Raw genomic sequence first — 71,386 nt, 5'->3', positions numbered from 1 at the left:
AATCCAGGTTCTGCTGTGCGACAGGACACTCACTACCAGCTTCGGGATTTACAAACAACAGCTTATTTTGGCTCATGACTCTGGAGGCGTGAAAGTCCCAGGGCTCTGCCATCTAATGAGGGTCTCTACGTGGTATTGGAACACTGCAGAAGGGAACAGGGAAAGAGCAGGCGCAACTTTATTTTTTTTTAATTTATTTTTTAATCGTGGCCTTACTTCCACAGTAATGAATAATTTATCACCTCTTAGGGTCCCACCTGTCAGTATTGCTACAAGGGCAATTTAATTTCAACTTGAATTTAGAACAGAACGCTCAAACCATAACATTGTCTTCGTTTAAAACCGAGCAGTCAAGTATGAGGCTACCTGGCTGAGATGCCAACACACAAAAGACTGAGACAGGAGAAGGTATGTTTGAAACTAGCCTGGACTACAGAATGGATCTGCCAAAATCAAAACCAAAACCAAGCCAGAAACCATGACCTAGGCAGCTTATAAAAGGAGCATTTCACTGGGGGGCTTGCAGTTTCAGAGGGTTACTCCATGGCCATCGTGGTAGAGAGTGTGGCGGCAGGCAGGCACGGCGCTGGAACAAGAGCTAAGAGTTTACATCTTAATCTGCAGGCAGCAAGCAGAAAGAGCAAAACTGGGCCCTGTGTTGGCTTTTGAAAGCTCAAAACCTACTCCTAGTGACACAGCAGCGTCAGCACGGCCACACCTCCTGATTCTTCCCAAACAGTTCACCAACTGGGAACCAAATGTTCAGATACATGAGCCTATGGGGGCTGCTCTCATTCAAACTATTGCACCACCTCAAGTCAAAGCAGTAATCTGTATCATCCGAGTAGGACAAGACTTGGTGATGCTCTGCCTTGTATGTACTTGAACTTGATAGAGTCCCTTTCTGTGTTCCTTCCCAGAGCGCAAGGCGGGATGGCATCCCGAGACAATGGCAACTGGCTTTTTGTCCTCCTGCACATAAATCCTTGACTATGGACTACCCAGGTACCCCAGTGGCCCAGCTAGTGCTGGGTATGATATGAGCTATTAACAGTAGAGCACACAGGTCCTCGGAAAGAATGCTGATGGTCCTGAAGAAGAAGAAGAGGATGTAGATGTTTGGTATTCCCTTGGACAAGGCCCCACAGGCAGCGATTCAGACACAGCCCCCCAGCAAATAACTGTAGCCAGATGCCAGAAAAAGCACCCACCTGCTAATGTTGGAGTTTGTGATTATCTAGCGACCACAAAAAGGCTGTCATTGTCATCAGGAAAAAAATAAGAGGGCTTGAGCCCATACTTTCCACATCGAAGCTCCGTGGTAGCCAATGGGTGCCCACTGGGCCTGGTTCCTGGAGAACAGAGCTGAGGAAGGTGGCTGAGGCCCAGCCTGGGCATTAAGCCAGGCTAAGCGGATCTCTAAACACTGGCATGCCCCTGCAGATGCAACACAGAGAAGGCCCCACCCCCACCATCTCCTTCCCACCCTTTTCCAACAACATTTTCATTCCTGTATTTTCTCTCCTGGCACTTCTCTTTCCCTCCTCTCAACTCAAGAATGCCAACAGCCCATAAGCCCTTGGGGCATTGCTCAGCTCCAAGGATCTCAGGCACAAAGAAGAGTCTCATTGTGGCCTGAAGGCAAGACTAGAGCCAAGGACAGAGATTTATATCCAGGGTGGCAAACTTTCCTTATAAAGGATCTGGCAGTGAAGATCCAGCCCCTTCAGGCCAACGGGAAGAGTCTCCACTAACAACCACTATCCGCCTCTGCCACTGCAGTTCAAAATTAGCATTAAATCAGCATGGCAATGTGATCTGACTGTTCTGATAAAACTTTATTAGACATGAACAGGCAGAGAGCCAGATTTGACTTGTGGACATGGCCTGTAAACTCATGGTTTATATGTTCCCAGAAGAAATTTAGGGTCAAAGGATGGTATATAGATTTCAATTCTCTAGTCTACTCCGATTGCTCCCCAAGTGACGTCCTGGATAGCTGTGTTAAGAAGGGTTCCAGGGAGGGTGTCATCCCTGAAGAACACCCTGAATAGCTGACATGGACAGGACCGGGGCAGGGGCAGGACCTCCAGGCAATCACTTGATTAACCCTCACATTCTGAGCAAACAGTGGGATCCCAGAGAGGCCGACGTGCCCACAGTCACACAGGTGTTCAGGGATACCTCTGCAGCAGGTGGAGAGCTGCCTCTGACTTTTTACCACATCAGTACACATCTAAACTCAACCCCTTGTCCTGACCATGCTGTACCAAGGTTTCTGCTCTGCCCCCTTGAGAGCAAAGAAGCCAGAGTCCTTGCCAGTTCTTGTTTTGCAAGAGCTGATGTTTAGAAGCATTCATGCCTGTGGGGGGGGGGGGAAATCCATCTTTGACATCTGAAAAAAGAAGCTTGTAAGGAAAGCTGTTTGCTATTTGCTGGGGGCTGGGAAGCGGCCCCTGGCATAGCCAGACTCCCCTTTATAGCAGGAAATGCTTCTCTAGCCTGGGTTCCTCAGGTAAAGGCTGACCTCAAGCACACAGAACATTCCAGCACATCAGGCTCCGGTTTACCTCCCCCGCCTCTATTTCTGAAGAGGCTAAAAGTTTTAACTGTCCCAGATAACTGCCAAGCTTTTTTATCAGGGCCAGTAAATAAGCAACCTAGCAAGCAATTCCCAGCAGGATTCAGGTGGGAGTTTCAAATGAAACATTGAGAAGCCACGGTTCTGGGAACAAAACAATCAGCCCAGGCCATGTGGTGAGAGCCTGTATGCCCAGAGAGCCCTGAAGCCTTTGGGGCTGCAGTGTGCCTCACTGGTAAGTGTTGGGCCAAATGCAGAGGTCGCGATTAACAGGAGGCTGCATGGGTCCCAAGCTGGCTCTGGGGTCCTTTATAATTTCAGAGGCTAGACCCAGATTCACCCACAGCTGCCCCCCTGAACTGCATCTCTCTATCTGAGAGTTGTCGCTGTCCTCCCCTCCACACATGGCACAAGGCAGATAGACTATAAATGGCTCCTGGCATAGCCCCCAAGCAGCCCAGGTTGGCCTTGAACTCCTAATGCTTCTCCCTTGGCCCCTGAGTACTGATATTACAGGTGTGCACTCCCACATCTGGTTTAGAGCGATAAAACTTGGTATCAATTCTCAGGCGGTCTGGAGGAAGGGCATTTGAGTCTATTTTTTGGTTTCATTAACACACCCCGTTTATCATTGTTCCTTCCCTCCCTGCTTGACTTATTCACCCCTATGCCCTGGGTGTGTCTCTCAAAGAGCCTGTGCCAAGTCCTTGTCTCAGAGATAGCCCAGATCACTTACATGAAGGAAGGGAGTGAGCATGTTTGTCCCAGCCCTCAATGCTACAGAGGCAGCAGAGGGTTAAACCTGCCGGTTGCTTTGATGGAGGGACTTCTGACTGTGTGATGTGGGGTTGAACCTGCCGGTTGCTTTGGTGCAGGGACTTCTGACTGTGCGATGTGGATCTGTGAGTATGAGCAAGAAGTGGTGGCGGTGGCCACACCACAAGTCAGTCCAGCAAGCATTTCTATCTTCCTTCTGCTGGCTGCTCTGAATGCTCCCCCATTCATGACTGCTCATTCCTCTGAGGCAGGTATTGACCCAGGGTAACCAATCAGAATCTTCTATCCTCTTGGGCATTGTGATTGACTTGGGAAAGCCCAATCAGGGTCCTCCTGTAGGTTGATATAGTATATAGTATCTGGGAAAGGCTACAAAGAGAACTTGGAAACAACAACCAGAAGCCTGGCTGCCATTTTGCATGGCACAGGAATAAAGCAGACTAAAGGGAAATAGAAATAAGATGAGATGAGGTGTGTGTGTGTGTGTGTGTGTGTGTGTGGTGCATGCACATGAAGAAGAGAAAATCGAGAATGAGAAAGGGAAGTGGAAAGAAACGGCAAATGGGAAGAGCACAGAGCATGACTATGCGCCTCATCAGGGCTGCTAGAGCCGGCTCGATGTGAATTTAATCACTCTGCAGTCTGGTCACTGAAGCCACCACACTCCCTGTGTGCTTGAGTTGGATTTCTAACACTTGCAACAAAGAGATCTTGACAAGGAGACAACCTGCTGCTGTGCCCAGCCCCAAAGCTGCTTATCCTGATGATGCCAAGGTGTTCTGCAGAACCTTTCCACTCACACCAGCTCCTACCATGGATACCGAAGGAAAATAGTGTTCCTACACTTCCAATACTACACAGAACTGTGCCGCAGCAAGCAGAGGTAAAAATAGCTGTGACTATTAATAAATTGGCCAAGACTTTATTAGTGACCTTTGAGCCATTGCCGAACGGCAGAGGATCTGAGAAGCCAACAATTAGTGTCAGATGACGTCTTAATGTGGGATCAGATGACAAAAGAAGACCTGCAGTGTGCAGCCATTAGCCAAAGGGATACGCACTGAGTCACTCAAAAGAGAGACTGGCGCTCCCCCATCCATGGTATCTATCCTGCTACCCATTCACCTGTCTATGAGCAGGCATTTACTAACACTCTCATCTAGACTTCCCTGGAAGCAAATACTGAGACTGGGTGCCAGTGTCTGGTAAGCAGCTTGGGCTGACTTTCTGTTCAATCCATAGCTCTGTTTCAAGTGGTATTTACTCAACCACAAGTAACAGGGCACAGAAGTAATACTGGCTTGGAGAATTCCAAACACAGCTATCCTATGAACGAGGAACATTAGCTTAGTTTTAGTGTAGCAGCCAGCAATACCAAGAACCATGGATTCCCCCGCACCTCCCATCAGTCCTGCAGGCCGGTGTTGGTTTGTCATCTTCTTGCTTATCACAGTCACAAAACAGATATTTCATCTCCAGATATCACGGCACATGCTTTATCAGTGGTGGTGGCTGCTGCAACAGAGGCTATTAGAGCTCATTCCTCTCCATCCATTCTGTTGTTTCCCTGAGGTCCTGCCAAGTTCCAGCTGCCTTTCCCTAGGGTTTTCTCCTAAAACCATAGATAACTGTCTGTGATCTTCAGATTAGAGATGCTAACACATTTGTTTCTCCCAAGAGGAATCCCCAGCTGATGATGGCAGAGGTGTTGATGTAATGCATAGTCTTGACTGTCCACCTGATTGGATATGGGAGCAACTAAGAGAAATGCCTTTGGGTGGGTTTGTGAGGGCACTTCTAGGAGTGACTAACTGAGAGGGAAGACTCTTCCCAGAGTGGCAGAACCTTCTCACAGCATCCCAGATTAAAAAGTTCCCAAGAAAAAAGCAAACAGTGTTGCTTGCCAGCCTGTGCCTCTTGCTAGTGAATACATCTATCCTATTGCTGCGGCTGCTTGCTTGTTTATTATAAAATAATCCTATTGTACACGATAAAGATTTGACACTTGAATTGGTTTAATAAAGGCCGGTAGCTAGACAATATTGTAACTGTAATTCTTACTTAATAACTGTTTTGTTGTTATAATTTTACTATGTTAAAGTTAATACCTTCCTTTTTAATTAGACAAAAAGGGGGAAATGCTGTGGAATGATCCTTTTGTAAATCCACTGTAAAACTTTGTCACTTGAATTTGTTTAGTAAAAAGCTGACTGTCCAGTGGCTAAGCAGGAAGTATAGGTGGGACAACAAACTAAGGATGCTGGGATGAAGGGTGGAGTCAAAGGAGTTGCCAGCAGATGCAGGGAGAAGCAAGATGGTCATGCTGTGCTGAGAGAAGGTACCAAGCCACGTGGCAAAGTATAGATAAGAAATATTGGTTAATTTAAAGGTAAGAGTTAGCTAGTAATAAGCATGAGCTATTGGCCAGTCATTTACAAATAATATTAAGTTTTTGGGTGGTTATTTGGTAGCAGCTGCCAGCCTTAGCAAGCATCAGACTCCAGCTTCTTCAGGCTTCCAACATGAACTGAAGGCCAATGACTCTCCAGAAGCCTAAGTATTGAGCATCAGATTGGGACAGATGAGGTATCTGGTCTACTGGGTTCTCAGCCTCTCCAGTGTGGTCAGCCATGGTAACTATCTACCTGATGTCACAGAAGCCAATTGAACGGATCCCCTTGTAATGTATACTCATTGGGCCAGTTCTGTTCCTCTAGTGAACCCTAATACTGAGACCATGACTTTCTCAGGGGTGACTCTAAGGTAGGTGACAGGCACCTTTTCCAGGGATGCCTGTCCTGAGGCTCCTGTCACCCACATCAGCAAGCTAAGCTTCTATCCACCAATGCTCTCCCTCCCCCACTTCTCCTCTCCTATTGGTATCTCCTGGGGTTGTATCTCCCTGTGTCAGGCAATACTAGGGAGTGAGAGAAGTATGACAGCGCTTTCTTCCATTAGAGGGAAGCTCTACAGAAAGTGCCCAGCTCACTTTCTCTGTGGCAGACCTGGAGCCCTCAGCCCCTTTCTGTTTCTAGCTGTCTAGGGGAGTTGAGACAATGAACATCCAGTAGGGCAGTGAGGATTCTGGAAGTTGGGGTCCCTACATGAACAGGATGTGTAAGGGTTACCGAGTGGGGGAACTTGCAGAACATTAGGTTCTGATCAAGAACTGGTATTGGTGACAGATGATGAGGTGGAGCGCATGTCTGCAAGAGTTGCCAGAGACCAGAAACCAGGTAGAAGCAAGCGAGGGTGTGGCAGAGTGAGGAGCCTTGAGAAGCTCTCTGTGAGATGAGCTGAGAAGACCACAGGTATGGATTTCTGCAGGTCTGTGCAACAACCTATAGCAAGGGCCAGAGACAAAAATAAAAAAAGGAATGACCCTATCGCAGAGAGAGAGAGAGAGAGAGAGAGAGAGAGAGAGAGAGAGAGAGAGAGAGAGAAGAACAAACAAGCACGTGAACAAATATGAATACTGGTTAGATCCATGTTCCAGCAGGCTGGCTTCCTGCCTCTGCCTCTAAGTCTCTAATCTGGAACTAAAGGCACAGTTACCATACCCAGCAAACTGCAACCTGATCTTAGAGAGGCATTTTCTCAGTTGAGGTTCCCTCTTCTCAGATGACTCCAGCTTGTGTCAAGCTGGCATAGAACTAGCCCACACACCAGCTTTACGAAGACTTGGGGTTCCGACTCGGGTTCTTACAGCTGATCTAACAAGCCCTTGAGCTAGTGACCCATCTCCCAGTCCTTCTCTGATCCTTAATGGAGCAGCTCAGTTCCTAATGAGGCCTCTCTTCCTGTTTTGCACGGTGCCCATGTGGCAGTTCGAGGCCACCCTCAGGGGTCTGTCCTCACCCTCTGTCTTGTTTAGACAGGGTCCCTTTGGTGACCCACTGCTGTCTGAGCCAGGCTAGCTGGTCCCTGAGTTTCCAGGAATTCTCCAGGTCAACTCTCACATTCCCACAGGAGTGCTGGGGTTAGAGATTCATGCTGCCCAGTCCAGCTGTCATATTTAGGGTTCTCATGGTTGGGATGAAAACCTTGACCTTAGAAGTTTAGCTTCCAGAACTGTGAAAAACAGACACCTACTGCTCCAGCCAACTGAGTCAACTAAGACAGTGTGTTAGAGCCCTGACAGCTGGGATGGGATGGCAGAAAGGCAAAGCCCTATCTTTCTTGCTCTGGATTGGCCATAGCTGGGAACATGTCTCCAGCTGTAGAAACCACCAGGAACAGGCTGTGGCTGGAGGGGCAGTAGCCAGGCTTAAGGCCGACCTGGAAATCATAGAACAGGGGACAAGGTTTTAGCTGAAGGCTGAGGGCATGTGTCATGCTGAAGAGAAAACTAGGAAAGAATAGCACAGCCACGTCCAGATGTCATTTATCTCCTAAAAGAGACAAAATCTTTACACAACTCTGGTAACCCCCTAAAAACTGTCTCGGTTCGGTTAGAGAAATAGGGGCTTCCGCAGTTATTTCAAACGTGAGCGATTTCATAGAGGGAACTGGCCACCAACATACAATAGTCCCTCCCTTATCTGTGGTTTTACTTTCGGCACTTTCAGCTGCCCGTGGTCAACGGCAGTCTGGAAATACTAAATGGAAAGTGCCAGAATGAATAATGTATAATGTTTACATCCTAAACAACTTTTATAACCATGTATACTTTATAGCTGTTCTACTCCACTATTACTGACTCAATCTCTTACTATGCTTAATTCACCAATTAACCTTTATCTCGGGTGTGTGTGTATGGACGGGTGGGGAGCATGCTTATATAGGATCTGATGATGTCAGCTGACTCAGGGAAGCACAGAATGCCTTTGAACTTAGGAGTATCTGTCACTAAGCAGGGATAGCAGCATTGGAAGGACTGACAGGGCTCATAGGGAAAGGGAAAAAGGTTAAAGAATGAATACCTGCGGGAAAGGGATTAGAGATGGCTCCATGGTTAAGGTCTAGCATAGCTCTTCCAGAGAACTCTTGTTCAGCTCCCAGCATCCCCGTCAGACAGCTCACAGCTGCCTGCTACTCTACTTCCAGGAGATCTAACACCTCCTTCCCGTCTCCTAAGGTAACTGCTTGCACGTGGTGCATATAAACTCATGCAAGTGCACACGCCTACACATAAATAAAAATAAAATAAATAAATACTTAAAAATTTTAAAAAAAGTGATAACTTCAGAGAGTCGTAAGCGCTTTTGGAGGAGCCATAGGGAAAGGGGAAAAGTTGCCCTGCACTTCCCTCCTCACTCCTCACAGAAACTGACCAGGCCTTTGCAGGGCCTGCTGGCTTCTAGATCTTCTCCAGTGCCAGATCCTCTGTGAAGAGCCACCTGCAGGACTCCAGCCACCCTGGCAGCCAGGAGAACACGGAGGGCAGGAGGGGAGCGGAGGACCACTGAGTTCACAGGGCAGCTGGCAGGAGAGGAGGAGCTATGTGGATGGGGAACCAGACGAAGATGAGAGGGAGACAGAGCTAGAGGTGAGAGCTTTCTCTTCTGGGCTCCGTCAGCAGAGTGAACCAGGCTCTAATGTCTCGTAATTCACTGGACATAGCTCTTAGGTGCCTCAGGTTCCAGCTGTGTGCTGTCCACACCCACTTCCACGGATTCCAGTGAGCTCTTTGCATTTCACAGGGCGCCACCTCTGTGGTTCCCATCATTCCCAAGCTCTCCCTAATAACCGTCTCCCCCTTGAGCCTCCCTGCCACCAACCTCAGGTACAGCTCTCATGGTGGTGTCCCCAGGTGGACAGGCTCCTCTGTGCTCTCATGGTGGCATCCCCAGGTGGACAGGCTCCTCTGTGTTGGGCTTCTCACAGCTACACTTTTCTCTTGAAATGTGCCCATCATCTTAATGGAAAAATTCCTTCTAGAAAACAGACTCGCACCAAAAATAAATTATCCAGAAAAACAAGACCGCTTTCTCTACCATGAAAGAAACTGAAGAGCTCATTAGCCTAAGGAATAAATCATGTTTTCTAGTGTTGTGAGGCCAGAAGACAGAACCATGAATATTCATGAGCACACTTCTGAAGGGAGGGGTGGAGAGCCTTCTTTTTTAGGCACCGCCCATTCGAGAAACCGGTATCCTAACTGGTTAGGCTGACTGAGCCCAAATCCTCAAACAAGGAGACTGATAACCTTTTGGTGAGAACTTATACCATGTTAATTGGTTAATTATGCCAAGTTAACTTCCGGTAAAGACAACAGGAAAAATTGGTCAAATGAGGATCAAAGCCTGGGGCCAAGGATGTCTATGGGTGGCTTTATAAACTGAACAGACCCAGCCACACCTAACAGCAACTGTTTCAGGGGGACCAAGTCAACATAGAGAGGCAGATGCTACTGTTTATACCTTGAACACTGCCCAGAGGCCCGTGTGTCAAAGACTTTGTTCATGTCTGGCAGTGCTGGGAGGTGGTACAGCCATTAGTGGGTGGGCCTAGGAAAAAGTCCTTATGTCATTTGGAGTTGACATATGGGAGGAAGCAGCGGGATGGAGTCCCTTGGTTGCTTCCTCTCCTTTCTCTTAGGCTTCCTGGCCATAAGAAAACCAATGTCTTTACCACACACTTTCCGCCACTGTCTTCTGGCACACCCTTCAGAGGCTTAAAGCCGTGGGAGCCCCCCAAGTCCATGAGCTTATATAACCCCTCCCTTTACAAATCCATCACTTCAGGTGATTCATTCCAGCGATGGGGGGCTAACAGAGGTGCGAACCAGTCCCCTCACCAGTCTCACAGACCTATCCTTGCCTTTTTGTCTTCCCTCGATGTTAGGTTTAGTTTGGTTTTTATTCACAGTTGGGTTAAGCCAAGGCTTTCAGCCTTGACTGGACCTTCAAACAATCTCAGGAGGTTTCTGGTCTAAAGATGCCCAGACCAGACCAGATCATGGACCACAGAGGTCTCTGGGGTCACCCTGGGCGTCAGCGGTTTCAGCGCACAGTCAGGGCAGCTGTGGCAGCTGGTGTCTGAGGTGCTGCTGCGGTCCTTCCTCTCTTTGAAGACACACCTCCCCATAGAGAGGGAAGTCTGCTCCCCTGAGGCCTTGATGCCACAGAAGTGTGACGCTTATATCTAACAAAGACCTCATTATCTTCCTCTTGAAGTGTTGGCTTTGGGGCCATTCCTGCTCAGAGCCCAGCTTCTTTGCTACATAGAGAAAGCATGCCAAGAGGTTGGTCAGTGACCCAGATGATCTCCCAGCATCCCTGCCAGCCAGGTAAGAGAAGCTTCCAGAAGAGCCAGTCCGTGAGAACATTCAGATGACCCCAAACCCAGTCGACACCCAGGAGCAGGCACAGGTATCAGTAGCCTGCTGTGTTCAGGCCACACCCGGAGCCATGAGGACAGCAATGGATGGAGACCTTAGCCAGTCAGCTGTACAGCAATTGTCTGTCGAGCAGAGAATGACTGAGACAGGCAAGAACCACTGGATCAAAGGGGCGTCCACAGGGAAGCATTCCAGCAAGGCACACACAGTCTCCCACAGAGAAGAACACTCAGCTACTATGTAGATCTCAAATGTCTCCCACAAAGGCCCATGTACTATAAAGGCTTGGCACCCAGCCTGGGAACTAAAGGTGGCTCTCTTAAGTGGAAGGGCCTAGAAGGAAGAAGTTAGGCCTCTGGAGTGTGCCCTTTCAAGGGACGGTGGGATTTCCCTCTCTTTCACTTCCATGACCAAGGGCCTCCTTGGTCATGTTCCCACTGTGGTATGTTTGTGGCTCTGCACATACAGAACAATAGGATCAAGAGACCATGAACTGAAGCCCCCGAAAGTCATCCAAAGCGAACCTTTTTTCTTTGTAACTTGATGCTCTGACGTTTATGTCACAGAAACAGAAAGGTACTAACATGCCTTCCACCTCAGCAGGGCCAGCTGCATCACCACTCTGAGGCCTGCCTGCTCCCATGCTCCCGCCACACTTTGTAGAAAGTACCGTAGGATTTGGGGACAGGACAGCTGTCAAGATAAAAGTCATCCATCCGTGCAGGGGTTCCCTCCAGGCTAGAAAGGTTTCTGCTGTGTTTTCAATTTTGCTAATTTTTCTATTTTTAACACTAAGTTAACGTGTTATAATTCAGAGAGTTAGTGGTCCCCTGTGGTCGCCGTTTCCATGGGAAGGCAACTATGGCCAACAGTCTGTTTTTCAGACCAGGCATCTGAAGACTCAGAAAGACTATTTGATTCTACTTAAATGGGGTAGCGAGTAGCAGAGGAGATGGGAGCTAAGCTCAGGGGATGCTGGGCTGCTGCGTATACTACTACCCTGCTTCTCTGTTTAGGGAGGGAAGGAGGAGCCCCTGTTTCCCCTCGGTATGCTCCCTTTGTGGCTTAGGAACTCTATTCATTGACTTTCTGAGGCTGGGTACTTCTTAGGGAAAGCAGGATTCTTAACTCTGTCCTGCAGGCTTATGAACAGGGCGCTAGAATCTCTGTGGCTCTGGAGAGAACCTCCTGGCACCACAATAAATGTGCACAAGACATCACGGGTCAGGACAGGAAGCAACTGAACATGCTCCCAATGGCTCAATCTCTGAGAGCCAATCCATTCCATGAGGCCAATACTAATCCATCCTCAACATCTACCTCTACCCCAATAACCTTCCACTAGGCTCCAACTCTTGTGGGCCCCACCACCCTGCCAGTGACACACTGGAGACTGAACTTCCAGATGCCCTCAAGCCATGTCGAGACCAAGGAACTAGCAGAAGCCCGATTTGCTTGGGGAGGTACCACTTCTAGCTAGAGTCATGCTCCCCAGTCATTCTCAGAGCTAGGTGTGAGCATGCGTCTAGGAAGAAGAGCACCTCAGGGTGTCTGCAAAGCCTGATTCAGAAGGACCTGCAGGACAAGCTTGCAGCTCGTGTGAAGGCTGGAGCTCCCGCGGCTACAGCAGAAGATGAAGACACCTTAAGCTGGAGGCTACTTATTACCGACAAGGGAATGAAAAGCAGCAACCAGCTTGGGTCCTGTCACGGATTGCCTGCCTCTAAACTTCTTAATAAACTGGTTAATAAAGGCCTGGGTGGTGAAGGCTCTGTCTTAAGTCTGTGAGAGCCTACTTTAGTTGCAAAGTAATTAAGTTTACACATTGGTTAGTCTTGAAATTCTCGTGGGAGCCCCATCTGATTTGTCCTTAGGACCCTGAAATCCTATTTTCTATGTCAGAAGGCAAGTTAGGTTCCAAGACTAACATCATTCTTCTCTCAGAGGAAGACATAGTCTCTCTGGCAGAGAGCAGACGTGAAACTGGCATTTGTTAAATACACCCTTAAAAAACATGTGTTGGAGACATAATCCCAGAGTAGCAGGGCTGGGAGACTGACATACGTGAGGTGTTTAGCCCATGAGGCTCCGCCCTTGGGAATGCACTGACGTCCAGCCTGAAAGCTCTATTGTCCGTGACTCTTTCTCTCTTCTCCCATGATGTCCTTCTTCTTCCGTGGTGTTACACAACCCTCACCAGATCCTACCCCTCCATCTCGATCATTCACATCTCCAGAACTGCAAGGGTTAAGGCTCTGTTCATTGTAAACTCCCCAGGCAGCACAAACAGATGGGCAGGTGGGCAGAAATATTTGTAACTACCACCCTTCCTGTTTCTCTGGTGTCCTCACTTATGGTGCAGGTGCCCTTTAGAAAATGAACTTTGTCCGCTCAGGGAGTGTGGTGGGGTATTTGTTTACACTGCGTGAAGATGCCTCTGTGTTTTGCCTCCTCTGCCTAAGGTACCTGATTGGTTTAAAAAAGAGCTGAATGACCAATAGGCTAGGCAGGAGAGAATAAGTGGAACCTCCAGGCAAAGAGAGGAACTCAGGAATGAACCAGGTGTAAGAGAGATGCCAGCGAGACACAGAGGGAGTTGGACATACAGAACGAAGGAGAGGTAAAAAGCCACGTGGCAAAATGAAGAGTAATAGAAGCAGGTTAATTTAAGTTGGAAGAGCTAATTGAGAGCAAGCCTAAGCTAATGGCCAAGCTTTTATAGTTAATGATAAATCTCCATGTTGTTATTTGGGGGCTGGCAGTACCAAGAAAGTCCAGCTACAAGGAGAACAGGAAGGCTCACTCAGTAGCCAGGGAAGATTGACCCAGTCCTGGTTCTTCGGTACCTTGTCTCCTGCTTCTTTGGATGCCCTTGCGCTTGCGTTGCACTCGGTGTGACACAAGCTAGGATGTTTAAGACGATGGCGTATGTGGCATGCACCCTGATGTTTGCCCTGCCAAGAGCCCGTGCCAAGTGGTACCTGCTCTTCGCTGTGGTCCCAGAATAAAACGATATGAGATGAATTCGCTGCAGCCACCTTGAGACCAGGCCTAGACAAAACAGCCAATCTTCTCACACACACACACACACACACACAGAGACACACCAGTGTCGTCCTCCACTCCTGCCTTTCCTTCATGCCTCCCTCCCAGTCCCTAAGTCCTAAATCTCTCTCAGATCTCAGCCCTCCCGGATTAGAGTGGCCTTCCTGCTGTAGATGAGGCACATCAGGTCACCCTCGTGGAGCCACAGTGAACTTCCAGAACTGCAAATCAGACCACAGCCTTCCACACCTAGACCCTCCTATGGGTTTTAGCTTGGGCAACATCCATGGGTCTAAGAGGGGCATGTCCATGGGTTCCTGCATGTACCTACCCTTCCATTTTGGGGGGGAACACACTCTCAATCTTGAACCTGACTTCACTCAGCCCCCCCATGCTGAGCCTGACTTCATGCAGCCAGGCTGGGGTCTTCGTGGGTGCTGTCCAACTGAAATGACAAAGAATGTCTTTAGCTCAAGGTCAACTTTTTAGGGTACTGTTCAAAGGCCTCTGGGTCTGCGGATAGGGATGGAAATGGGGCAGTATGGAGGCTCTCCAAAAGTAAAAAGTCGAGCCGCCATATGATACAGGGTCTCACTTCAGGGTAGACTTCCAATTGAACTGAAACTAGCACCCTCTGTTTACCTCAGTACTGTTCCCAACAGGAAGCTTATGGTGCCGACCTAGGTTCCCTGTGGAAATGGAGGCAAGGTGCTACCTATATAACAGAATACTATTCAGCCTTTAAAAAGGAGACCCTGGGGCTGGAGAGATGGCTCAGAGGTTAAGAACACTGGTTGTTCTTGCAGAGGACCCAGGCTCAGTTCCCCGGACCTACATGGACGGATCTACATGGACGCTTACCACTGCCTATAACTCCAGCTTCAGCAGAGCCAATACCCTCTTTTACCCTCTTAAGGCCTCCAAGAGCAACTACCCACACACGGAGCGTATACAGACAAACAGGCACACACATGCAAACACACGCGAAAATAGATAACAAAATTTTAAAGACAAGTCAATACTAAAAAGGAGATCCTGCCATTTGCAACTCTATAGCCGACGCCTGAGACAAATTAGCTTCAAACTGTCAAAGCCATCTGATTTCACTTTCGATGCAGATCTGGGAAAGCTGAGCCAGAAGTAATACGGTAAAATGGTACTCACCAAGGGGCATGGTGCAGGGAGTGGAGTGTGAGGGGGGGGGCAAACTATACAAAGGTCTGGGAACACACAAGCAATAAATCCAAGATCTATTGCACTCATGACCATCACAGTTGATAGTAGCCTATCACGTATTTTTAAATTACTGAAAGAATAGATTTGAAATGTTCTCACTATTTTAAAAAAAAAAACATGAATGTGAGACAATGGCTTATGTGAATTTACTTGATATAAACATCCCACAAAGTCTACCTCTGTCAAAACATCACACTGGATCCCACAAATATACTTGATTATTCTTTGCTCACTGAGAGTTAAAGCAGAAGTGACCTCACTCACACCAAAGCACTTTGTCTGACTCTCCTCAGGATGGAGCTCCCTGAGGGCAGGCCCAAGTTCACATCCCCATAATGACCTTGTTTGTAAAGGAGGCTGCCAGCACGCACAGATCTGCCTAAGCATTAGGGCCTGGCTTTCTAGAAAATTCAGATTTGGGGGTGCCAGGGAAAGAGGAAAGGTGCGTGAGGACTTGGAGGTTGCAGGAGAAAAATAGAGAAGGGACGGGAGCGTGAGAGGGGAGTTAAGGACAGAGAGGGTCACAGAGCTGAAAATGCCTGCCGGCACCAACACTTTCCACTCAAGTCTTCCCAGGTCGGCTCCGAGCCGGCTCAGGCCATGTGTGCAGCTGGCGCAGGACGTACTGTGCAGGAGCCAGAAAACCAAGAGTGGGAGAGACACGGGGCCCAGACAGGGCGTTCCTGGTGGGTCCAGCCCAGGGGCCTCAGGGCTTCCTGCTCCCCTCCAGCTGCCAGGGATTCTAGGAAGCTATGGCTAAGGAGGGGTGGCAGAGGCCCGAGCTGGGGGCAGAGGGAAGCCCTTGGCAATCTGCAGGGGGACCTTTCTAGGCTAGACTTAAGGACCCATTCGCCAGGAACACAAACGCTGTGCTCACATCTGGAGCAGCCCGGGACACCAGGCTTTGTCCAAAGGAAGCTGACCCCAAGCCTCAGGCACGGTTGCTTCCTTCCCTAAGCCCCTGACTGACCTCCAGAATCACCCTGGGCCAGGATAGAGGAAGTCCTGGGTAGTTGTGTGGTTTTCCAAGTTCCCTCAGGGATTCTGAGAGACAGCAGCGAAGTTGGGACCCACTGGCTTGCGTCAGAGCTCTCCAAACCGTCCCTGTAGCGCCAGAGGGTAAACACTTCAGGCTTTGTGTCTAAGCCAGCATCTGCTCTGATACCCAGAGCAGTAAAACATGGGCCATAGATCAGAGGAGCCATGCTTCCTGAAACATTTTTAATTGAATCTCATAAATTCAAAAATTGTAAATTTCATAAAAGATTTATTTAGATACTGATGAATATTTCTTTTCTCCTTCTGTTTTTTCCCCCTCCTAAAAGTAACTCCTTAGCACAAATTAAACTGGTGGGCGGAACTATATAGTTCACAAGCCCTGACTCAGATCTGTGTTACTGTGTTACTAGTTCAAGTCAACTGTTAAAACAGTGTGACTTTACGGTGGTCTCCAAGACAATATTTGGTGGACCCAACACTATCCATTCGAAATGATATTAAGTCCCCATAGCACACAATGCTGCAGGATAATTCTTCTACACACTGGGAATATGAATTACTCTCACTGGTTAATAAAAAGCTGATAGGCCGAAAGTCAGACAGGAAGTATAGGCAGAACATTCAGACACAGAGGACTCAGAGAGAAGGAAGGACAAAGTCAGGACAGATGTCAACCAGTCGTCAAGCAAGCAAGATGTATAGAAAGTAAAGTAAAAATCCATGAGCCACATGACAAAGCATAAATAAAAATACAGGTTAATTTAAATGTAAGAGTTAGCTAGTAATAAGCCTGAGCTATTGGCCGAGCTTATATAATTAATATAAGTCTCTGAGCGATTATTTGGAAAGTGGCTCCCAGGACAGAAAAAATTCCATCTACAGCACAACACTGAATATGCTACAGCCTGGTCACATGGGTCAGAGGTAAATGAAAGATTTGAAAAAATTTGGTCTATAGCCTTAGAAGATTTGATAAGTGGTTTCATTTAAATCATTGTTTTGATATCCAGGGAGACTTTGAATCTGCCCACTATGATCTATAATCCCCCTTAAATCTATAGTGGTAACTACAGAAAACAAAATATTCTTGAGTGCAGGGGGAAAAGGAGATTAAAAAAAAGAATGCAGTGAAGGTTCTTTGAGTAGAATTACACTGCATTTTCTCTTACTGTGTTTGTCTGTTGTCCTTTAGGAACAATCTTGAATTTTATCACTAAGAACTGTATAATTAAGAGACTTTTAGAATAACCAACACTAAAGATCTATGAAAGAGCAATATAGAAATCTACTCATAAACTTATTTAAAATATAATTTTTAAAAAGAGTTTGAATGGCTGGGTGGTGGTGGCACACACCTTTAATCCCAGCACTTAGAAGACAGAGACAGGTGTATCTCTGTGAGTTCAAGGCCAACCTGGTCTATAAGAGCTAGTTCCAGAACAGGCTCCAAAGCGACAGATGAAACCTTGTCTAAAAAAAATAAAAAATTAAAAAAAATAAAGAATAAAATAAAAATAAAAGAGTTTGAATGGAGGTATGCCAGGAATGTTTTCCAGAAATCATAGGTTATTTAACAAAAATCTTGGTGCCAGGGGTGGGATGATGAGAGCCTATGGCTGGAGACACCACACGCTGTGCTCTTCTGACGTGAGGAAATCAAGTTGAGGTTGTCCTGGAAGCTCGCTCCTGCTGGCTAACTTTCAGAGCACTAAAGGTACTCTGCGGGCTACTGGGAAAGTCATCGACAGTCTCACACAAGCTGTGACTTCTGTACATCACAGCAATGACCACGCTGGCAAGATGTGCCTATTGGTGCAATAGCGGTGTGGAAGTTATGGGACAATCCACCCGAGGCCCACTCTAGGAGGGAACTTGAGTTAGGTACCAGTGTGGCCAAGCACCTGTCCCCTAAGAGGCCATAGGCCCCAAGGACAAGCCTACTACTATTATTTTACTAAATAAATATGGTATCAAATTGTCTTCTAAAACAGGTCTTTTAGATTTTTTTTATTTTGTTTTAAGTGTACACATGTTTTGCCTGCATATGTGTGTATGTGTCCGTTCCTCTCAGAGGTCAGTAGGAGGCATCATACGATTGTGAGCTACCAGGTGAGTGCTGGGAACCAAGCCCAGTTCCTCAGCAAGAGCACCAAGTGCTCTTAACCACTGAGACATCTCTGAAGTCTACAAACCATGTTCTAGGTACTGTGTTCTAGGTTCTATGGGTACCTTAATACCCATAGAGTAGTGCCGCTTTCAACCTTGACCAGAGACCCTTCTTTTTACAGTAGACAGTGTGAGTCTCTGTAACTCACAATGGCCAAAGACAGAAACTAAATGACTATGGAATGATCAACCCTAATTTGAACATCTTGCACACATGTGTACACACACACACACACACACACACACACACACACACACAAAGACTCAAGGAATATTACATGCAGTAAAGGGGACAGAAAGATCCTAAGAGCCAGAGATTGGTAAGGAGTCCTGTGAAATGCTGTCTTCTGGATTTTATGCGGCGAACACTCTCGTGAACTCACTACAGTGTGGCTACCCACAGAAGACTTGGCCAAGTCAACAGCTTATCTTGGAAGAAGGAAGAGCTCATGAGAGACTATTGACTGCTCATAGTGGCTGGGAGAACGGGGTCACTTCATGGTGTTGCCCATGCCCCGGCAAATAATCTCCCACCCATGGTCATGTACATAACCTTATTCAGACTCTGTGGATAGCACACGCGCATGTGCACACACACACAAACACACACACACACACACACACACACTGAAAATAGGAACAAGACTGTTTGGGAAGAAGTCTTCCAGCGGGAGAAAGAGGAGGGGATAAAAGACAATAAAAGAGAGGGAAATACCTAAAATTTATTACATATGTGTATTATACTGTCAAAGACTTTTTAAAAATTCAACGAGACCTGTAAAAGAATTCTCTGGACAGTAAGTTCACCAGTGACTGACCGTCCCAGTATCTTCCAAGTCTTTGGTCAGGAAGTACTTTTTTATATTTAATCCCTGTCTAGAGAATTAAGGAAGAAAAAAGACAAAATGAGAAACATATGTTGCCCTTTTGACCGCAGAACCCCAGTTCTTGTCATTCTTGGTTATTTTTAACACTAGAGCCATGCTGGTGGGATACAGCTGAACTAAAGATGCTGAGAATGGTCACAAGCCCATCAGCACAGGACCAAGTCAAACAGACCACTTCTGCTGCTGACCTCTCAATTCCAGGACATCCCAGCAACCATCTGGTAAATGTCAGAGTCATCCAGAAGCAAAAAGGCAACACTCCAGGCTTCTAGGGAAAAGTCACAGGACTCAGTGGCCCCAGGTTTGAATCCCTACTTGGCTACCTTCACGCTATGGAGCTTAGAAAGAATAATAGTGTTTGCTGAGTCTCTGTTTTCTCCTCCAACCTTGAGCCAGGTGTCCCAGAAGACAAGGGCGGTCACTCATTTAAAGCTCCTGACACAGGCAGATACTGCATTGCCAGCTCTTCCTTCTGATGCTGGTGACCTGGCCAAGGTTATTGCATTAATTACTTTTGGTTGCTGTGATAAAACTCCATACCAAAAGCAACTTATGGGAGACAGAGTTTTGGCTTACGGTGCCAGTGGAAGAGTTCACCATTGCAGGAGAGGCATGGCAGTGGGCATGGCAGCGGGCAGCTGGAGCAGGAAGCCGAGAGATGACATCTTTAATAGAAGACACAAAACAGAGGGAGTGGGGAAGATGAAGAACTGAAAATGGGCTGAGATTATGGACTCTTAAAGTCTGCCCATGGTGAAGTGCTTCCTCCAATAAGAAGGTTCCATAAACTTCCCCCCAAACTACACCATCAACAGGGAACCAGAGGTTCAAATATGAGAGCTAGTAAGGGACATTTCTCATTCAAGCCATCATAGTCCTGATCCCGTGCAAAGGGCTGAAAATGAACCTGCTCCACTTTACTTGACCCTAGAAAACACTTAAGGTGGAGAATAAATTATTGAGCTCTTTGTTTCTGGCTCCCTCCCTGCATGGGGCATACACCAAGGCACGTGCATGGTAGAGGGCATGCATCAGGGCATGCGCATAGCAGCTTGTATCTCAACCCCAAGCCCAGCCACAGCCCAAGTCCAGAACCTCCTTTGTTAGACATCTGGGCAGCCCATTCAGCAGCTACGTGTGAGGGCATGGAGCTAGTCACATATAAATTAATTCAATTTAAATGAAATTAAAGATTCAATCCCTCATTCATCCTAGCCACATACTGAGTGCTCAGGAGCCACATGTGGCTGCTTTGATGTACAGCGAGATGAGCCAGGACGTCACCGCCACTACCAGAGGTCATTAGCATTGTTATGATGGCTGCTGGAGCCACTCCTAGACAGAGAAATCTGTGACCACTTGCAAAAATGTTACTGCAGTGACATGTTCTCTGAGTAGAGAAACCAAAATCCCATAAGTGGCATTTAGTGCCTGGCTATCGAGATGGGGTTTGGGGGTATGTGCTCACGGGGAATGCAGCCCCCTCGGGTGCTGAGGTTCTACCTGGAGCCTCTGCTTTACCATGGGCTGACAGAGAGGAGTTGACCCCGTTAGAGCAATTTGACAACACAATGGTATCCAAGCAAGAATCCAGTGGACTGATGTGGCCCAGGTGGCACAGCACACCCACAGGGCACCTAGCATGTGGCATGTGACATCCCGGCCACATATGTTCAGTGAGGCATGGGAGATGTTGAAAACAGCAAAGCTTGCTCCTGCAGGCACCACTATTTTAAGAAATTCTGGTTTCAGAATAATGGACACAGGGTGGGAAAAGAAAGGGCAGCTACGCGAAGTCTCCCAGGACCCAACACCAGGACAGCTCTATGAAGTACAAGCTAGACACAGGAATCCCCAGGTCCCTTTGAGATCGGTGGTGTATAGGGATCCAGGTGGCTCACCTGGAGTGGAGGTGACCTTCACGGGTATTCTCACCTGGAGCGGATAACAGGGACTGGGTAAAATAAGCCATCTCTCACCCTTCCCCTTCAGCCTTCCCCTTCATGCTCCAGAAGAGACCCTGGCTCCTGCCCACTACTGGAGATCAAAAATCTATGCCAGCCTCAGGATGTGTAGGTGTGATGCTGGCGGGACCCACCACTATCCTCAGCTTTCCACTTCATATCTTGTGTTGGCCCCCGGGAGCTAGGTAACCTTCAGCAGGTTTGTTCCTTCCTGTGACTGCTCTGTCCTTGGAACCCTGTGATGAAAACAGCAATGGCCACACTAGGCAATTCCAAATACTAAGTAGGATTCAGTACATTCAACTTGGTCCTGAGTGCAGAACCTCGTAGTATGTAATAATAACACTCAGTAAATACTGTTATTGATATCAGTGTGGCATGTGACTGATTACTGTTTATTATTACAATTATTACAGTAACATTACTCATTAGCTGCCGCCTCTGTCTCTGAAGGCATAGCTCCCAGGCTGCACCAGAAAATGGTCACTTTTTGAAAGAATGAACCCTACATCCCTGCACTCCCCACTACGCCGGCTACTCACAAATAGACCTCAGTACCCCAACATGTCCAGAAGCATGGTGTCTCTTCACAGCAATAAAAACCTAACTAAGACAGACATATATTTTTTTGAAAGAATACCATTAAAATGCTATGTGTCCTTATGATATCAAAGGGTTCGTGATGCTAATATGTCTTATTGCTGGTGATGCTAATGGAGAGAGAGGAGAGGGAGAAAGAGGAGAGGAAAGGGGAACAGAGGAAAGAGAGATTTTAAGGAATTGGTCCCCACAGTTATGGAAGCTGGCAAGCCCACAGTCGACATGGTGGGTCCGCAGTCTGGAGGCCAGTGACGAGGTGACGTCTAAAAACACTGCAGGCAAACTCCCTTCCCCTCAAAGGAGTCAATCCTTTTCCTCTTGAGATCATCAGCACCTGCTTGGATGAGGCTTTAATCGGCTTCCTTCAAGGTCCGCCGGTGAAGTGTTAACTTCAAAAACATCTTTGCAGAAGACTGGAGTGTAGCTCGGGCGGTAGAGGGCTTGCCTAGCATGTACAAAGCCCAAGGCACCATGGCTCTGGTTTTGTTTTTGTTCTTAAAGCAGGTGGCAACCCGTGCATACTCATGCTCACGAGGCAGTGGGAAGATTAAGCTCGAGGGTCAGCCTCATCTATGCAGGGAGTTAAGGGCTAGCCTTGTCTGTAAATAAACCTTATCTTTAGAAAGATATCCACGTGTGGCATGGTGACAGATGCCTTTAATTCTGGTACTTTGGAGGAACAGGCAGGAGGAGCTCTGTGAGTTTAATGTCAGCCTGGTTTACATTTCAAGATCTAGGACGGCCAGAGATACAGGGTGAGAGCCTGTCACAATAAACAAGCAAGCAAAAAAAATCCACAGCAGCATCCAGACTACAGTTGGTATGGATGGCCTCACCAAGGTAATATACGAAGTTAGCCGTTTCTCCAGGCTGTAGTGTATGGGCTCCGCTCACACCTAGGAACTGAAATCCAAAATTCTTATAACTGTGGGCAAGGTGATGCAAACAGGGGGGTCAGAGCTACCTGGTGAGTCCTGTCTCGAGGCATTAGGGTGGCTCATTCCCCTGGGAATATGGTACCTCAGGACTGCCAGACACATCGATTCCTTTTCAAGAAATATCAAAATCTGAGTTATGAGATGACGTGGAAAAATGTCCTCAGACAGACCATTTGCAACCGGGACCCACATGATCTCACTGACTCTGCCGGTGTCCTTGGTTCATTATCTGTAAACCTTCTTATTCTACAGACTGACTGGCTATGAAGGAAACTGCACTTCTGTCTACCTAAAGCAATGCTGTTCTCGTTGGAGTCCAGTCAGAACCACCAGAGACCGGGAAAATGCAGACGTCAAGCCCCACTTGGCACTGGTGTCTTCATCCGTGCGACTCGGTCCCTTACATAGGATGCTGTAACACTTGGGGAGCACCTGCACACCCTCCTGCATACTTTCCAACCCCTCTAGGTCGCTTCTAACACCCCATACAGGTAAACGAGTGCCCTATAAATAGCTGGTCGGCTGAGTTGTCACAGATGCTGCCAGCCAACAGCCCAATGCAAAACCCATGAGCTCAACTGAGCAGCTATGAGCGGGTTTTTATGATCTTTTTTTTTTTTCACTCAGCTGTGCTTGAGTGAGCAGTTCTTGAGAGTGAATGTTGCAGATGGCAGCCTTACCTTATAATGTCAGAAGGTGGGACACACCTAGAAGAACAGAGACAGTTTTAATCTCCAGTCACACTTTGCACATAGAATAGGTACAATTTTTTCTATTATCTGTCTGAGGTTGGTTAAATCCACAAATGGAGACCCCTCAGAAATGGTAGGCTGACTGTCCTGTACTATAGTCTTTTACTGTAGTATCTTATCTTGCGTGTGAGTAAAACCCTGTGAAAACCAAAGCCACCACCACAGATGCCAAGGGTCTGACAGGAACTGCATTTGGAATATGCTAGAAAGAAAAGACCCTGGAGTTCACCAGCCACTTCTGCTAACAACCAAACTTGGGCCTAAGGATGGTCAAACCACAGGACTTCATTCATAGTTGAAAATTCTTCCTGTACTGTCCAAGGATCTGGCCCAGCCAGGATATGCTCACAGAAATGCTCCATAGTGGGTTGGATAAGTATCTCTTAGCCTAGCTCAAAACACATATCCTTGTCCTAAGTCCCAGAACCTGTGAGTATGATCTTATTTGGAAAAGCAGAATTATGTGAAAGATGTCAGGAGATCACCTTGCAAATGGGCAGAAAACCGGCCAAGGAAAGATGGCCATTTCCCTGTTCAGAGAATGACTCAATCACAAGCCGAGAGCTGCCTGGAGCCACCAGAAGGAGGAAGAAACCAATAGAGTCTCCCTGGAGTCTCTGGGGGCAGCATGATCTTGCCAACCTCTTGCTTTGGGGCTTGTGGCCCCAGGAGTATGAGAATAAATTGTCATTGTTGAAAGTCACCTATGTGACAGCAGTTCCAGGAATCAGGATACACAGTCAGTCTGTGGCTGAAAGTGAGGAGAAGGAGAGGAGCCAAGAAGTGCTTTGGGAGGCAGCAGGGGCTATAGGAGCCTCCACTGGTCTCGCTAATGCTACTACTGTCCTCATGTCTGCACTCCCAGACCACGGAGTTCCCTCAAAACTCCTCCAAGCCATCTACTCAACTTCCACACAACTGGCTGGAAAGTGTGCGAGAACAAGATAGCTGTTTCCAAACAGTTCCTATACCCTCTCATCCTCTAAGGAGCCGAGGCTGGGATTCTCAACCCCCACACCCTATGTGGATTCCATGCCCCCCTCTAAGATAAATACCTGTCCTGTTGGCCCAACCAACCTATATGGAAGCTAAGGGATGGTGGCCAGGGCCATTGCGATGGCTAGTTTTATTGCCAACACAATGTAGAACCACTTGACAATTGAGTCTCCATGAAGGAGTGTCAAGATCAGGCCGGCCTGTGGGCGTATCTGTACGGGACTGTCTTGATTATGTTCATCGTGTGTGAAGACCTAGATGAAAAGTGGGCAGCGCCAGTCCCTGGCTTGGGGTTCTGAACTGTGTAAAAGAGAAGGTGAGCCGAGGAAGCACGCAGACATTCATTTCTCTCTGCCCTTCACTGTGAGTGCGATGAGTCTAAGCTCCTGCTGGGTTGGCTTCTCAGCTCTGGAACCGTGGGCTATGACAAATCCTTTCCCCGTAAGTCATTTTTTATCAGAGTACTTACCACAGTAGCAGAAGGAAACTATGATGGTCACCCACCCCGGCTCCCCTGTAGGGAATGGCACTTGACCAACTGGTGGCTTTTCCTCCAAAGCACTGTGGCAAGTTTGTGTCCAACAAAGTCACTTCTCTTTGACTGAGAAACAGCAAGCAAGAGCTGTCCCCTAGATGTGACCAGCTGCCAGGGCTCCTTGAGCCTAGGCGGGTTTGCCCTGTGTAGCACAAGTCTGGATCTCGCTGGCTGAGCCCTTAAAACTGTTCTGTCTTGCTCATGGTCTCTCCTTAATCAGAAGGGGACCAGAAAACCAAAGTGACTCTAGCCACCTCCGAAGAGTCCCTTCTCCTGTTCCAAGAGGCCCGTCTGGAAAGACTGTGCCACGATGTTTCCTTCCCAGGACGGGATGCCCGGCAAGTCCACGACATACATTCCTTCTCACCCACACGACTTACCTCATGCTTTCAGAATTTCCCAACCAGAGGAAAAAGATGACCTCAAGCCCATCTCAGGAAATGTGTTCTCTGCCACGGAAAGGAAAGTCTGGGGAACAAGGCACACAGCCACGTTGCTCCTCCAAGGGCTGGAGAAACTTCAGGGGCCAAATTCGTGGTCTTCAGCCTGTTCTGAGAGGGGAAGAAAAGTTTGGAAAGCATCACCCACCTCCAAAAGTTTCTAGTTTTGATGCTTTTTACTTTAATTTTCAAGTATCCTCTGAATTCTTCCTTTGGGAGACACATACTTCCACTCCAAGCACCTATCACGCCTGCTCTACTGACCAGTGGGTGCCTTGTCTTACACCAGGAAGGCCCATTGCCCGCCAGTCAGAAGGCAGACAGCTCACTAAGCATGGTCTTGTAGCTGCTGTCTGTGATGCAGGATGAAGCCTCTGGGTCACAGTCAAACCAGAGTGAGCTGGAGACAGAGCTCCGCTCCTCTCCTCTTTCCCTCTGCCTCCCCTTTCCTCCCCCTGTGGCAACCTTATGGCTAGCTTCTCCTGAACAGGTCAGGAAGGGCCTCAACAGTTCTTCTTCCTGAAGGGTCCCATGATCTCTCCCCCATGTTGTTCCTTTCCCAGATCATCATCCCAGCAGTTTACCCAACTCTGCAGTGGCTTGTGCTTGAGCACACTGGGGCAGAAAGTTAGCGAGGGCCGGGAACTCTTGGCAGCGCTCCTCACAACCCGATCATTGCTTTTCTCCTCAGTCCCTCCTCAGCTCCCATCTGACTCTCTCAGACATTAAGCTTAGAGGTGCCATGTGCCGGGTCTGAGGGCACCATCCCTAAGCCCCAGCCAGGCCTGTGACAGGGTCCGAAAGATAGCTCCCACGCCATCTGTCTAACTATTCAAACATCACAAGTCAAGCAATGAATGGTTCGATAAATGATATTCCAGGCCCCTACGCTGACCTGAGCGCTTTCGTGAGACCCTGGACACAGTTTTGACTTCAGTGTTCTAAAGTGTCAATGAACTGTGCCCCAGAGTGAGGCTGCGGAAAAACAACTTGCCCAAACCTCAGCCTAGCCCCTTCCTTGACACTTAGCAATCCCCCTTGCCACTGTACAGGCTGTGTCCCAGCCGCAGACAACCCATCTCAAGTCTGAGTTCCACCCACACTTCCCACACTTGGCTGCTCTGTGCCTACTCGCTCTAGTCAGGACATACCAAAGACCCTCTTTCTGAGGGTTAGAGCAGCATTGGTGTGGCCTAGGACATTTCTCAGTGTGTTATACTGCACAGGCTGCCGTAGCAAAAATATCGTGGATTTGGCTTGTTAACAGAAGTCTGGAGTTCTTGGAAGTGTTCGCTGGTGTCGTTGTCAGGCAGATCTCGTCTGCAGCCCCAATTTTACAGGTGAGGATGCTGAACTCAGGCCCAAAGAGACAAAGAACTTCAGTGGGCAAGATGTGGCACATGCTGGCTCCTAGCAGTTCCTCAGTCACCGTAAAGCAGAGTCGTCAGGGCTCAGCAGGAAATAGAAAGCTCTCTCTGTAGTCTTTCTATGACCTGGTGCCCCTGCTCTGGAGAAGCCCAGTGGGACAGCCTGCTGCTCCTGTAGCCTTCACAGCCTCACACTCGCCAAGGAGAAAAGTAGCTTCATTTTCTGGTTCTAGAATCAGGAAACATTTCATTCCAGAAAGAGCTGGATGGGGGGTGAGTGACAAAGGAAGAAAAAGTAGACTGGATAGTCAAGAGTGACTTTCAACTGGGGTGATGGTGGCACACGCCTTTAATCCCAGCACTCAGGAGGCAGAGGCAGGTGGATCTCTGTGAGTTTGAGGTCAGCCTCGTCTACAGGGCAAGTTCCCGTACAGCCAAGGCTACACAGAGAAACCTGTCTCAAAAAACAAACAAGCAAACAAAACAGTGACTTTCTTTGAGAGGAGAGACCAATACAAAACAAAAGAAAACTAGCTAATAGAGTAACCTCAGGTTATATAGATGGGCTTCACAGTTAAGAGATTGAAACTGACCTGGTTAGGAAATGCCTCTCCTTTTCTCTCTTTCTTTCTCTCTCTCTCTCTCTCTCTCTCTCTCTCTCTCTCTCTCTCTCTCCTAACTTCTCAAATAACAACTTAGTTTCCCATTAGTGACAAGCAAGGAGTCATGGGTAACTGCATTTTGAGCCTAGTACAGGAACTTAGTTCGAAACACTGGGTTTCGCATGTTTTGTTTTGTTTAGCACATTTGATGCAGTCTGTATCCTCCCTCTGTTTTTATCCAGAACTCACTCAAGCCACCCTGAAGCCAGTCTACATGCAGACTTGTGTCTGAATGATGCACAGCCCTTTCCTACCGCCTTGACGATGTGTTTGTCTACAGGCTTTGGAAGAGGACCCAAGTGTGGTGATGCATATCTGCAATCCCCAGACTCAGGAGGTGGAGGCAGGAGGATCAGGAGTTCAGGGTCATCCCCAGCTATATAGTAAGTCTGAGGCAAGCCTGGACTAAGTGAGACACTCTCTCAAAATCCTAACAACAAAAAAACCTCTCAAAAAAGGCAGATTGAGAGGTAGATGTGGTACATGCTTTTAATTCCAGCACTCAGTAAGCCGAGGCAGGTAGAGCTCTATGAATTTGAAGCTAGCCTGGTCTACATAGTTCCAAGCCAGCTAGGGCTACAAAATAAAAAAGTAGATATAGGAAAAGAGGAAGGAATAAGGAAAGCATGGTAAGCTCAGCTGGAAGAATCACAATTCAAAGCCAGCCTGGGTTACAAAGGTAGACCTTGTTACAACAGAAAACAAGAGCAGCCCACTCCTGTTGGGTGTTTTGTTTTGTTTTGTTTTGTTTCGTTTCGTTTTTAATCTTTTGGTTCTTTGAAGGTCCACCACCAAGCTCCCAAATAAATATATACACGGAGACTTATTATTACTTACGAATGCCGGTCTTAGCCAGCTTTTCTTAGCTTAAATGACCCTGTCTACCTTTTTGCCTCTGGGCTTTTATCTTTATTTCTGTATACCTTCCTTTACTTCTTTCTCCGTGGCTTGCTGTGTAGCTGGGTGGCAGGCCCCTAGACTCCTCCTCTCCTTCTTCTTTTGCTCTCCGATATTTTCTTCCCAGATTTCTCCTCCTCTTCCTCCTATTTATTCTCTCTGTCCTTTCCCCTGCCTCACTATTGGCTGTTATTATTAGACCAATCAGGTGATTTAGGCAAAGTAACACAGCTCCACAGAGTTAAGCAAATGCAACGCAAAAGAATGCAGCACATCTTTGCATCATTAAATAAATGTTCCACAGCATAAACAAGTGTAACGCATTTTACAATATTCTACAGCACACTCCAAACCTTACAACAAAAATGTCTTGGAGGTTGGAGCGTTAGGTCAGCAGTTAGGAGCCTGCTCTTACAGAAGACCTGAATTAGGTTCCCAGCATTCATACGGAGCAGCTCACTGCTCCCTATAGTGCCAACCCTGGGGGATCTAAAGGCTCTGAGCTCTCTCTATAGGTACCTGCACTCATGTGCACTTATCTACACACAACACACATACACAATTAAAAATTAAAATAAAAACCACAATCTTTTAACCTCTCTTTCCACAGCCCGCAACAGAGGCTGAGGATCTGCCCTTTCTTCTCCGGTTCTCAAGTCCTCTGACCTGAGCTCCTTTTGTGCCCCACAACCCTCCCAGCTCTATATATCCCCTTCAAGAAGGTTGTTCCACAGGATGACCCTGAAATAGTGCTCTGAAGTCAGCTTCACCTGCCAGATGCCAGCTTCCTTGGTCCCCTCTCTAGACCCAATATTCCAATAGCATACAGGGTGAGGCTCAGTACAACCACAGCACATCGGCTTGGGTCACTGGGGGTACAGAGTGAAGCTCAATACAACCGTAACACATTGGATTGGGGTGCTGGGGGTACAGAGTGAAGCTCAGTACAACCACAGCACATTGGCTGGGACTGTTGGGGTTACTGGGTAAAGATCATGCAAAAGTCCTTGCCTAGCCTGCTGGAAGCAAGCAAGAGAGGGGAGACGGGAGGAAAAAAAAAAACCCAGCAGATGATTGACTTGGGAAACGAGGTGCAAAGGCCTCCAGAGGCTGGGGGTTGAGGTGAGTATGGTGAGATTCTGAACAGCAGCTGAAGGTAAACGGATCTCAGCCATTTGTGAAGCATGTGACCTTGGGTGGGCACCAACTCCGGGACCTAGCAGTGTACACAGAGACTAGGTAGGGAAGGTTCTCTCTGGAGGATGTGAGCAGGTTCAGGGAAGGGAGACGCTGTGGTCTGTAAACCCACAAGGCCTAAGGATGGAGTGACACACCGGGGTTCTATTCCTACCAAAGTCATAGCATAGCCTTCACAAGATCCTGAGGATACATAGATCAAACCCACGTGGAGGAAAACTGCCAGAGGTCCTCCAGATGCCAGGCCAGCAAGGACAAAAGAATGAGAAGAGAGAGGCAAGACAACTGACCAGGGGCTAGGAATGCTCTGTCATCAGAGGGGCTGTTATAAGGGATACTAAAAGGACCAACGGAAAAATATGGCCTGAGACTGCGTATTAAATAACAGCCCCTGTCACCGTTCTCTTGCGTTCTGTAAATTTTACTGAGATTTTATTGCTCTTGTGTTTAGAAGGCAGATACTGAAATATTTAGGGATGAGGAAGCAAGAAGTCCCCAGCATTCTCTAGTGTTTCAGAAATTTACAGTAATAATTCTTTGAGGCTGGGCATGGTGGAGCATTCCTTTTGTCATGGCACTCAAGATGATGAGGTAGGAAGATGGCAGGTTTGAAGACAGCCTGGGACACATTAGCATGACCCTGCCTCAGAAATAAGTTAATTGGGCCAGTAAGGTAGCTCGGGGGTAAAGGTACTTGCTACCAAGACCGACAACCTGTTTCGATCCCTGGGACCCCCACATAGAAGGAAAAAACAGGCTCCCCTGACCTCCTGACGCGTGTGCCCTGGAATGTGTACACATGCACCCAACAACTAAATAAACGTAATAAAAATAAATTTTAAGAAACCAAGTGAATGAAACAATAAAGAGCTGATGCTCAAGTGATTTGTGCTTATGGATCAGTTTGATCAAGAAAGCTTGCTGCTCCTCGGCTGATTCAAGCACACAATCACTGAACCGCTGCAGTGGGCCAGACAATGCTCAGGTAGAGCGAGGCAGCAAACAGCCATTCCTGACCAACCTCTGGCTGGTGTGCCCCACAGCTGTCCTAGACCACTTGGCACTCTGTCCCGAGTCCCATGGCACCAGCCTGTTTGGTTCTTGATGCCATTTTGTTTGTTTTTTGTTTTGTTTTGGTGGGGTTTTGGTTTGTTTTTGTTTGTTTGTTTGTTTGTTGTTTTGTTTTTAGTTTATAACCTGGCCTTTATCTCCTTTGAAAATTTCAGCTGCTACAAGCCAAGCTTTTCTAAAATGCTGTACACCCTCCATAGTGAATGTCACTTCGTCCTCCCCCAGAGGGCTAGAGTTAACAGAAGCAATTATTATTTAAATTATGCATCTGTGGATACATAAATTATAAATCCATACTTACAAAAATCCAGGAGACACCCTTCACATTACAGCCAGCCTGCAGCTATCCAAATGCCCATGACCTCTGTGGATTTTCATTTTGCTTTTTCTTTTCCTTTTTTTTTTTCAATACAAGGTTTCTTTTCTAATACAAGGTTTTATGTAGCCCTGGCTGTCCTGGAACGCGCTCTGTAGACTAGACTGGCCTCGAACTGAGAAATCTGCCAGACTCTGCCTCCCAAGTGCTACCATTAAAGACATGTACCACCACTGCCAGGCTTGGCAACATTTGTCATCTGACTTCTCTAGTGCTTACTCCTTCCGGGTAAGGGCTTTCAGGTCAAGCTACACATTTAATTCACCAAGGCAGGCTGCACTCCGGCCCACTAAATCAAAATTACTTAGGGTGAGAGCCGATCATCTCTGTTTTTAATCCTAAGGGATATCAACAAGCAGTCAGTGTAAAGGATCAATATCGGATCTGTAGTAGTTTGAATGTATTAGGCCCCATAGGCTCATGGGGAGTGGCACTATTAGGAGGTGTGGCTTTGTTGGAGGAAGTGTCACTGTGCGGTGGCATTGAGGTCTCCTTTGCTCCAGCTGCTCCCAGTGACGCAGACCACGTTCTGTTGCCTACAAGATGTAGAAATCTCAGCTCCTTCTCCAGCACCATGTCTGCCTGCCCACTGCTATGTACCACCATGACGATAATGGACTGAACCTCTGAAATTGTAAATGAGCCACCCCAATTAGATGTTTGCGTTATAAGAGTTGCCTTGGTCATGGTGTCTCTTTACAGTAATAGAAACCCTAACTAAGACAAGAGCTATGAAAAATATGGGCTTCTTTGTTTTGTTTTTTTTTTTATGAAAACATAAGAAATGACATTTGTCAAAGGAAAAAAAAACTTGAAAGTTAAAGAAAAGCCCTAAAAAATACATATGGGGCTGGAGAAATGGCTCAGTGGTTAAGAGCACTGGTTGCTCTTCCAGAGGACCTGGGTTCAACTCCCAGCACCCACATGGAAGTTCACAACTGTCTGTAACTCCAGTTCCAGAGGATCCGACACTTTCACACAGACATACATGCAGGCAAAATGCCAACACACATAAAATAAAAATAAATAAATTAAAAAATATACACATGTGTACAAAATCTCTACTTCCCAGAGTTTTGTTCTCGCAACCACCACCACCACCACCACCATCACCACCCCCGCAATCTGCATCTGCCTAGGGCTTGCTAGCTTGCCCTGCTTCTCAGTTCAGGGGAACAGTAGGAGTTTGAAGACACAGAGCTGAGTAGACTGCTTTTCCCTGTGACCCTTGAGCCATGTGTGTGCAGCCTCTTTCTGCAAAAGCAGCCTTGCTCCTCCTTAAGCACACACTCCTGACCAAGGGATACTGCAGGAGAAATGGGGTTTGTGCCTTCTGTGGCTTGAGCCAGCTTCAGATTGTCCCAGCACTGCTGGGCCCCTTCCCAGGAGCATCTGCAAAGGCAAGACCCTGCACAGAGACCCACTTGGTCTCTTGAGAGGCTCTTCCTGATACCCAGCTCCCCACCCTCAAGATGGCTCAGCATGTAGAGGCATTTGTCATGCTAACCTGCTGACCTGAGTTTGATCCCAACTCCACAGAGCTGTCCTGTGACTTCCACATATGTGCCATGGCTCACATGCACCTCCACACACACGCACACGTTATTCATTCATACATTTTTTTTAATTCTCTAAATGAGGAAGAAATTAAGGTTAACATAAAATAAAATACTTTTTAAAAATACTGGTCTATGGGTGGGGAAAAAAACCCTAAGATTTGATAGAACAATTCATTCATGTTTACTGAAAGGGAACCTTTCCCTTTAGTCTGGCAACACACTGATCTGGCACCCCTGAGGGTGACAGATGAGGGGAAACCACTCCCTTTTGACACCAAGAATGGGGAGTGACTTTCCGGCTTCTGACCAGGGCAGTCACCTCTGCAGAGCCTCTTGGTTCCTTTCAAGTCACAAACATCTCCAGCCGAGTAATGTCCTGGCCCCTTTCACATGCCAAGCCAGTGTCGTTTCTCTTTGAATAAGCTCGGATTTAGAAAAAGAAAACAATTATCCAGGTGGCCTTTACAGAATGAACAGGATAATGGGCAGGCTCAGCGCTGCAGGAGCCAGGACAGACTGATGGGGGCTGGGCCTGCAAAGGGCATCTCAGGAAATCCAGGCTTGGACTGGCCACTCGGTGCTCCTTATGACTGATACAACCCGTGCATGTCCAGCATCAAGTGTGGGTATGTGCCTTCTGGAGACACAGATGTCACAGTACCCATGGGAGTCAGAAGGCCAGGCAGGGAGATGGAGTTCTGATGACTGAGCTCACAGCACAGCCTATAGCAGTGGCCTCCCTGGGGAAGGCAATGAGACGCAGAGAACAGGGATGCTGAAGACAATGCCCGTGACCTTGAGCCCACGGCGCGGGGGGGGGGGGGGTAACCTGGACCTCTCTCATTAGCAGAAAAGTACCTCTAAGCTTCCCAGGCTGCTAGTTTTCTGGGCAGGCACCAGGTCATGCTCTGGAGGCAGAGCCGAGTCTATGACTGCTTCTGCATTTGCTTTTTATCAAAGTGGGACCCTGAGCAAGGAACTCGTCTTGGTTTTCTTAAATTAAACTTGTCTTTCCTCATGCCTAAAATTTGAGTATCCCCTGAAAAGTGTGCTCTGAGGGTTGAGTGAGATGGATGAAGACTTTTAGGTACAGAGATGAGATCAAGGGGGTGCCCGGCAAGTAGGAACCCACTGAGATACTGGCAGAGGGGAAGGCTAGAGAAACCCACACTTCCCAGGGTGCTCCCTGCCAAGGAAGGGAAGAGCAGGGGAGGGGAGGATAGAGTGGATAAACTTAGTGGGTAAGGAAAAGGAGGAATCAGGCGGTAAGGTGCCTTCCAAAAAGAGAAAATCTCAGCGGCTAGACTTTGCTTCAGCCAGGCAATGTGCAAGTCTGGAACCTGAATTGAACTGTCAAGAAGACAGCGCCAAGGCTGAGGCTGCCAGGCCAAGGCTGTCCTGCAGCCCTCCTTTCTCTAGCCTCCCCATTAAAGCATGTCAGCACAGCCTTTTGGGAACATTAGTTTCATAAGTGGCTTATTCAAAAGATCCCAGTTCATCCCCACAATGGGGTAGACATCTGGGAAAAGTTAAAGATGGATCTGTACCTTCCTCCTTACACAAAGATACATTCCAGAGAGATCAGAGCTAAAAACTGCAATTGTAAAAACATTAGGTAAAAATGAGATGCCGAGAGCTCTTCTCGTCTGCATCCATGGGTCCAAACAAGAAGCAGTGTCTCTACTGCGTGTTTGGCCATTATACACTAAACAATACAGTTTAACAACTATTTGCATAGCATTTACATTGTATTCAACGTTATAAATAGTCCAGAGGTGAGCTATGCATAGGTTATATGCTAATATTGTGCTTTTTTTAAACAAAAGACTTCAGAATCTGAAGATTTTGCTCTCTGTAGAAGCTCCTGAAAACAATACCCCATGGATACCAAGAGATAATTATAGATAGGTAGATACAAATTTTTTTATTAGGCACATATATGCTTGCATAACACAGTCCTGGAAGACACATATTATGGTGGTTGCCCATGGAGAGAAAGGAGAAGAAAGAGAGAGAAGTCACTTGCATTTGTCTTTAATTACATTAATAAGAAAATGTTTAAAAAGGGGCTGGTGGTTGATTTTAAAAAAATATTCCTTTATTTATCTAGCATGCATGCCTGCATGTGCATATTCACACCACGATTCACATGTAGAGGCCCGAAGATGGAACTCTGGTTGTCAGTCTCTTTCCTAACTGAGCCTTTTTGTCAGTCCCACGTATTCCTTCCTCGTAGCTTTACACTTGGGTAAGTTGTCCATGGTTTCCCCCAAGGATAAATTCAGCCCTTCAAATCGGAACCATGAGGATCCTAAAAGTATCATATCCTTCAAGGACAGAGCCCCATTGTATCTGCTGGAATATGGCTACTCCAGAGCAGGGCCAGTCTGAGTGTAGGCTCTGGAAACCTGACCAGGCAGAAAGAGACAGACAGACACACACACATACACACACACACACACACACACACACAGAGAGAGAGAGAGAGAGAGAGAGAGAGAGAGAGAGAGAGAGAGACTGGTTTGAGAGACAGGAAGCCATCCCAAGCCAGGAGCCAGCCACTTCTGGAAGACAGAAATTGGGTGTATTTCTTGGGAAAGGAGACAGGACCACACGACCCAGGGAATTTCCTCGGGTGTTCCAGCTTGAGCCTGAGCAAAATGGGGTATAGAGAGCCCCTTCTTCCTCAAAAAAACCTCAGTCTCCAAACTTAGGGGACTGAGATGCGGAGGTCCCCACCAGGATGAAAGCAGACACAACAACCCGTGCTCGGCTTCCTCCAGGCCCCAAGAACGGCAAGGAGTAGCCGCCCTCGTGCGCATGCACACCTATGACTCTTCCCCACGACCTCAGACCAAGTTGGTACAGCCACGTGTGCTCTGCCGCGAACTCACCACCTCTCTGTGTCTGGGTTTCCCTTTGGGTCTTAGTTACATGCTCCTTCTGGAAATTTTCAACTTTTTTTTTTTTTTTTCAAAGTTCAGGGGAAAGGAATTTTTCCAGAGCTCAAAGATGTTGGCTCAGCCACACCGGTGGGCGGAGGGAAGGCTTGGACAAGAAGAACTAAGGAGCCGTTGTGGAATGGGGATTTGGGGAGGACAACAAAAGACTCCAAGAACTGGGTGCAGACCCTCCCCAGCCCTCCTCACCTCCCCAACTCCTCCTGGATCTGGAATGCCTGTGGGCCCCTACCTGGGCATTGGTTACCCCTTAACCACCCCAATATTGCTTGGTCTCCCTTCAGCCCAGCATAACATGCAGGCTCAAAATTCTGCTGCTGGAGCAGAGGTGGGGAGAATGGAGGACTCGGGTGGATGCTCCAGCTTGGAAGTGGGAGAAATCCATCATCTCTCCCTTTCTTTTCCCCTTGGCTGATCTCTCCCCGTCTCAGACTACACCAGAAATAAACTGTGGTGAAAAAGAACTTTCTGGGCTCCACCTTTAAGTGAAGTTGCTGAAAGCAAAAGAGGTTCCTCCCAAATCTGGATCCCTGGGACAGCGGGGCTTCTTGGGAACCTTAGAGCCTGGGTCCAGCCTCCTTGTTCAGACCCTACTTGGCCTCCACTTTCTCCACATTGTCTTCTTCCTCCCACAGCATGTTGACTGTCTGCCAAGCCGTTTCTCTCCTGGCTCTAAAGTTTTGTCAGGAAAAAAAGATGAAATCAGCACTTGGAGAGCTGGAAGGGGGAAAACAGCTGCTTTTAACAAAATGGGAGAGAGGAGGGAGGCCCAGCATCTGGATCAGGGTGGAAAGTCTGAGGTCCGGGAGGACACACAACTCACATATGCAAGGTCCTACAGACACACAAGCCCTCCCCACTGGCACCCTGTGCTGCATGCATTAGACTCAGACATACTTGATACATGTATTAACCTCCCTGATAGCAGGTTTTTTTCTCCCCTTCACCTTCGCATTACAGGGACAAAACATTTCTCTTTCCTCTTTGCTCTCCTACAAAAAAAATTATAGCCCACATACTTGGGGCTTGAGAAAGAGTGTTGGGGTCTATGGCACTGTTCCCCCGAGGTGAAGTTGTTGGGCTGGGTCACTCTATGGCGTATACTACAGGGTACATGGGCCTATGAATCCAAACCTAGCTGTTGTTTTTACCCCCAGAGGAGCCAGAGAACTGGATTTTTATGTTGAAAATACCTGAGATTTAAATGTTGACAACTAATTCAGAGGCTGGAAGTGCTGAGCAGTCAGCCTAGCCCTGAGCAAACAGACAATACCTCAGGGTGAAGCAGGAATGTGACACCTGTGAGATCTGGCTTGCTGGAGGGAGGCTGACACCAGAACTGGCCTGGAGCGGACAGTCACCCCATTCTGCACTTTGGCTCCTTCTTTGTCTTTGGTATGTCCCAAGCCCCTCCCAAGTCTGAAGAACTCCTCTCCCTGCAGTGTGGTTGAGGCCCTTTCCTGAGACTGTTGCAGTCCCCTTGTGTGAGGGGACGGTATATCAATTGATTTGATTGACAACTTGATTGAATTAAGAAACTCCTGGAGCTTGCTCAGGGACTGGTCATTGCTTAAAAGTGATTGCTGGCCAGGCGGTGGTGGCTCATGCTTTTTAATCCCAGCACTTGGGAGGCAAGTGGAACTCTGTGGGTTTGAGGCCAGCTACACAGAGAAACCCTGTCTCAGATAGATAGATAGATAGATAGATAGATAGATAGATAGATAGATAGATAGAGCGATTGCTGGTCTTGCAGAGGACCCAAATTCAGCTCCCAGCACCCAGTTCAAGTAACTTACAACCACCTGTAACTCCAGATCCAGGGGATCCGACACCCCTCCAGACTCTACACCTGAACATACACACACATGAATAAAAATAAATATTTAAAAAAATAAAACTAAACTAACTAAAAAAAGAAACTTCCATTAATGAGGGGCACGCCTGAGTATTGTTTCCAGACCTAGTTGACTAAGAAAGGAAGACTCACCCGGTATGCAGACGGCAGCAGCCCACGGGCTGGGGTCTCAGACTGCACAGATAGAGAAAAGAAACGCAGTTGATCTGAGTCCTGGTGTTTCCCTTCTCTACTTCTTGGTTGGCACCACTGACAGCACCGCTCCTACCTCTCTACCTACCCCTCCCTGACAGACTGTCTTCCTCTGAACTGTGAACCAAAACAAAGCCCTCCCCTCTTGTGTCACTTCTAGAAAGATATCCGGTCACAGCAAAGAGGACGGTCACCAACACTGTGAGCTCAGGGTGCTTAGAATCTACCTTCTCCCCGCAGGAGTGAGATCCTTCGTCACCAGCTTAGGTCCCTTGCAAAGGTGCCTTCCTCCTGCCTCCGGAGACCATGCTAAGTTCATCCTCTGGGGGCTTCGCCTGAGAGATCACTCTTAGCTTGGTGTTCTTGCTGCCCGTAACTGCTTCCTCCATTTCCCCCTGAGAGCACTTCCTTAATAATTCACCGGCACACAAGGCCCCTCCAGGATCCCTTCTGGAACCCAGCCAAGGATGGAGACAACTCCTACTACATCAGGAAAAAAAAATTGACGCACACAGCTAAGTACCTCAGAGGACTTGGATGTAAAAGACCTCATCAGTAAGAGGGCATTGTCTAAGAATCAACTTAGGATGCTTGGCTCCTTCCTTTGGGTTCTCTGCTCTCCTACCTGACCCCTATCTCTGCACGACACCCCTTCATAGACTTGCAACTGTTCTCAAATCTCTTCTCATTCTTCCCCAACTATTTGGCAGACATTGTGTGCCTAACCCCATCCCAGCCCAGATTCAGCAAATTCTAGACCACTTGCCCCAGTGGCTGATACAAGCTAAGTTTAAGTCACGTCATGGATGAAATTGACCTAGACTGCCACAGTGAGTGGGCCCGAGAGAATTCAGTTATCCTGGTAGCAGGAACACAGATGCAATCTGGAGGGTGTAAGGCTGGGAACCCCAGGGAGATCCTGCTTTGAAAGCAAACTACAGAGATGGATGGATGAGAGAATTGAAGGGAAAGGGTCCCACGGCCCGAGTCCATTCTGTTGCTTGCTACCAAAAGCATCCTGACACTTGATTCTTAAACATAACTGTGGTTTTTGGAAATTTGAGGAGCTCCCAAGACAGAGAGGAGCAAGGCACAGAGGAAGCAGGGCTGATTCTTGCAACAGGCGAACACTGAGAGCAGGAGGCGCTCCGTGGCGGGCGTGAAGGTAGGGAAGGAGGGGAGAGGTGTGGAGACTAACACATGAAAGGAAGCCTGTGGCCAGAAAGGGCTAGAAACTCTTCCCCACCTGGGCTACTCACAACAACAACCAAAGCCCAGCAATGCGCAAACATGGGAGACGGCAGGTGTTATGTAAATGACCTGCAAAAGGCAGGAGACTCCTGGCCCAGGACTCTTTGTAGTCCATTCTGGGGAGCGCCTTTCTCTTTCTTAGGAACCCTCTCTGTTTCTATCACCTGCGCATTCTGGTGGGGTTTCTGTTGTTATTGCTTGTTTTGGTCTGGTTTCAGTCTGTCCTGGGACACAAGAACCTGGCCATTCCAGTAGCTGCGGCTCCACCCTGGATGTAGATCCGCACCTTACAATAGACTGTATCCAGAGCCAAATGCTGCCTCCCAGAAGACCAGCCTTCCCATAAACATGAATGTCCCTTGCTGACCCCCTCCCCGCAGGCTTTATCAGTCACCAATGTTATGTCATAATGTACCCACCAAGTACCCCCAGTGCCACATCTCCCTCAAGACCCCCCTTCCATCTGGTTAGAGATCAAACTGACTGGGCTACATAGAGTAATGGGAAGCTGTGGCTTAAGTCAGATGGATTGGGCCAATCTCCCTGGGGGCGGGGGGGACTCTAAATACCTTGTCTTTCTGGTTTTATTCTTTTTTCTTTCTTTCTTTCTTTCTTTCTTTCTTTCTTTCTTTCTTTCTTTCTTTCTTCCTTTCTCTCCTTTTCCTTTTTTTTAAATGAGCAGATCCAATGTAGACCTGAAGAGGCTAGGCTTGGAAAACGCTAATACAAGGCCTCATACCACAATGACTTAAAATGGTTAAGCCTCAGAAATCAAACACTGGGGTCTTCTGTTTCTGGCAGCCTTTATATCAAGAATTCATGTGGTAACCAAGAAAGCAGTGTATGAGTCAGAGTAACGCACCAAACCAAGGTGGGCACCTCCACTGCCAGCCCAGAGAAAGGGGCGTCAAGTATAGCATGTGATGGGGGAGGGGTTCTAGGAAGCACCAGCAAGGAATGAGGAAGAGGACAGGGAAGAGAGGCCACTGAAGAGTGACTTATGGAGCTGGTCCTCCTGAGGTAGGGTGAAGGGGGGTAGATGCTCTAAGGAAGGAACAGAGAGGACTCACGCACTCTGAGTCACCCCTAGCAGTCAGAGGCAGGTGGGTTGCTCAGTTGCCACCTCTCAGCAGCTGCCGAGAAGTCCTGCTCTGGCTTCCTTGGTCTCAGGCGAGCGTCCTCTGGAGAGAACTGGGGGTTTGTTGCTTTGGGTGTGTTTGTTTTTTAATCACAACTTCGAGGTCCCACTTTCTGTGAGCTTACGTTATGAGACTGGGTCAGCCTGAACCTGGGAGCTGTTGTGTGGGAAACCCTGCTCTTGCTGACTCCTCAGACCCTCAGGGCCCTCTGAGTCTACAGGTTCGAGGCCTCTTTGCACAAGTTCAGCTGAGGATGGAAACCCTGAGAAAACACTCATGAAGGAGAGACAAACCATTTATTGGCAGGACCCGCAGCTGGTGGAGGCTTGAGAAATGAGCTTTTTGGCCTTAATTCAGCTGTTTGTGCTCATGTGACATAAACTGAGCTCAATCCACAGAATTTCCTTAGAAAGAAAAGGGGGGGGGGGGAGATCAAGCATATTTTCTGAGGTTTAATTTCCTTCCAATGTCCTTAAGAAATCCCCCTAAAGCTTAGGCCCCTCAACCCTGGTCTCTAGCAGGAGCATCAAAGACTTTTAAATTGAGACCCAGGGTGAGTTAGCTAAAGTAAATAAAACCCAGAGGATGAGGGAAATTAAAAAATAGACCATCTCAGAGAAACCAAGTCTCCACGAAAAATCAAAAAGAAGGAAACTGGTTGGGGGAGGAGAGCTGGAGAGGGGAGGATATGGAATTCCAAGAGTTTAAATGCAAGCAAAGAAGGAATTAGCATTGACAGACTTAGCAAATAAAAAACACTGGGTGCCTGGTTCGATTTGTATTTTAGAGGATAATTTTTATTGTCTGCTCTGCAATATCTCAGACATTCTTTTATCAAATATTTCATGCAATAAACTTACAGCACAATGTTATTCATTGCCCATCTGAAAGTCAAATTTAACTGAGCGTCCTGAGATTTTTTTCTGACAACCCTAAATCGTACAGTTTAGCAGTTAGGAGCACTGGCCACTCTGGCCGCTCTTCCAAAGGAACTGGGTTCAATTCCCAGCACTCACGTGACTGTTCCAGGGAATGTGGCATCCTCACACAGACAAACGTGCCCCAATGTGCATTACGGTTAGCTACTTAGATACCCTTCACCAGATGCCTTTGCCTTAGATTGGTCAGCTACGCTTCAGTGGGGGGCTTGCTGGTCATTTATGTAGGTGTCCCCTGCTTTTGAGGGTATATTCGCCCTTTGGGGTTTATAACACAAAGAGAGGAAACACCCGGAGAGGATGAAAGTGGAACACAAAGACTGCGAGCGGAGGTCCGTGTGTGGAGGTCAGGAGGAGCCAGTATCCTTGAACCTTCTATCACTCACAGGCCGCCGGAGTGGCCCTGCTCAGCTGGAGGAATTCCAGCACTGTCTCCTTCCTGCGGTGATTTGGGGGTCCCTGCAGGAGAGTGGAGAGCTGCCACGTTCCAACCCCGGAGTGGCGCAGAAGGGGACTACACACACACACACACACACACACACACACACACACACACCTGCCATATTCCAGTCCTGGAATGGCGCTGAAGGGGACCACACACACCCTGTCCCGGGGGGGAGGGGGGGAGGTGCTCTCCTCGCCTCCCTCTGCTCTGCGCGAGCTCACGCACGCATACACACACACACACACCTGTTCCCGGGGGATGTTCCCGGGGGATGCTCTCCTCGCCCCCCTCTGCCCTACATTTTCCTCCCTGGCGGTCTCCGCGGTTCTGGCTACCCCCACCCCCACCCCCTCCAAATAAGGAAGCTGCGCGCCGAACCGCAGGCGAGAAGCCGGGTCTGGTCCCCGCCCCCAGGCCGAATCCAGCTGCCAACGAGGCAGCTGCTGGAGGGGGGGGCGGGGGAGGGAGACACAATCCCGGGGCCCCGATCGCTATTCAAATACTGCGGTGCGGGACGCAGCGCGGGCCCCCGACGCTCAGAGGCACCTGCAGGGCAACCGCGTCAAGGTCGAGGTGAGAACCAGGCTTTCAGGGCTGCCTGGTTCGCTTAGCTCTTTCGCTCCGCGGGGCTCCGAAAAGCGGAAGATGACGTGGCGGAGCGAGGAAGCGCCACATCCTCGGATCCAGTCGCTCCACTCCCAGGAACTGACCCAAAGGAAATAATCCAGTCCAAGAAAGAGAGAATATCCGGAGCTAGAGTAACACATGGGAAATGGTTTAACAAACCTCCGCACATCAGTGCCATAGAATGCTTTGATTTCTTGCGTCGTTTAGGTAACCGTGATCGCTTGGTATCAGGCACCCTGCCCGCATCTGGGTACAGAGACAGGGTATAACCAGATCTCCTTTTTTTGTCCTCTGGGGTTTCACAGGAAAAATGAGAGAGAGGAATTTAGAACCCGGGTGCGGTAGATCTGAGCACGGGTATGTGTCCTCATCTGTAAAATGCGAACACTTCATAGAGAAGCGATGAGGGTCCCCGTGGGAAGGTAACACCGAGTATCTACCCCTTGGTGAGTTCTAAACAGCCACCGACAGTCCCGAGCAGGGCTGTGGCTGTTGCTGTTGTAGGAACGTGCCAGGGGGCACGAGAAAAGCATGTATGAGTTATTAAGGGTACACAGAAGTGAAAGTGCCACAGCAGTAGCTGCAGACGCTTGAGAAAACACGGGGATGTGCTTAATTATGCCTGGGGATGGCACCAAAGAAGCCCCAACATGATAATTCAGCTGGGTCTTGAAGGATAGATAGACGTTTTCTGGGTAGACAAGAATGCAAAGATGTTTCAGGCAAAGCTAGCTTAGGGGTCTGGAGGGAGGGAAAAGGGAGCTGGAGAATTGCAAAAGCTACTTCTAAGTGTCTTGTAGGGAAAGAACAGATTTCCAGCGACACACTCTCACATGGGCCAGGCCACGCCCTCCTGCCGTGAGTGACTCTCCTCCGCTAAGCCTTGGCTCCGCCCATCAGAGACCCCTCTAGGCCCAGCTGTGCCTTATGGATAGGTTCCCATCTTTGGAGGGTGATCTCAAATCACTGCTGCTCTGAGGCCAGTGTTGGAAGGAAAGGTTCTGGGTGTTTTACCTTCATTCCCCATGACTCTTGGCGACTGTGAAAAGTTACCCACTGAGCTCTTCATACAGAGAGATATTGGGAAAAAACGGGAGTAAGCCATTTTTACGTCCGGTGACTCTTTTTCTGTCCCGCCAGCTAATTCCCAAATAATGACACGGAGACTTCTTATTAGTTAAAAAAGCTCAGCCTTAACTTAGGCTCGTCCCGCTAGCTCTTATAACTTAAATGCTTCTATTAATCTACGTTTTACCACGTGGCTTTTACCTCCCACGTGTGTCCACCTCGATTCCTTCTCTTCCTCATTCTCCCCGGAAACCCCGCCTATCCCTCCTGACAAATTATTGGTGTTCAGTTTTTTATTATATCAGTCACAGCAATACATGGTCACAGTGTCCAAATTTCCTGCAATATAAATCCAAGTGAAAAAGACCTCTGAGTTCTTGAAAGAAGGGACTGTGGTGGTAATCTAATCATAATATTATTCATAATTCCATAAAAATGATCACTTATACACATCAAGCACTGAGAATCCGTCATCTCCTTTAATTAGCCATCCTTAACCCCTAGCTGTCGACACAACAGCTGGAGTTGTTTGCTTTTGGGTTTGGGTGCTGGGATAGACACCTGTACATTCCAGGCAGACGCTCTACCACTGAGCTCTGCCAACCCCCAAATGTGACTCGAGATCAGCCAGCTAGAAAGGATGAATCTGAGATTCAAGCCACAGCTGCCTCTGTTACTCCAGAGCCCACCTCCTTACTCCACACGATGGAAACGAGTCTATTGGGTCAAGAGGAAGAAGGCAGGACTTACGAAATCCTTGCTTTAACTGGTAAGACTGTCACGAGCTCATCAGGGGCCATAGCTGCAGGCCATGGTGCTCTGGGAAGTAACCTACGCACTGCCCGACCCAGCCCTGCTTGTCATTTCTATATTGCATAGGGCCTTAGCGTAAAACCACAACCGCCCAGGACCTGTCAATGTAGGGACCTGGCTGTTGAATTGAATTGTTCAGGAGCTGAACTGGGATTGTGTCACCTGGTAGCTATTGTTACCAACACGAGGCCTGGGCAGGAGAGGACAACAGTAGATGACCCTGAGCCAATGATTTGAGGCCACAGCAGGACCTGGAGCCACAGCAGAGTTGCCACCACTGCCTGAGTTGGCACCGCGGGAAGTAAAGGAAGGATGAGAAGAGGCTCCCTGGCATCCCCAGTCTCCACTCCTCAGCCTTCCACTTCCACTCATTTGACCAAACCTACTGGGCAGCCGCGGCCAAGGGAGCCCTCTGCAGTGTGCAACAGAGAGTGGAAAGTGGTGGGCAGGGTGAGGGTGGGGATGACGGTACAAATGCAGGCAGAGAAAGACACCGTTCGCACCCAGACAGCTCCCCTTGAAGGTGGTTGTCTTATCCCATTGTAGAGATGAGGACACGGATGCTTAGAGAGACCAGATGGCTGACTCGGCAAAGTGAAGCAACCCTCAGGATTAGACCCAGCTCCGTGTGTCTGTCTCCACGGCTTGAGCAAGACTAGTCCGCTCAGGACTTCATGATTCATGAAGAATTCCATAACAGCAGGAGCAAGGTGAAAGAGAGTCCTTGAGATTCTAAGACTTGACCATGGGGTCAGAGAGCAAGGGCCCGGGGAACGGCAGCCTCCACATTGCCTTCTCCTCTGACCCTCAAGTCTTTGCAGTACCTTGGAGAGGAAAACTCTATTAAACGACAGCCAGGACTCTTGCTCGGAGGACAAAGGGCAATTTTTATCTTCCTTGTGTGCCTGAAGGCTTGCTAGTTTTTTTTTTTACAAGGAGCATGCATTGCTTTGCTGGTCATCTTTAGGCAGCAACGAACTGGTTGTCGGCCACAAGGAAAGAACTCAGCAGGAATTTCAGTTGAGGCAGAAGGATGAGAGCAGGAGGCCGGACCTCCTAGCACAGATGGCTTCTCACTGCACTCTCACCTGCTCCCGTGACAGAGAACAAAACCAGATCTAACACAATGCCAGGGTCTGGGCTGTTCTTCACAAACACATACACATGTGTGTGCAAACATACACATGTATTCTTACATACATAAACACGTGTGTATATGTTCTTAGAAACAAGCCCACAATGCATGTATGTTTATACCCACAAAAACATTCAGAAGCACACTGTCATGCATATACAGATCTATATATCTACACGTGTACCCCATGTATACCCAACATATTTGTAGCCATGATAGACATCACGCAGACAAGCTCTGTTTCACTTTTTGAGTGAGACTTGGAGATGGGAGTGAGGTTCAAAGGTAAGAGTGCTTGCCTAGGTTGTATAATCCTTGGATTCCATTCCCAGCACCACAAATCAATAAACAGATAAGATAGATGATAGATAGATAGATAGATAGATAGAGATAGATGAGAGAGAGAGAGAGAGAGAGAGAGAGAGAGAGAGAGAGAGAGGGAGGGAGGGAGGGAGAGAGAGAGACTTGACAAAGCTTTCCTGACTTAACTGTCTCGTAAGGAATTCTCTGCCTCCTCTGGGCTGCTCTCCAGATGCCTCCCAAGGGTTGGGGCACCTTCTGTGAGCCCCAGAACATGTTCTGAAGGTCCATTCCCAGTAGGTTCCAGAGAGCACTTTTCTCTGTCACTATGAATGGGAGGCCCTGCTGTCTCCTTGATGCGCGAATGCTCCCAGCACCGGGAGCTCAGTCTAGAAGGGCTGCCCCGCGTTCCTTCTGAACCCACAAGCTTTGCCACTGCCCAGCTCTGGGAGCGGCTTCAATTTGTCCAAAATCTGGAAGAAATCCAACAAGATCCATGGAGCTAGGGTGTTCAGATCAAGTCCCTGCTCTTCCCTAAGCTGTTTCCTTCTCTCACCTCTAACCAGGGGTTTCTATCTGGCATGCAGTAGAAGCCTCCCAACCTTAGATGCAGCTGGGGAAGAATTTGATTCCAAGGATGGCATGCCTCCAAGATTCTTGGCCACCATTATTTATTACCAGACTTCCATTAGTCATTGACACTATAAATACAGCTATAGCTTCCTCCACCAGAGAGCCCAGATGGCCCAGAGAGGAAAGGAACCCTCACACACGTGCACTAACCCCACCCTCCAGGTCAGCCACAGCCCAATGGTTTGCCAAAAACATCTGCCCCGAGTGAATTTCCATACTGAGCAACATAGACTCCAGGCTAGGAGCAGACAGCTGCAAACGAGAGATCTGGAAGGGTCTCCAACAGGAAGGGACTGGCAGGTGCAAAAAAAACAGGATCACACAAATGAAAAGGTCCACCACACCTTCTGAGCACCAAGGATAGGAACCTGTTTAGGATGAACCAGGTAATCCTCTAAGGAGGGAGATGGACGTCCCAGCAGTCAGTGAACTCAGAGGTTTTGATAATTAAGAGAAATAATTTTTCCACATCACAGAATGGATGGGGAAGAGGAAAGCCTCATGGAGTGATAGGCATTTGACATTCCTTAAACAAAGGGAACGAGGTACAAGGAATGGACCCACCGAGAATCGTCGCATCTGTGATGTCATAGAGGGGCAGGTTTGCAGTGATTCCAGGCAGCCCAAGGAAGGAAAGTCCTGCCCTAGTCTGAGGCCCTGCAGCGCTTCCATTCCGCTGTGACCCTATTCAACAAGTAGAGAGCTGATCGGCCAGAAGAAGAAACCCATCTAGATGATTCCATAAACTATTCTAGAAGGTGCCAGGAAGGTCCAGTTGGTATTACTATCAGGCCCAAAGAGGGGCCAAGGAATGGCTGTCTGTGAGACAATCATAAATGAGCTGCCTCATTTGGGATAGAGATAGCAGCCTCAGCATGAGACAGAACTGGACATGGGAGGAAAGACGAGGTTAAAGGCAATACCTTCCTGCTGGGTCAGGATCCTGTCCAATGATTTCTGCAAGGACAGAACATCACATCTAAGAAATAGTAAGACAGGCGAAGATGCTTGGGTCAGGCAACTAACTAGTAGCCTTTCTCTGCCTCACTTCTAAGTGCAACAGAGTACAGACGTTCCCCCTTCAGAGTCCTACCTAGGGGTACCTCACCGGAGCGGCAGGGATTCCTGCAGCAGGTGAACCCTACATTCAGCATTTGCATCATAAACTTGACCAGTAGACTTCATTGTTTAACTGCTTGTACATGTTTTCTCTGGTCAGCCTCTGAGGTCAGAGCCAGTTTCAACCGCACTGCTTCACTCCTACTTAGGGGTCCCTCATGTGTACTGGGGACAGCTTGTGTTAGGACCAGGAGCTTAAGGGAGCAAATGACATTCTCTGCTTTGTGCTGTCTCCTGCATGTTTGGTTTACTCATATGCCTAAGACTGCTCTGGCCTCAGCCCACCTCCCTTGGGCCTCCCACCACACATTTGAGGGCACGGCCCGCTTGTCTGGGGCCTAGCTGCTCAAGAGAGGGTCCACTGGAGTGGCGACTGCTTCTCTGTCCTGTTGTCATCCAGCAGGTCGGCCTAGGCAGGTTTTCCAGAGAGAACAGAGAAACCTGTCGTGCCTCTTGGGGCACAGGATTGCTTCTGCCACATTTTACTAGCCAAATCGTAGGGGCTATAGCTTCAGGAAGAAGGAAATGGACTCCATCTCTCTCTGGGAAGAGTGGCAAATATGAATCGTGAGCCTAGGGTGATGGTACACACCTGTAATCCCACACTAGCAAGGCTGAGGACAGAGGGTTATGAGTTCAAGACTAGCCTGAACTACAGTCAGAAAAACAGGAAAATGGAGATAGGGAGGGATGGGGGGGGGGGGAAGGAGAGAGAGAAATCAAGTACATTGTAAAGGGGTTTGACCCTCGGAAGAAAATAGGTGTAGGCCTTTTTGTTAGCCATCTACCAGAGACGGGTGGACATTCACCCTCTAGGGAAGATTCAGCTAGAAATTGCCAAACAAAAAGTCCCCTGAAACACATCTGTAAAATCATGACCAGCAAGTTACATGGTGAGAGCATTCAGATACATTCAGTCCTTGGCATCTGAGAGACATTGGTTCCAGGACTTCCTCCCTCCTGTATGATGCCAAAACGCAGGCATGCGCAGATCCCTTACATAAAGGGTAGAATGGTACCTGTTGGAAGAGTTCTTGCCCTGTTCTTGAACCAGAACTCAACACTCAGAATCCACAACGCTCAGAAACGCGCGCGCGCACACACACACACACACACACACACACACACACACACACACAAGCACACACTATTAAAATGGTGAAGTCCTTGCATATAATCTACATCTATCCTCCCACGTACTTTAAACCATCTCTACATGACTCATATAACCTAGTCCAATGTCAATGCTATGGGAATAGTTCCACTGTACTGCTTAGAGGAAACCGACAAGAAAAACGTCTGTATGTATTTGGTACAGCTATTTTCAATCCTCAATTGCTGGGAGTCTGTGGATACAGAGGCACATAGTCGGCTTAGATTTTTGTCAGGATAGTTGCAGCAGGCAGAATCCCATCAGAAAAACAAAGCCAAGGACGATCAGTTCAATAGTGATTTCATCCAAGAGCCTAGTTAAAAGGTGACAGGAGAGCTGGAAGAGATTGCTCGAAACTGCCGCTTCCTTGGGCTGAAGGGACAAAAGAGAAGAAAGTCATAACTCTCGCTGTAACCTGGAGCCCAGCAAGGCTAACGCCCTAAGCTGAAAGAGTTGATGCAGGCCCACCTCCCACCTCGGTTTCTCTCTTCGTCAGAACACCAATCTTCTGCTAGTGTCTCCCATTGGCTACAGCTACCAGGAAGACAGTGAGTTGGGGATCCTGGGAAATGTAGTTCATAAAACTCAGGGCCGTACACGCAAGCCGGCAGAGTATGGAACCAAGCCTAGAGAAAGAAATGGCAAGTTCACTGTGGGAATGGGAAGGTTTCCCCAGTCTACCTAAAACAGGAGACTGCCTCAGGCAAGACCTCTGTGTATGAGATCCAGACCTCAAGAGAGGGGAGAGTAGCAAGGGGAAGACTGTGATGGGCTATCCCCAACAGAAAGTAGATAGCCATGGAAAGACTTAAAAATAGAAAATGACCCGTGTCCTGGGAGCCAGGATGGCTGCCTTCCCCCGCTGCAGTTCTTAAGCAGTAAGAGCAGGAGCCACACTCTAGCAAAGGGGCTGGTGGCTGCTGCAGCTTCAGATTAAACATGAGTTGGCTTAGGCACCAAGTACCATGCTTTAGGTAGACTGTCTCATTCTATCCAGTCACAACGCCCTACACTAAGCATCGAAGATGTTCCTGTAACACCCAGAGAAGTTTCATAGAAAAAGTAAAAAATACACCAGGTGTCCGTGGATAACTGAATAAAGTTACAATTCTAAAACTGAAAAATGAGAACATCCCCAAAGTTCTGAGTGTGTGTGTGTGTGTGTGTGTGTATAGTGCATGTGTGTATGCATGCACGTGTGTGTACATATAGTCGTTATATATGTGCACATATATGCACGTGTATTGTATATGCATACACACACACACACACACACACATATAAAGCCCAATTAGACTTTTGAGCCATGAAAGTCTTCTGTAAGTAGGTAAAAACATACCACACGTACATACAACTCAGTAGGCATGTTTTTGTCAATATTTATTGAATTTGACATTTGAAAAGTTTTCCATGACATTATATTTTAGAGAAAGAAATAGAAGGCCAGAGAGGTGAGATCATCTGTCCAGGATCACACAGCTTATTAGTGAGCTGTACCTCAGTAGCGGGAGAACTGATGTTTGTCCGTCTGCTCTTACGATGTCCCAAGATTAAATAACTATGGAGCCATTAGAGAGAGAGACCCTCACTATATCCATGTTATCTCAATGGGTACATAGTGATAGAACCAAGTTTACACACACCTCCACCCGTAGCATGGATGTCAACGCCAGGTTTGTCTAGCTCTCCCCGTGTGTGTCTTTCAATGTGTGGGAAATACCCTATGGTGAGGAGAAGCAGGACTTACCCATCTAGTCCCGTGTGATGTGGAGTCTCAGAAGGGTTGGGTCATTTACTCAAGGTCACACAGCTGGCTGGAGGGAAACCACAGGGCCCCCCAGAGCAGCCACAAGGCTGTTTCGTGGGCTGCTTCCCCTGGTCTAGAGTGCCCCTTTGCCACCAGGGAGTTTCGACAGCTCAACCCTAGAGGACACAAAGGGTGGAGTTCAGTTTTTCATAATTCTTTCCCAGGTTGCAGGCAAGGACGTTCCAGTCAAAAGTAGAAATGTATCAAGTGTAGTTTTTCTCTTCCCCACCCCCAGTGCGTTAGGATGCTTTGTTCGCCCAAATTAATAAAAATCATTTTGCAGGGGAAGAAAAATAGGCAACCTGCCAGTTTCCTGTTCTCATCTGTACATTTCCTGGAAAAAGGTATCCAGGGTTTCATTGATCAGGGTGGGGGTGGGGCAGTTTCCAACCCAGGGCACCATGACATAGGCAAAGCCAAAGGCCAGATCACCTTAGCTGGGGTCTAACCAGTGTCCACCTGCTGCAGACCCCTAAGGTCTCTCTTAGCCATAATTTTTTTTAGTGTTATAGCTGCTTTCTCCACGCCCACCTTATTAGCAATTGAAACATGCCAGGGCTCCTATGGGCTCTTTAGGGTGGTGGTGAGACTCTTCTAGAAGACAAGTGCTACAGGGGATGGAGTATTTGTCTGTGGTTAGCAGACAGCGGGGAACAGGCTCTTCTTTTTCCCTCACTCAGACGGGGTAGCACAATCAGAGCTAGCTCCTAACATGTACAAGGATGGGGCGGGCATGGTGGCACACACCTTACTTCCAGCACTGAGAGGCAGAGGCAGGAGGATCTCTGTGCATTCAAGGCCAGCTTGGTCTATATATCTAACTCCAGGACAGCCAAAGCTACACAGAGAGACCCTGTCTCATAAAAACCTAACAAAAACAAAAGCTCGTGTAAGAATAGAGGATGGTATAGGAGTTGGCTTCTGCTTTATTTAACAATAACAAAAAAGCAAAAATTTAGTGGTTAGCACATTTAACTTATATTGACCGCGCAGGTTGGGTTTGGCTGGGTAACTTTTCTGTTCCCAGTTGGCATGCATGCATGGGCATCGTTGGCTTGCTGCTGGGCTTCTTGGGACTTGCTGGTCTGGGATCGCTCATCGGAGATGGTGTATCTCTGCCCTCAGAGTCTGGCTCTCTCTTTGCAGGATGGTCTAAGCAGTGTGGGCTTCATACAGGAGAGCTGCCCGAGTCCCAAGTGAAGCACATTAAGATGCAGAGTCTCCAGCGGTCACATTCCAAAACGACTGGGTCACTGAAGGGCATCAGTGCCATTGTTGAGCGACAGGTACTCAGGGCTTGTAACCTAGCAGTGAGACCTGGAGCGCTTTCTGCAGATGACTGACCGTTGAGTATTTACATGGACCATGTTGACAGCCAAAGGGGAAAAAAATGCTTTTATATTTATAGATTATTTCATTGAATTATATGTAAAATGGGTATCAATAAATGTATTGATTCAATGACAAAAAAGATGCAGGGCCTCTGGAAATCCAGGCTTAGCACTGCATGAAGTCACTCCCCTATTCTAACCCCAGACAACGAAGGGACTAGGAATCATCCCCAGTTCTTTATCAAAGTGAAGTTGCCAAGGAACATTAGATACAGAGAGCATTAGATGCAGAAGAAATGTCACCGGGTCTACCTGAAAAGGCTCTTCCCTGACATTCACTCTAATTCTTTCAGGAGAAAAGTAAGAAGTAAGAGCTTTGAAAAAGAAAATTGCCCCCCCCCCGTGTTAGAATTGAATATTCTCTGCAAGTAAGGGTGTGTGGTACAGGCTGGGCCCACCTACTAAACACAGACACAGGAGAATGCAGCAGCAGGCCCAGGAACGGCTAGCTACTAGCTACTAGCTCGACTTTGAGAGAGCCCACCTTCACCTGCTCCGGGATTTCATAAATCATTCTAGCTTGACATTGACCACGGTGGATAAGAATATTTACACCGTGAGATTTGGCTGGCTGTACTCCTCAGGTGCTTTTTCTCCCAGACAGCTGTTTTCCCAGCATACCATGGCCTGCAAGCCACGCAGACATTACCTCTTCCAAATGAATAAGCAGGACAATCTGATACAACATAGAAAATGGTAGCATACCAGTCAGACATGGTGATGGCAATGCCCAGAGTGAATCGGCATGAACTGAGGCTGGAGAGTGTCAGGAAAGGATCTCAGGGTCTCCACAGGGTGAAAATGAAGGCGTGCATCACAAGAAGATAGGCTTTTGAGCTAGACGTTGGAGGAAAAGTAAACACCACCACAGGAGAGGTGAGAAGGCAGCTCGCACATGGGAAAAGACCAGGTGAATGGGCAGCTAGACCTGCAGAGGTACTCAGACCTCGGAGGTTTATTTCACTGACAGCCTGACTTTGAGTGATGGAGAACCCTACACAAAATAAAGTCATTTAATTTTTCAGTACTTGCTCCAAATCTCAGAGAACAAGTACAAATGTTCCCCAGGGCTTCTCTTCCCCTCGGAAAGAGCACACATCTGGATTTGACCTCCACATCTCCATTCACGGTGTGAGCTTGACCATGCTGCCTGATCTTTCCTGATTTCCAACCCAGAAAAACGAAGCAAAGCTAGAATCGAAGCTGCAGGAATTCATTAGGAGATGACAGCTGAACCAGAGTGGGATCCAGGGTGGTGGCTGCCTGGGGGATATGGCACAACAGTGGGGTGATGACAATGATGGTGATGGTGTGTGTGTGTGTGTGTGTGTGTGCGTGCTCGGGTGTGTGCTCCTGCCCAGATGTGAATGCGAATGTCAATGTGTGTGTTGGGAAAAGCAGGAATTTTCCCAGGCTCTGACTCAAGCCTCCCTGGGTCTCCACCTGTTGTCTCCAAAAAGCAAGGCCTCTCCTTCCCAGCGTTGGGTAGACAGTGTGGCCGAGGTAGGAACAGGACCCAGGCAGCCTAGACCTTGTGGTGTGTGTCCCAGTGTGGGCAGCTGCGACAAGTCTTGACTGCTTCTGACCACCTGCACCGAGGAGCCACTTCAAACAAAGGATCTCGCGCAGGTGGTTGCCCCAGACCTCAGTCCACACCCACAGGTGGAACAGTACAGCCACCTGCAGGAAAGGGTCTCTTCCGGACTGGACCTGACCCCTAGGGGATCAAGGGACCAGTTCACAGGTTGCCGCTGGGGAGGAGTTGGCACGGGAAGTCCCCTAGGTCAGTGATCTAGCAAATATTTGTCAGATCGATATTCAGGACTGACCTATTAACTGCAAACATTAAACAAGCGCCGCGTCGGGATGGTGAGAAGCAGCAAGCTGGCTCTGAATGTCTGTCTGTCCCTGGGTCCCCAGGAAGTGGTTCCCTGTTACCCCGTCCACCCTTTCCCTCCTTCTGCCTGGGTCCACTGGTCCTCCACACCACACACCTAACCTGAAGCTCTCTGTTTTGCTCTTAGAAAGGATATGCTCCTCGCACACCTCGTTATCTTCCTCCAGAGAGTAGCCAGCAGTCAGTCATCCAGGGAGCCTCTGGCTCTGTGCCCTTCATGTCTTGGTAAAAGACTGACTTTCATTCTATCGCCTTTCCCATACACACCCTGGGCAAGCGTGCCCAGTGGCAACCAGCTGATGAGGACCAGACATCCCTCTAAGACCCTTGAAAGAGCCCAGGAGTGAGGCAGAGAGCTAGAACAGACCTGAAGAGCTCATATTCCCCCCTGTGAAAGCCACCGAGTATGTCTCAGAGTCCAGAGCAAGGCAGGCCTGCTGAGTGCTTTGCTCCAGTTGCTGCTAGAGGGCTAAAAATACCCTGGCACTGCCAAACATCCCCCAAGGCCCAGGGGAGCCTATTGAGGAAATGGTTACCCAGCACCTGGGCTATTAAAAGGCACAGTCAGAATCAGCCAGCTTCCTAGGTGTCCGCTGTGTCCTTTGCCCTGAGATTCCGCATTCTGTTCGCACTATTGCCAAGGCCTGGGCTTTCCTGCTCTACCTCACCCTGGCAATTCTCTCTTCTCCAGGCTGGATCAGTCTCACTCCTGGCGGAGGTACAGGTTGCCCACAGAACTAAGCTTTCACAGATGCCCAACAGTATGTTGCTTGCAAAATGCAGCAGGTTGTAGAGATTTCTGGTTCCTCCAGCCGAGCTACAACTGGTTAGAAGGCCAAGACCCAGCTCCTGTAGTAGACTCTAACCCGCTAGCTTCTGCTCAAGGCATGTATTGACGCTTGTGTCCCCCAGGCTTAACCATACCAGGACCTCCAGCCTCTGGATCTGATGAAAAAAAAAATGAACCTGGGGTGGGAGTGAGAGGAGCTCCTAAGCCCTCAGTAAACAATCTTGAAAAGATTGTGGGGCTGTGAAATCCACTCCAGAACATATCCCCAAGTTGGGAACCCTGAAAATTTTTAGAAGCCAAGCACTGAACTAGACCCCCAAATGGAAAGATGAATAGAAAACTGGAGGTTGGGGTGTGGCTCAATGGTGGAGTACTTGCCTGGGAAACCCTTGCTTCTGTTCCCAGCACTGCAAGAAGTAGAAGTGGGGAGGGGAGGGCAGGACAAGGGAAGGCAGCGGAGGGAAGAAGGGAGGGGAGGGGAGGGGAGAGGAGGGGAGAGGAGGGGAGGGGAGGGGAGGGAAGGGGAAGGGAGGGGAGGGGAGGGAAGAAGAGAAGGGAAGGAGAAGGAAAATTTCCTTCAGGAAAGACATGGTGGTGCATGACTTTAATCTCAGCACTGGGGAGGCAGAAACAAGTAGATCTCTATGAGTTCAAGGCCAGCCTGGTCAACACAGCAGATCTCCAGACCAGACAAGGCTACACAGTGAGACTCTGTCTCAAAAACAAAACAATCATAAATAAATATCTTAAAATAGCTTTTTAAAAAATCCTTATACACTAAGTAAATAAATGAGTAAATAAATAGCTTCCTCTCTCCTCTTGCTGTGGAATAACCTATGGCAGATACAGGGCCTTGAAGCAACACAGACCCCATTTCTGTGAAACCAGATGGACCTGGGCCTCTTCCGGCTGTGCAAAGTAGTGTGGGACTATGGCCTCCCCTGAACGTTGACAGGGAGGAGTCTGCTTCCAGGTTGGTGGAGGCTGTCCACAGGGTTCAATTCGGCTTCTAAGTTTCTTTTTCTTTTCATCATATTTGTATTGATTGTTTGGGAATTTCACATCATGCGCCCTGATCACACTCACTCCTCAGTCCTCCCAGGTCTGCCCCTCACCCCTGTGACCTCGCTGTAGGACTCAGCCATGATACGTTTAATAGGAACAGTGAGACCCACTCCAAAGATAAAGAAGAAGAAAGAAAAAAACCAAAACACACAAACAAAAACATACCCACAAGTCTTTCCCCAGCTGCACCCCCGCCAGAAGCTCTCAGTGGTGCAGAGCTGCACTTCAATATCCCTATCACAATCTTTAGGAGTTCTCATCAATGGTTTCCTATCTAGGCTGTTGTTTATTTGTTTGGTGGTGGGGTAAGTGTTGTCACTGGTGCCGTCCATGTCCCTCTCAGCTGTGAGTCTGCAGTCACTGATGCCAATGCAAAGCAGCTTCCTTGTCCTTTGCAGTCAGCGGGAGCACAGATCACAGAATACCATACGATATCTCTGTTGACAGCATGGACCATGGGTGTCAGCACGGCCCTCTGCCACAGCCCAGGCCACAGACACCATCATAGCCCTCAGAGGTAGCCCATGGACGCCCACATGGCCCTTGGTGGTAACTAGCACGCAGTCTTTTCTTACACCAGTCATTGCCTTGAAGTATCTAGGTCCACCTCTCTGTTCTCCCAGCTTTCCCTACCCTTCCATTGCAGATTTGTTCATTGTAGTGGCATTGGAAAAGGCAGTACGTCAGGACGCAGTATGCCCAAACAGTTTACATACAAATAGTCATTGCAGTGAGTCATTGGCAAGGTTCAAAGATTCTGGTTTCTGACGTACCATCAATACAGGACCATTGCAGGGACTCATCTTGCTATTGCCCAAAGTCAGGATGATCTCGTGGCTAAGCAGGGCATTAGGGGGGAGATTCCAGGATGTCACACACCTCTCCACCCTCAATGTCGGCCTCCCCGAGACTTGTTGGGCTCTACCTTTGTGTTTGTATCCTAAGGGCAGCACCACTGCACCCTCCTACCCCCCAACCCCTTCTACTACCATCAGGGCAAACAGTGTGGGCTGCAGTTGTAGCAGCTCCAAGCTGGAAGTCACCTGGTGGACCAAGGACTGGCCCTATTCAGTGATGACATTGTTTGGTCGGAAGCATCACCCCAGCTCCCTAACACCCCATTATCAAAAAATCTGGATTGTTTGCCTGGGGGCTTCACTCCAGCTCTTGGCATAAGCCTCCTTTTCCTGGGAGTTGCCTCAGTCCAAACCCCACCTCCGAGAAAGGCCACCAAACAGTGACCCCTCCCCAGGGAGGGTCAAGAAAGCCTGCCAAATGGTAACCCCTCCCCAGGGACAGTCAAGACCACTCCCACAGGCCATTCAAACTGCCCCCCCAGAGAATGAACACATGGTCTCCGGGTTTCACGTGGTCTCCCCTTCTGTCTCCATGTTTTCCCAGGGCCACCCAGGAGTAAGGTAATCTATTAAACATGGGCATCTTTTAATTCAGTTTAACTCAATCTGATTGGAATTATTTGCACCAGTTGAGAGGTTCTTCTAAGAGAAACTACCTAACTGGTGTAGGAGGTCCTTCTGTATTTGTGTTGCTTTCATTGGGTGAATAAAGAAACTGCCTCAGCCTTTTGATAGGGCAGGCTTCAATAGGCAGAGTAGACAGAACGGAATGCTGGGAAGAAGGACAGACAGGCAGATGCCATGGTTCTCCTGCCCGAGATGGACGCTGGTTAGACTCATGCCGGTAAGCCACTGTCAAGTGGTGATGCACATTAATGGAGATGGTTTAAACTAATATATGAAAGTAAGCCAATAAGAGGATAGAAATAAAGGGCCAAGCAGTGTTTAAATGAATACAGTTTCTGTGTGATTATTTCAGGTGTAAGATAGCGGGGCGGCTGGAACAAAAATCAGGCATGCACAAGCAGGAGAGCATGGTGGATTCCAGCCACCATACACAGAGATATTTCCAGGCTGCACAGGGCTCTGAGTGGCAGATTTGACTGTAACTCAGATAAAAAGCGTTTATGTGCTACACACTCATTCTCCGGGTTGGACTGCTGAGCACAGCTCCTGCCTGGCGGCCCCAGAGCTAAAAGAAATGGTACGTCCACCATTTTGAAATTGGAGAGAGGTGGAGCCAACATCCAGAGCAGCTCCCTCCATCAACACCTAACAGACATCTGGTTCTGTAGGACTGGCTCCTCCATACACTCCACTTCAGCAGCTCATGGATGGAGGTAGATGTTGGGGTAGATCAACTCAAAACACTGGATCTGGGCCCAGATGACAGTGGAGTTGGTTAGCCTCTGGCTTCTTGGGGACTTTCCACTGCTGTGCTCTTTCCTAAGTTTCCCACACGCTATGGGGGCCTCCAGCCCCCAGGACCATCTACAGTTCCCTGCCTAATGTCCTCTCCACTGGTGACTCACAGCACAATGGTTAGATTTGTAAGCAGAGCAGAATACTGAATACAGATAAAGTCTTCCCAGATGGATGCTTATATGATAAGAAAGATGAGAATCTCATAGTCATGTTTCTTATAGGAAGCAAGTCACAGTTTTGACCCACAATCAAGAGGTGGGTCAAAGGTCAGAAGGCAAGAATAAAGGTCTGTACTGTAGCACCATCTTGAAATTCCAGCAAGATTTAGCAGGAAGAAAAAAAGGAAGGAAGGAAGGGAAGGAGGGAGAGAGGGAGGGAGGGAAGAAGGAAGGAAGGAAGGAAGGAAGGAAGGAAGGAAGGAAGGAAGGAAGGAAGGAAGGAAGGAGAAAAGGAGAAAAGAGGTTCTGGGAGAGCTATACCCCTTCATTCCCTTGTTTAGTTGAACCATATCTAGAAAGGGTGTGAGAGGAAAGGATGAGGGAGGTGACAAAGGGATTAACTGGGAGGTAGGAGCCTTGGTTCTGGGGACAATGGGATGGGTGGGGGTTGGAGGAATGCAGGGAGACTCAACATCTTCTATCCAGCTTGCATTTTTTTTAATCTCTTTTTGCCTAAAAGGTCTTCCTGTCTTCCTGACCCAAATCTTTACCTGGCTCTTCTGTCTCCCAGCCCTTAACCCCACATTCCCTACAGTGTGTTCCTTTATTTATCAGCTAACTGTATTTCTGTCCTTTGTAGAGTATAAGCTACCAGAACAGTGTGTGGGTCCAGAACACACTTAAAAACTATCTGCTGAACAGATAAATACACAACTGAGTTCAAAAGATGGTCTGGGCGCTGGAAAGACGACTCTGCAGTTAAGAGCACTTGTTACTCTTGCAGAAGACCTGGGTTTGGTTCCCAGTACCAGGTATGCACGTGGTACACAGGCATGCACGCATAAAACAAAATAAATCCATCTAAAAATAAAAAGGTGATTTGAAAATAGACTTGCTTGGGCTTCATACAATTAGAACATGGCAGAAAAAAAAAAACCACTCAATAACGATGCCAGATCTGCATCTTCTGCCCCAATGGGATTTTAAAAACATGTTAATGATAGCATAGTGGCTGTATGTATTCATGCCCATTTCGATACAGGTACACAAGGCATGAGATCAGAGTAGCTGACGTATCCACCGCCCCTGAGGTACTCTTAATTCTGTGTCTTGGGAACATTCAAAATCCTCTCTACCAGCTGCCCTGAAACAGCCAATTCCTTGTTGATAGCAGAGTGGCCGTCCTGGGTGCTAAGGGCCTTGGGAGCTGTTTTGCTCCCTCTGCACCTGCACCTGCTGGCCAGCCTAGCTCCTCCTCCCCCGAAGCCTGGCAGTCCCTGTTCTGTTCTTCCTGACCTGTTGTTTGTGTAGTGTATGCTGGTGCCACTTCCGGAGCCCTGCTTTCTGTCCTCAGGACCGGTGAGAGGGCTCCGAGTGTAAAGGCACCTGCCACTAAGCCCGACGACCTGAGTTTGATAACTGGGACTTTTGGAAGAAGAGAAACGACAATATAAAGTTGTTCTCTGACCTTCACACATGCTCCGTGACTCACACATACACACTCACACGCACATACAAAATAAGTAAATACATGCAAGAAAAATAAAACAGGGGAAAAAAGATACTTTTAGTTTTCATACGTAAATGGGGACATCGTAGTATTTGTCTTTATCATCATGCTTCTGATTTATGTCGTTTAACACACTGTTGTCCAGTTCGCCCCTATTGCTTACAACGACAGACAGAACTATATATTCTTTTCATGGCTGGTTAATATTTACTGTGCATATCTGCTATAGTTTCTTTATCTGCTCGTGTTTTTGATGGGCATTTAGGTTCATTCAGATCTCGGCAACTGAGAACAGTGCTTCAGTACATAACAAAAACATGCGTCTCCTTTCCATATCGGGTCCTATGTCTTCGGATGCATACCCCAGAATGAGGTAGTCAATCACATAATTTTTTTCCAGGTGTTCATTGATGGATTTTGTACGCATGTTGCTGGTGGCAGAGGCCAGGGCAGAGGTGGGGGTCAGAGGACAGTCTTCGGGGGTCAGTTTTCTCCTTTGACCATACGGTTCCTGGGGCACAAACTCAGGTTGGCAGGCTTGGCAGCAAACACCTTTACCAGCTGAGTTATCTCATTAGTCCCTCAACCTTGTTTTTGAAACTATCTTGCTATGCATCTCAGGCTGACTTTGAACTAAGGAGCCTCCATTTTCAACCTCCCAAGGGCTGAACTACAGACCTGTGCCACCCTGCCTGGTTGGTAAGTGCTTTTTCCTGTGCTCCTTGGTCCTCTGAAAATTCTCTTTTGAGTGTTAAATAAGCAAGTTATTCGCCTATTTATGTTTGCTTGTTTGAGACAGAATCTTTCTCCATAGCCCTGGCCGTCCTGGAACTCACTAATGTTGACCAGGCTGGCCTCGAACTCACAGAGATCGACCTGCCTCTGTCTCTGGAGTGCTGGGATTAAGGTCCAACTCATTCACCTATTTTTAAAGGGTTGTTAAGGGTTTAACTGGTAAGTTTGAGTTCATTATATTTACTGGAACTTAATCTCTTGCCAGATAAAATGGTTTGCAAATATTTTCTTCTGTTCCGCCAGCTGTCTCTGGCATCAGCTATTTGTTCCCTTTGCTGGACAAGAGCTTTAGATTTACTGCACTTTCCCATTTGGCTGGTTTGGCCTCTGTCCTTTGTGCTTTTAGGGCCACATCCACACCCTTGATTTTTTTTTTTCCCCAGCTCAACCTCTTTTAGTGCCTCCGGTCCCTCCAGAAGTTTCCTAGCTTCCGGTCTGACTTTTACATCTTCCGTCCATTTTGAGCTGCTTTTACACATGGTAAGCAATGGGGATCTGGCTTCTTTCTCCCACCTATGGACCAGCAATGTTCCTGAAACCAGTAATTGAACAGACGGTCCACCCTTCAAAGTGTAGTTTTGGCACCTCTGCTGGTAGCTGTGCAGACCTGCCTCTGGCTTCCCGGGTCTGTCTGTCTGTCTGTCTGTCTGTGTGTTCATTTTCCTCCTTGCTGTGCTATTTTCCAGCAGGATTTGAAGGCAGGCATTGTAATGCCTCCAGCTCTTTTTCTCAGGATCGCATTGCCTAGCTTAGTCCACACATACTTTAAGTGAGTTTGTAACAAATGCTCTTGTGTCTTGCTGTGAACTGCATCCGATCTATAGGCTGCTCTGTTGTCTTCCCAGGCAGGATGGCGCTGTTCTGTGACAGGGGAGGAGCAGGTGACCATAGAAGCTTGCTGGGCTGACCTGGTCCAGGGGGTCTGAGATAGGTGTGATAGTCAGCGAGAGCGGCTGTCCAGCAGGAAGGAACTGGGAAGTCGGAGCTCACGAGATAGTCAGGGAGACAGGAAACGGGTCATGCAATCTGTACTTCTAAGGAGAGAAGAGGCCACAGGGCTGAGTGAGAAGCTGGAGTGTGCAGCAAGGAGAAGGGGTCAACTTGGGAGAAAGGAGAAGGTGTAGATCCTGCCCAGTGCCAGTGAGAGCCCAGGACAGCAAGACAAGAACTGACAGAACCAAGTGACCGGGGACCAGTAGAGACTAAGCAAGAGCATCTCAAAGGAGCAGAGGTGTCCCCATCCACAAGAGGCCATACAAGGATGCCAGTCATTTCTTCAACCAAGAGGGAAGAATAGACTCAGTGGGAAGGGAAGAAGGAGGGCAGACAGGTGGACCCAAGCAGGCGAAGGAGATCCTGGAATGACCCAAGTCGCTAGCGGTGCCGTGAGGGCTAAGCAAATGCACGCCAACACAGCAGTCAGCCCTGCCCACCATGGACACCATCCAAGGTCATCAGCAGATGCCTGAAACATCTCTAGCGCCAACCCCATACACTGTGCTTTCCCCTACATGCACACACCTCTGATACAATCCCCAGATCACCGCCCTTGCCTTTGGGGGCCACTGTGAAGAAAATGTGCACAGGCCTGGCAAGTTTGCAGCAGTGACTCTGAGGGCCAAGCGGGCCAGGGTGGCTAACCACCAGCGTGTGGGTGGTTTGCACAGCATGGACCCGTTTGAGCAAAGGGGTGTTTGCATTCCAGGTAGGGTGGAGCAGATGTTGTAAGATTTCGTCAAAGCAATGTGCAACTTTTCAACTTTTGAATCGTTTCTATCTGGAATTTTCTGTGTAATGCTTGGAAGCACGTTTGACCACCCTTCTCCCATTTGAGCCAATGCTCCCGGCAGTGAGTCACAGTGGACGCAGGAGAGACGGGCAGAGGTGGTGTCTAGACACACTCTGAACCTGCCCCAAACCTGATCGGTCAAGCGACCCTTCAGAGAGAATGTCCCTGGGAACTAGACCTTTCTGGGCTCCTGGCCTGCAGAAAGTCACTGGTTTTCATCCTGTCTTCACCCACTACAGCCTGTGGCAGGTGGTATCGCCCCAAACAGCCCCGGCAGCCCTTCCTACCCCCTCTTATACAATCAGACAGGATCCTCACTGAGAAGTGGAGTCTAAGTCCCTTCACCCTGAGTGCGGCTAGAGTCCTGCCACCCCCTCAGCAGGGAAGAGCCCACTATAAACTCCAGGCAACCAGATCCCAGTAACTGGATAAAGTCAGGCATCTCCTGCAAGGTCCTTCTCTTAAGAAATACACCACTGAAGTCCAGAGCCACCGTGGAACAATCCTGGTTTTCTTAAATCTACCATATAGAGCCACCCAGGGGTGGTGACTCACACCTTTGATTCCAGCACTCGGTGACAATGGCAAGAGGAGCTCTAAGAGCTGGAGGCCAGCCTGCTGTATCTAGAGAGTTCCAGGCCAGGTAGGGCTACACAGTGGCACTCTGGCCTCTCCAAACATTTAAAAGCCATAGAGACGGAACCGTGTGAAGAGACACTGAGGTTCCCAGGCAGTTAATATTTCTCATTTAATTGTTCATGCAACTGCTACAAAGATCACTGATGGGGAGGGATGTGGTCAGATTATCCCAGAGAGACCCATGTGGAGAGGACCCAAGTCCCGGCCCCAGTTCGGATAAATGCTCACTTAAGCCCTCTGGGCCTCAGCACTCTTCACGGTCTTAACCCTCAACCATCTTTTCCCCCGGAGATTCCCCTCTACCTGCCATACCCATTCACTCTACCTCAGACCCAAAGGAAATCATGACAAGCAGGCTCTCCACAAGTAGAGTGTGCTCTGTGCGTGGACCCTAATGGTGGCTGGCACAGGCCACATGGCCAGCAGCCAACCATGCCCCCTCCAGGAAACAGAAAATCAAATCCAGAGGCTATGCCAGGTCAGCTGCACTCCAGGAAGGAACTGGGCAGGCTGCCCAGAATCACCCAGAATGGACTTTGGGCTGATCACCCACGCTGGATTGCTGCCCTCACCTTCTTGGAAAAGGCACTTTCTCCAGAACCAAGGCCACCACCTGTCACAAAAGTCAGGTGTTGACAGAGCAGGACAGATATGGGAGGGGCCCTGGGGTGTGACAGACACATCCCCGAGTCCTGCCTGCCCCATCATTCCTGCTCCAGTCTTGATGGAAGGAATGAAGCAGAGACGGCCATAAGTAGGCCAGCATTACTGTGACCAGCCTGTGCACTGTGTAGGGGGAGCACGTGGGAGCCAACAACCTCCACTATGATGCTCACACATGCTACTCATGCCGTGGGATATATAACCCGTTCCTGCAGGGCATTTAAACAGCTCATTCTCTGCAATCCATTCTTTCAATAAATATGTGTATGCAGCCTCAGAAAATAGTCTCCCAGTTTACAGTGTTGAGTGGGCATCGTAGGGAAATTAACATCATGTTTGTCAAAAGATACATTTCTTCCATATGCATGGAAGTAATTCACTGTATTAAATACACAGGCTTTCACTTATGTCTGTCTGATTACAGAACCGAACGAACGGTCCCCTAGTGAAAAGAAAACATGGAATAGATATGTGCCAAGCATCCTAACAAAGCATTTTTGAGTGCCAGCGAGATGGTTCAGTGATTAAAACGCTTGCTGCCCAATGCCTGGTAGATGACCTGAGTTCTGTCCTCAAAACGCACAGTGGAAAGAACTGACTTCCAAAGGTTGCCCTCTGATCTCCGCTTTGCAGCACGACACACATGCACTTAACTGTACATGTCACACACACTCACACAAGTAAAATGAAACTTGGAAAAATGTAGTGTGTGTGTGTGTGTGTGTGTGTGTGTGTGTGTAACTATGTAAAGGATATGTCTAGAATAATAGTTTATAACCAGGACCCCACTATTCCCTAGCGGACATGTGGCAACATCTGTCACCACTAAGAGGTGATCCTAGCATCTCAGAAGGAAGGGCCAGGGGCCACTGGGCATCCTGTCATGCACCAGACAATCCCACAGCAACGCATTACCGTCTGCTCCAAGACGTCAACCAGGCTGCCTGCAAAACCTGTCCAGAAGGGAACTGAGAAGCAGGCTGTCTTCCTTACTTTCCACCAGGACAAAATACCTTGAAAGTGGTTTAAGGAAGGAGGGTTTATTCTGGTTCACAGTTTGAGGGTACAGTCTGTCAGGGCGAGGAAAGCCTGACAGCAAGAGTGGGGAGTCACTGGTCCCGTGTCATCCATAGTCAGGATACAGAGAGAGATGAATGCTGGTGTTTGCTTGGCTCTCCTGGCTTTTATTCAGTGTAGAACTTCAGTCCAGGGAGTGGTGCCAGCAGTATTTAGGGTGACTCTTTCCACCTCAGTTAACCCAACATATAAATCCCCTCAGAGGCAGCCCATAGGTTTGTCTCCTAGGTGACTCTAGATCTGCCAAGTTGACAGTCAGTTGTGACCACCACATCAGTTGACGGCTGTTCCACATCAGGTGGGGACCAAGGTGCATAAGTGTGCAAGAGCTTTACTTTCCCTCAAGTGTTCTTCTGACCCCTTCTGTGCTAAATTTCTTACCGAGTACATCAATTGCTTTAAAGACAAAGAGGAGGAGGAGGACACTGATTTTGATGACTTTGATGACTTCAATGACGTAACTGCCATAATTAACAAATTTCCTGTTCTTGATTGCTAGGGGAAAATTTTAAAGAAGGAAACAAAACCAGCCTGCCACATTGCTGGTGCCCATGGGGTCCGTGGACCCAGCAGGCCTTCCTCTTATCCCCATCCCCTAGTTTTGCAAGCTCCGTACTAGTGACATAATGGGCCAAGCCCACCTTCTTCATGGGAACCACCTTGCAACTTGCAGGGCATTCAGGAGCACCCCAGCTTCTGTCTCCTCAGTGCTGACAGTTCCCTCTTCCAGATGTGACAGTCAAAATGTCATCTACCATCTCCAGATGTCTTGTGGGAAGGGAGCAAGGTCATCCCTGGCTGGGAAATACTGTGCTCCATCTGCCTGTGAAAATGCAGACACAAAGAGGTGCCCATTCACTAGCTTTACAGATGCTTGCTCCAGCTGAGTCCTCCCGTAGACACACAGCCACACAAATGGGCCACCTCACGTGCTGAAGGATTAAGGGTATGGAGGAAGTGGTCAGATGCAGAGCAAAGGACAGGGGTGTGGCTCACAGATCTATGAGCAAGATAGGAGCCTCTCAGTTTTCCTAAGCCATTAGCCTATTTCCCAGAGAAGGAAGTGGAGCAGAGGTCTGATGTGACCAAAGTGACATGGTGAATGATGGCTGGTCCCTACAACCTCCTAGGATGCCCTCACAGACTATCCTCAACCTTTATCCACTCTCTGGATCCTGGGTCCCCTGAGTCTCCTGGCCTTTGACATTCAGAGTTGGCTCACCTGTGACGTGTTTTCTCCAAATGCCCTGCTTTGCTAGATAAACCGCCACTCAGGGGTCCCCAGTATAGCTGCAGAGGGAAGGGGGTTGCTGTACCCACACGGGCATCTCTGGGGGCTGTCTCCGTGGGGACACATCATCCTGGTGACTATGCTGGTCATTGGAGATCTGTAGAAACTCTCCACCAATGAGAGAAGAAAGGAGGAAGAACATGGGAACAAACTCTAAGAAGCGTGAGTTTAGGGTGAAGGCAGTGAAGTCAAGCAAAGAGGTTTGAGGTACTGCGCCAGCGTGCCAGCGCGGGCTGGAACCAAGAGTCTCGGCGGAGGGTGTCCAGGTTGAATTAATTCACAGAGCACGAGGTTGAGGTGGAACAGCTTCTTTATTGTTCTGCTGGGGCTAGCTTTTATACCATGGCACCAAATGAGGACGGGGCTGCGAAGGGACTGTCACCTGACCCCAGCAGGGATCAAGGAATGATCACGTGCACTCAAACTTCCTTACCCAACTCCAGGAGCAGAGGGAAGTTATTATGTTTTCTTTGCAGATAAGCACCTCAAATGGGGGCAGGGAAATGTAACTCAGGGCTGCAATTCCCACATTGAGGGGTAATTTTGGTTGTCAACTTCACTTGATCTGGAGCCAACTAAGACAGGCTTCTGGACTGTTTGAGAGGACATTTCCTGAAAGAACGAATTGATCATAGAGACTTTTCCCCAGAGTGGGCTGTGTCTTCCGCTGGAAAAGGTCAGAGGGGAAAAAAAAACATGGCTTTTTCCTGTGTACTTTCGTTCCCTGCTCCTGCAGCCTCTCCAGTGTACAGTCATTGCTGGGCTACCAAGTCTAGATCATGTAAACAAATCTAGTCAATCCCTTCTGTATTCTATATTTGTCTTGTCTCGTGTTTGTCAATTTAACACAGATTTGCATCATTGGGAAGAAGGGACTCTTAATTGAGAAAACGTCTCCATAAGATTCTCCTGTGGACAAGTCTATACTGCATTTTCTTAACTCGTGATTAATGGAAGAGTCCAGTCCAGTGAGGGTGATACCACCCCTTGGCTGGGGGTCCTGGGGTGTATAAGAAAGCAATCTGAGCGAGTCGTGGGGAGCATGGCAGTAGGCAGCACTCCTCCCTGGCCCCTATGTCAGTCCTTGCCTCCAGGTTCCTGCCTTGAGTTCCTGTGCTGGCTTCTCTGGGGGATGAACTATAAGCTGTAAGATGAAATAAACCCTTTCCTCCCCAGGCTGCTGTTGGTCATGATGTCTCTTCACAGCAAGAGAAGGCCTGACAAAGGCGCTGTTCATTCCATCAGTTCTGTTCCTCTCCAGAACTCTGGCTAAGGCAGATGTTGATACCCACTTTCCTCCTGGTGGGAAAAGCCAGACACTTCCAAACCCAGACTTTGAAACCAAACTTTCCGGGTTTGTAACCTACCTCCTAGCTGTGTGCTCTCCGAAAGAGGGCTTCAGCCCTCTGAGCCTGAGTCACTACCACATGATCCAGAGAGAGGAATGATAGTCTTCCTGCTATCACTAACTCAGCTGAGCGGATGCACGTGGTGTTCTTGGCACAGACGGTAGCACGTCATTAATGTAATCGACGCGGTTCCCATTGCTTTTATTTCACTATTAATCATAACCATAATTTTTAAAAAAAACACGTTACTGGGGTTCATGAACTAGCAGGAGGAGCTGCCCGCAAATATTCACAGAATCTGGTTTAGAGGCTGGAAAACTAGTGGGAAGTCTGCCTTAGGAGCAGGCCTCCCTGGTGCCTGGCTGGGCGACACAGCTAAGAGGCAATTACTGTTCTTGGTTTCGGCTGTTTTCCAGCTCTGGGGCTTCTCATTGATCAGACAGAAATCCCGAAGGTCTGGCAAAGGAAGCTTTTAATTGCTCTGGATGGACCAATTTTTGACTAAGCTGCTCAAGCCTCTAATGGGGGCTGGGGTGGTGGGGGCAGTTAAGATTGTTTTGAGACAAAACAGTCAGAATGAGTGTCTGACCAGACCTCACCTCTGAGGACAGAAGGGACAAGGCGACACTCCTGATTTTCATCAAAATGGCGCACGGATCTTGTCGCAGAGCAACTGTCCCTAGAAGCTGACCTAGCCCAGGATTGGAGTCAATTCCCTTTATTTGGAGGGACTCCTGAGAGTTCCAGGAAGGGGGACAGAGAAGCCACGTTCGCTACCAGGGGAGAGGAGTCAAGTGGGTCACAGCTAGGACTTCGACCCTGGAGAGCAGACCCCAGCACAGGCTTACCCATATACAGTGAAGCTAGGAATTTATACCCCGAGTCTTCCTGAGGTGTCTCCCTGGCATTTCCAGATGGATGTCCCCAGTGCAGGCAGCTGGAAAAAGCCAGAAAGCCCTGGGACAAAGTGACAAACGCTAGCCGTTGCAAATCAGGGTGTTGGAAAGACACCAGCGCATCTGCTGCGGCACCCACATGTAAGACAAGTCCCCAGTGGGATGGTTCCTTGCATCCCCACGAGGAGAAGCCAAGGATTCTGGCTGAATACATAGCCTTTTAAAGTGTCTGAGGACGTTAGGTAACTACTGATAACTTTCACACTTGCCTGTGTGCTTACAATAGCATTATCCTAAGGACATGGTAATTTAGAAATGTTACTTTCTTTGCCCCATAATTCAATTTCATTCCAATTTTTCTAGCTCATCTCCGGTCTTAGGGTCATGGGCAACAGTGACAGCCCGGCAGAACCACCTTTTGAGTCACTGCAGCCCTGCTCCCCTCCGGCACATTTTCTCCCCTCTTGTCTTCATTCTCAGTGATCAGCACTTTCGGAATCCCTAGGATGCGTTTGCTGGAATTTTTATCCCAAGTCTCAAGCACCTATTTGCATAACATTAGGGCAGCTGGCTGCTCCATTCATCGTGGAGGGGACCACATGTGATCTCCATAATGCAATCACTTGGGGTGGCTTGCTTAGGTGTCCTTAAAGGACTTGGTCACACTCACAGAGCCATGCCTCCACGCCACACCTTCTGGAATCTGCTCCAAATCGAAATTCAATTTCCTAACCTCATGTATCAATGTGAATGTGTTATTGTAACAAATGATCACTGAGTGGATGGCTTATAAAGATGAATTTATTTCCTTACTGTTCTATCAGCTGGAAGTCCCAGAACAACGTGCCGGCAGATTCAGCGCCTAGAAGGGTCCCATTTCTCTGCTTCCAGAATGGTGTCCATTGCTGCATCCTCCAGAATGGAGGACCACTGTGTCCTCATGGGGCAGAAGAGTGAAGGGCAAAGAAGAGACTGAGCTAGTTCCCATCAGCCCAAGGCAAGCAGAAAGTGCTAGTCCATTCATAAAGAAGGGGTGGCCCCACCTCTTACTACCAGCAAGGTTGAGATGAAGTTTCAACAGGACATTCAACACTTCCATGAACTTCAGATCACCGAAGTCACCCTTATGGGGGTTGTTTCTGGTAACATGGCTCTTCCAAATACTTTGCTGCTCTAAACAAAAGGCTATCAGTCAGGCATGGATGGTGAAGGGGCTGTGAGGGGCACGCCTCCTTGAAAAAACTATTTGTGAGCCAGGTGGCAGTGGTGGTGGTGGTGCACACCTTTAATCCTAGCACTCGGGAGGCAGAGGCAGGCAGATCACTGTGAGTTCAAGGCCAGCCTGGTCTACAAGAGCTAGTTCCAGGACAGGCTCCAAAAACTACAGAGAAACCCTGTCTCGAAAAACCAAAACAAACCAAAGCGAAACAAAAAGAAAAAAGAAAAGAATAAACTATTTGCTATTGATAGACTCAGGAAGAAGGGGAGTCATTGTCTCCAATTGTGTACCTAATAGTGATCCCACCGTACTCCAATGGACAGTTCCAACCCAAACCAACTCAATGATCACACAGATGGCTCTGATTAAACAAAATCCTAAAATAAAACCAAAAGTCATGAAAGTAGGAAAGAGGTTTGAGGAGATGGTATTTGTTAGGTCTCACACCTGGTACAAATGTCAAACTAAGGTGCTTATTAGCATACTAAAGCTGATGCTGGCTGCCAGGTTGATGGTAGAGATATCAGGCACTTAAAAGAAATCTCACACTGACTCAGAACTGAGAGATAGACAGTTATTTATTTAGGGGGAAAACTTACAAAACCAGGATTCTCTGCTTGAATGGCGGATGGAGATGAGATCCAAAACAATCCGATCTAGCCAAGCAGGAACCAGGGGGGATGAGAGAAAGGGCTGGACATGCTTTCACATCCAGGTAAATAGTCTATGAGGCCACACCCCAGTAGGTGGGTGTTAGTAGCTGTAAACCTTCCCGCAGCACCTCCCCCTTTTGTTTAAATAAGAGTTCTAAACCTAATACAAAATTATATACAATAAGAACAAATATCCTATTCTAACTAGCTTAAGTCTTGTATAATAAATAACTTGGCCAAGACATGAGAGGAAAGTAACTACATTTATCTAGTCTTCAACCCCAACGAAGATCGGAGAAGGGAAATGTTAGCTGAGTGATTTGGAAGTGCAATCAAACAACTTCCAAAACATGCAACAAATCACAGAGACAACTGGCTACCTGGGCAATCACTCAAAGTCTCATTTGCAACGTTGAAGCAACCAACTTTGGCTAAGGCCTAGAATAACTGACAGATTATTTTCAAAGGCAAAAAAATTTCAAAACTGTCTTACCCTGTCTTGGCAAGATTTGACAGTCCTGCTTATCCATTTCCAGATACTGTGTATTTTGTCAGTGGTTGAGGTATGGGCAGTTCCTTGCCCAAAGGCCCGTCTTGCCAGGAAGAAAACAAGCTCCAAGTGGAGTGTCTTTGGTGCTCAACATTCTCTCGGGAATAGATCGGTGCTGCCAGGAGCAATTGTGTCTCACTTCAACAGAACTCTGAGTTATTTAAATGCCATTTTCTACAGCTCTTGGAAGAGGTTGAAGATTATCTATCTATGCAGAATATAATCTCTATGTATCTAAAGAATCTGATTAGTCTAACTATAAGTATGACAAACATAGATGACTATTGATCTATAATTCTTAATACCTATATAACTTAAAGACTAAGACAATAAACAACTGTGTAATAAATGAGGACAATGACCTCCAAATGTAAACAATGTATAAATATCTTGATCAGAGGTAGAAGTGTACACTGCAATATGGTAAATAGCTATCATGGGGGTGACCAGAGGGATGAAAGAAGGGGCCGGACACACTTCTGGATCTGGGTAAATAGTCTATGAGGCCACGCCCCAGTAGGTGGGTAGTTACTAGCTGTAAACCTCCCAGCAGCACCAGGTTCTCCCAGAATTCCTCAGTCCCTGCCTGTTACAGGGTCCTCTTGGGTGACATACCCCATCCCCTACCCTAAACTTCTCCGTTCCCTTCCCCGCAGCTTCTCTGGCCCCTGTATAACTCAGCCATTTTGGTTATGCCAATCTCTTGGCCCAGGCTGCCCTTCCTTGGTCAATGCTTTCTCTCTTGCTCTCCCTCTCTCCTCACATGGCCTACCCCCGTCTGACCATGCTCACGCTGGCCTCGCCCAGATGCCTCTGTCTCTGGCCATGCTCTCCCCCATATCTACAGTGAACTTCCTCCTGCACCACACCGAGGAGCAGCCATGCCCTCCTTGTAGTTCTTTATTTTCATTCAGTATTGATGGGGTGGAAGTTAAGTGGAGGTGGGGGAAAGAGTCGTCAGAATGCATCATGTGCTTTTCCAACTTACACACGGAGAAACAAAGGCTTGGGGCAGATCCGGAAGCAGTGGAGTGAAAGAAAGTGCTGGGTATGACTTTGGGGTGCTCTCACCTCTCCCAAAGCACGGGCGTTAGAAACACTCTGTTCTAACTAATTAGCTTATTCTTATGTGTATATGTATTTTGCCTGCATGCACAGGCGTTAGAAACACTCTGTTCTAACTAATTAGCATGTGTATGTGCATTTTTGCCTGCATGCATATCTGTGCTCCACATGTGCACAGTGTCCAAGGAGGCAAGAAGAGCGCGGTCTCAGATCCCCTAGGAATGAAGATATAGACGGCTGTGGGCAGCCATGTGAGTGTTGGGAATCAAACCCAGGTCCTCTGGAAGAGCGTCCAGTGCTCTCATCACTGAGCCATCTCTCCAGACCCAGTGGTAGTCTCTTTCATGAACCAGCAAACCCCAGGAGAGCATAGCCTGGATGGCTGGGCAGCTATGCTTACTGAGCTCCAGAGTCAAGGGCAACCTCTGGCTCTGCAGCTGGAGGTCTGGTGGTTCTTCTCGTTCCAGAAATGAAAAGTTCCTGCCAGACATCTGGGTCCCCTTCCAAGCACCACACCCAAGATCATTTCAAATGAACAAGCAAAC

The 71,386-nt window shown here is 48.2% G+C and overlaps 4 long non-coding RNA genes across 6 annotated transcripts; 2 read left to right on the top strand and 2 right to left on the bottom strand.

Moving 5' to 3' along the window:
- Positions 1-21,311: 21,311 nt before the first annotated feature.
- LOC125413808 (uncharacterized) lies at positions 21,312-25,305 on the bottom strand. Its single transcript, XR_015003980.2, has 3 exons — positions 25,139-25,305; positions 23,156-23,182; positions 21,312-22,440 (listed from the first exon to the last, which is right to left on the bottom strand). It is a non-coding gene; the product is annotated as an uncharacterized LOC125413808 (long non-coding RNA).
- A 22,770-nt stretch (positions 25,306-48,075) lies between these two features.
- On the bottom strand, positions 48,076-53,550 carry LOC125413809 (uncharacterized). Of its 3 annotated transcripts, none has more exons than XR_015004185.1 (4): positions 53,418-53,550; positions 51,859-51,990; positions 49,703-49,878; positions 48,076-48,327 (listed from the first exon to the last, which is right to left on the bottom strand). It is a non-coding gene; the product is annotated as an uncharacterized LOC125413809 (long non-coding RNA). The 3 variants fall into 3 exon arrangements; XR_015004187.1 differs by having other exon boundaries at positions 53,200-53,491; XR_015004186.2 differs by lacking the exon at positions 48,076-48,327 and adding an exon at positions 49,373-49,513.
- LOC125413810 (uncharacterized) lies at positions 48,526-51,169 on the top strand. Its single transcript, XR_015004184.1, has 3 exons — positions 48,526-48,658; positions 50,046-50,106; positions 50,909-51,169. It is a non-coding gene; the product is annotated as an uncharacterized LOC125413810 (long non-coding RNA).
- Positions 53,551-60,001: 6,451 nt separating the features above from the next.
- On the top strand, positions 60,002-70,128 carry LOC146892686 (uncharacterized). Its single transcript, XR_015004188.2, has 2 exons — positions 60,002-60,130; positions 68,179-70,128. It is a non-coding gene; the product is annotated as an uncharacterized LOC146892686 (long non-coding RNA).
- Positions 70,129-71,386: the final 1,258 nt, after the last annotated feature.

The sequence above is a fragment of the Myodes glareolus genome, chromosome 10 (genome assembly GCF_982192425.1).
Source record: "Myodes glareolus chromosome 10, mMyoGla1.1, whole genome shotgun sequence".
Taxonomy (NCBI): Eukaryota; Metazoa; Chordata; class Mammalia; order Rodentia; family Cricetidae; genus Myodes; species Myodes glareolus.
This window is presented reverse-complemented; position numbering and strand designations above follow the sequence as displayed.